The following is a 72,089-nucleotide window of genomic DNA, read 5'->3' as shown; positions in this document are numbered from 1 at the left end:
CTGAGCCCCACCTCCAGTGGGCTGGGGGGTGGAGAGAGACCAAAGCCAAAGCCCAAGGGCTTCAAGCCCAGGCAGGGGGCCTGTAACCTGAGCTTTTCCTCCAAAGACTGGGTGTGTTGTGGCAAATTGCCAGGGAAGTGAAAGATTGGGTTCTCTTGTATGGTAGTGGACTCAAACTGGGTCTTGTGTGGCACTGGAAAACACTACCAATATACTGGTCCTGTCTATAAATATTCATTAACCTATTGTTAACCAGGACAACTTTAAGTGAAGAGTTACTGTACATGTTTACTGGTCTCCACCACTGTACTTCCGGCCCTGTGTCCCTCCCGGACCCTGGTGCCCCTTACCTTGGGGTGCTGCCCCACAGCAGTACCCCCACACTCTGGGTCTCCCCTCCCTGGGGAACACCAATCCCCTAAGTCCACCTCGCCTCAGTGACCCACTACCGGTCCTCAACTAGCCCCTTCCCTCGGGGGCAAACTGCAGTCTGAAGTGGCCATTCATCACTGGCAAAGGGGTTTGGACCTGCTGCCTTTTTAGCCCTTTATCTAGCCTCTTCCCTTTACACCCCCCTCCCCAAAAACCCACGCCGGGGGAGGGGGGGGGGGAGAAGAGGCGCATTTCTGCCCAGCATGGCTTGGGGATGCCCCTCCGGGCGTGCTCACCTCTTCTCTGCTTCAGCCAGCTGCTTACACAGATGTTCTTGTTCATCTACAGCTGCCTCCCATTCCCTGGCCATGTCCCTGGCGTTCGCCTCTGCCTTGCGGTGGGCCTGCTCCGCTGCCTCCAGCCACGCACATAGGCCAGCATTCCCCAGACTCTCTACGTTCAGGGTCTGGGTCCCGACTGCGACCTGCTCCATAACAGCTGGGTCCCGGCCTCTCACTGGGCCCACTCTGTCCCAGTACCTTTTTCTGGCACCTCCCGTTGGTTGCTTTCGGACAGGTCGACCACCATCACTGAAGCATCGACCCTGTCGGCCTTCAACCCCCCTGGGTCCTTAGGCACCTCTTTCTTCACCCCTCGAGGGGGCAGTGCCTCTTAATATGGCCTTACTCATGGCAGCCAAAGCAGGCTCCCCACCTCTTTGCTACCTTGGGCCTTCACCTTGTGCCTGGGGACTCCCACTGCAGGTGTCCTTATCACCCACAGGCCCAACATGTTCATTGTCCCCTGGGTTTCCTCACCCAGTGGGCCTTCCCAGGGGCTTGTCCCTTCCCCTGCTCTGGGTAAGGCTTCTTGCCCCCATCCCAGTAGGGACAATCCCTCCTTAAATGTCCATGCCTCTTGCAGGCATAACAAGCCCTGTGCTCCACCACTGGCCTCCTGGCCCTGGCGTGGGGCTTTTCCTACAACTCTCAGTGGCTCTTCTTAAACACCCTTCTCAGGAGTCTTACTAGGGCCTGCTGTTCCCTTGCCAGCTGCCCTTGGAGGGCCCACTGCACTTCCCATAGTCCCTCTTGAGTTTCCCAGATTCCTTGCTGCAGGGACTCCCGTCTCCCTTGAGGGTCATCTGCCCCCTTCCGCCGGGGCGCTGACGTGGGGCCTAAGCAGGGATGGCATAAGCACCTTCCGCTAAGAAAACCTCTGCATAAGCAGGATCCATTATCCCCTCAATAGTGGCACAACTTACCCAGTCCCCACAGTTCCCTTTGTGTGAGTGGTGGACTGCAGATGCCCACATTCTCCACCACGTGTAGCATGGCAGGCACTCACCATCACAGCACTGCCTGGTGGTCAGTCCGGGAATTAGCTCATCCAGCCTCAGAGCACCTCCTGCTGGCTGCTGTCTTCCTACCAGTAACTGCTTCCTGGTCACCACTGCACTTCTGGCCCCATGTCCCTCCTGGACCCCAGTGCCCCTTACCTTGGGGTGCTGCCTCACAACAGTACCCCCACACTCTGGGTCTCCCCTCCCTGGGGAACCACAATCCCCTAAGCCCACCTGTTAAGGCTGTATCCCCACTTTGAACTTTAGGGTACAAATGTGGGGGCCTGCATGAAGACTTCTAAGCTTAACTACCAGCTTAGGTCTGGTCTGCTGCCACCATCCCAAAGCTAATTCCCTTCCCTGGGTAGCCTTGAGAGACTCTTCACCAATTTCCTGGTGAATACAGATCCAAACCCCTTGGATCTAAAAACAAGGAAAAATCAATCAGGTTCTTAAAAAGAAGGCTTTTAATTAAAGAAAAGGGTAAAAATCATCTCTGTAAAATCAGTATGGAAAATAACTTTACAAGGTAATCAAACTTAAAGAGCTTAGAGGACTTCCCTCTATTCTTAGGTTCAAAGTACAGCAAACAAAGATAAACACTCTAGTAAAAGGTACATTTACAAGTTGAGAAAACAAAGTAAAACTAAGACGCCTTGCCTGGCTCTTTACTTACAAGTTTGAAATATGAGAGACTTGTTTAGAAAGATGGGGAGAACCTGGATTGATGTCTGGTTCCTCTCAGTTCCAAGAGCGAACGAACTCCCAAACAAAGAGCACAAACAAAAGCCTTCCCCGCCCCCCAAGATTTGAAAGTATTTTGTCCCCTTATTGGTTCTTTGGGTCAGATGCCAGCCAGGTTACCTGAGCTTCTTAACCCTTTACAGGGAAAAGGATTTTGGAGTCTCTGGCCAGGAGGGATTTTATAGTACTGTACACAGGACAGCTGTTACACCCTTCCCTTTATAGTTATGACACGCCCCCCAAATTACAGATAGTGTTGGACATCCGGTTCCACACTGCCTGTGATTTCTTCCTGGAGTTCTAGGAGAAAACAGAGTTAATAAGACACATGTACCTTTAGACATACTATTGATTATATAAAAACTAACAATATGTTTCATTTCAAGAACAATTGTTAACCAGTTAACTCTGGGAAACTTTCCCGGGAAAATGCATCAGCCACTTTGTTAGAAGCTCCCGAAATGTGTTGTATTTTAAAATCAAAATTTTGGAGAGCTAAACTCCACCGAAGAAGTTTTTTGTTATTTCCCTTGGCGGTATGAAGCCACTGTAGTGCAGCATGGTCTGTTTGTAGTTGGAAACGCCATCCCCAAACATATGGGCATAGCTTTTCCAGCGCGTACACAATGGCGTAGCATTTCTTTTCGCTGATTGACCAGTGGCTTTCCCTCTCAGACAGTTTCTTGCTGAGAAACACAACAGGATGGAATTCTTGATCCGGTCCTTCCTGCATTAAAACTGCTCCCACGCCTCGCTCGGACGCATTTGTGGTTACTAGGAACGGTTTGTCAAAGTCTGGGGCCCTTAGCAGAGGGTCAGACATGAGTGTTGCCTTAAGCTGGTTAAAGGCCTTTTGACACTTATCAGTCCACTGAACTGCATTTGGCTGTTTCTTTCTGGTTAGGTCTGTCAGCAGGGCGGCAATTTGGCTGTAGTGTGGTACAAATCACCTATAATATCCAGCCAAGCCTAAGAAGGATTGGACCTGTTTTTTAGAGTTTGGAACCGGCCACTTTTGGATAGCATCCACTTTGGCCTGTAGGGGATTTATAGTTCCTTGACCCACCTGGTACCCCAGGTAAGTCACTCTGTTTTGGCCTATTTGACACTTTTTAGCCTTAACAGTTAGCCCTGCCTGCCGGATGCGCTCGAAGACTTTTTCCAGGTGCTCCAGGTGTTTTGTCCATGAATCAGAAAAAATGGCCACATTATCGAGGTAGGCAACTGCAGATTCTCCCAATCCCGCTAGGAGACCATCTACAAGTCTTTGGAAGGTGGCGGGTGCATTTCGCAACCCGAAAGGGAGTACATTGAATTCATACACCCCTGCCTGCGTGACGAAGGCTGACCTTTCCTTAGCGGGTTCATCTAGTGGTACTTGCCAGTACCCCTTGGTTAAGTCTAAAGTAGAGATGAATTGGGCATGTCCCAATTTTTCCAATAGCTTATTTGTGCACGGCATTGGATAGTTGTTAGGACGAGTTACAGCATTTAGCTTACGGTAGTTCACGCAAAAGCGTATTTCCCCATCTGGTTTGGGAACTAGAACCACTGGAGATGCCCAGCACTGTTAGAGGGGTGGATTATACCCATCTGTAGCATGTCCTGGATTTCCCTTTGTATAGCAGTTTGGGCATGAGGTGACTCCCGGTAAGGTGGGGTTTTAATTGGATGAGCATTACCTGTGTCAATGGAGTGGTATGCCCGTTCGGTCCGTCCTGGAGTGGCTGAGAAAACTGGTGCAAAGCTTGTGCACATCTCCTTGATCTGCTGTTGCTGCAGACGTCCGAGGGTCACGGAGAGGTTCACCTCTTCCACGCCACCATCCTTTTTTCCTTCGTAGTAGACACCTTCAGGCCACTCCGCGTCATCTGTTTCCTGGGCTGTAAACTGGCAAACGTTTAATTCTCTGGAATAAAAGGGCTTAAGAGAATTAACATGGTATACCTTAGGCTTTATGTTGGAGGTGGGGGAGGCTATGAGATAGTTAACAGCTCCTAGGCGCTCCTGGACCGTGAATGGTCCTTCCCACGACGCTTCCATTTTATGGGCCCGGAGCGCCTTTAAGACCATGACTTGGTCTCCTACTTTGAAGGACCGTTCTCTGGAATGTTTATCATACCAGGCCTTTTGCTTTTCCTGAGCCTCCTTTAGGTTTTCTTTAGCAAGGGCTAAAGAGTGTCGGAGGGTGCTTTGTAGGTTGCTTACAAAGTCTAGAATGTTAGTTCCTGGAGAAGGCGTAAACCCCTCCCATTGCTGCTTCACCAACTGTAATGGCCCCTTAACCTCGTGGCCATACACAAGTTCAAATGGTGAAAACCCTAAACTGGGATGTGGTACAGCCCTGTAGGCAAAAAGCAACTGCTGCAACACTAGATCCCAATCATTGGAGTGTTCATTTACGAATTTACGTATTATGACTCCCAAAGTTCCATTAAACCTTTCCACCAGGCCATTGGTTTCATGGTGGTAAGGGGTGGCAACCAAGTGATTCACCCAATGAGCTTCCCACAGGTTTTTTATGGTCCCTACCAGGAAATTAGTTCCCGAATCTGTAAGGATGTCGGAGGGCCAACCTACCCTGGCAAAAATGTCTGTTAATGCCTGGCACACACTTTTAGCCCTGGTGTTGCTTAAGGGTACTGCTTCCGGCCATCAGGTAGCAAAATCCATGAAAGTCAGTACGTACTGCTTTCCTCTGGGTGTCTTCTTTGGGAAAGGACCCAGAATATCCACAGCTACTTGATGAAATGGGACCTCAATTATCGGTAGTGGCTGGAGAGGGGCTTTAACCTGGTCTTGGGGCTTTCCCACTCGTTGGCACACCTCACAAGACCGGACATAATTAGCAACGTCCTTGCCCATTCCCTCCCAGTGGAAGGACTTTCCCAACCGGTCTTTGGTTCTGTTCACCCCAGAATGGCCACTGGGATGATCATGGGCTAAGCCCAAGAGCTTTACCCGATACTTAGTGGGAACTACCAACTGTCTTTGAGGATGCCAGTCTTCCTGGTGCCCACCAGAAAGAGTCTCCTTGTATAAAAGTCCTTGTTCTACAACAAGCCGGGATCGGTTAGAAGAGCTGAGAGGCGGTGGGGTGCTCCGCGCTGCCGCCCAAGCTTTCTGAAGGCTGTCATCTGCTTCCTGCTCGGCCTGGAACTGTTCCCTTGATGCTGGAGACATCAGTTCCTCCTTGGACTGTGGACTGGGGCTTGGTCCCTCTGGAAGCAATGCAGGTGCTGGGGCTGTTTCCACTGACTGTGAACCACTGTCTGCTGGTGCACTATGTGGTATCTCAGGCTCTGGCTGAGCCTCTTGGGTAGGGTTATCTGCTGCTTCCGCCAGGTCAGGCTTGCTGGTGCCCTCTGGCGTTGGAGTTGTAGACGGGTTTGCAAGCGCTGGACTCAGTGCTGGCAATGGTTCTGGTGCTGGTTGCGTTGCCAGTTCTGGTTCTGGGACTGGCTTTGGCTGGGTCTCTGGGATTGGATCCACTATGGCTGTTGCAGTCGTTGGCAGGGGATCCGGTTCCACCACCTTTGTCTGGGTCTCTGGTAACACAGACGGGGCCCTGGTGGATGGCTCAGGAACAGGGATGGGGGTGAAAGCTTGCTTAGCCTGGCTGCGGGTGACTATTCCCACCCTCTTGGCTAGCTTCACATGGTTGGCCAAGTTTTCCCCCAGCAGCATGGGAATGGGATAATTGTCATAGACTGCAAAAGTCCACATTTCTGACCAGCCTTTGTACTGGACATGCAACTTGGCTGTAGGCAAGGTTACAGACTGTGACATGAAGGGTTGAATTGTCACTGGAGCCTCCGGGTTGATGAGTTTGGGGTCCACTAGGGATTGGTGGATAGTTGACACTTGTGCCCCAGTATCCCTCCAAGCGATAACCTTCTTTCCACCCACTTTCAAGGTTTCCCTTTGCTCCGAGGGTATGAGAGAGGCATCTGGGTCTGGGGATCTTTGGTGTGATTGTGGTGTAATGAACTGTAATCGGTTGGGGTTCTTGGGGCAGTGAGCCTTTATATGTCCCAGTTCATTACATTTAAAACATCGCCCTGCTAAGGTATCACCGGGGCGATGTTGGTTGGTGGAGACTGGTGTGGTGGGTTGAGAAGGCGCCTGGGGTTTCCCTTGGGATGTGGGTGGGGCCTTGGGTTGTCCCCGGTGGTAAGGTTTGGTTTTGGCTTGCCCCTCCTGATATTTGCTCCAACTGCTACTAGCTTTTTTTTTTTTTCTGTCACCTCCACCCATTTGGCTCCAATCTCCCCCGCCTTGGTTACAGTTTTGGGCTTCCCATCTAGGATGTATCTTTCTATTTCCCCAGGAACACCCTCTAAAAACTGCTCCATTTGCATTAGGAAGGGCAACTCTTCCTTAGATTTAACATTTTCTCCTGATATCCAGGCATCCCAATTTTTCCCAATGTGGTAGGCATGTCGGGTAAATGACACAGCGGGTTTCCACCTTAGGGCTCTGAACCGCCGACGGGCATGCTCAGGTGTTAGCCCCATTCTGATTCTGGCCTTTTTTTTTTTAAAGAGTTTATAACTGTTCATGTGTTCCTTAGGCATTTTAGCCGCCACCTCTGCTAAGGGTCCACTGAGCTGCGGCCTCAGCTCTATCATGTACTGGTCTATAGGGATGCTGTATCCAAGGCAGGCCCTTTCAAAAAATTTTTAAGAAGGCCTCAGTATCATCTCCTGCCTTGTAGGTGGGGAATTTTCTGGGATGGGAAGTGGTACCTGAATAGGAGTTGCTAGGATGGGCTGCTGCATCCTGCCTAGCCCTTGCTATTTCCAGTTCATGCTTCCTTTCTTTTTCTCTCTCCTCCATCTCTTTTTCTTTTAGCTCCATAGCTCTCTTGTGGGCCTCCTCTTTGGCTTTTTCTTTTTTGGTAGTCATTTTTCTGTTTTCTTGTGCTGGGTCACACCCCTCTGCAGTTGACTGAAACTGGGATGCTCTCAGCTCTGGCTGCTGCTGAGTTAACAGAGACTTTTTAACTAGCTACTTCCGAGGATGTAAAAAGAAAAAACAAAAACAAAAAAAACAATTCAGCTTGTAAATTCCTTTTACCAGTTTGCTCAATGATTGAACCCTTCTCTTAACAAATACCCTTGTTAAAAAAAACTTAACACCTCTGCCTTTAGGCAAGGAGAGATAAGCTATGCATCTACCTTCAGCTCTGCTTTCCAAGCAGCTAGAAGGAAAAAAAAAAAAAATCTTACTGGCTTTCGAGTTTAAAATGAATCCCACCGCTCTGCCACCATGTCAAGGCTGTATCCCCACTTTGAACTTTAGGGTACAAATGTGGGGGCCTGCATGAAGACTAAGCTTAACTACCAGCTTAGGTCTGGTCTGCTGCCACCATCCCAAAGCTAATTCCCTTCCCTGGGTAGCCTTGAGAGACTCTTCACCAATTTCCTGGTGAATACAGATCCAAACCCCTTGGATCTAAAAACAAGGAAAAATCAATCAGGTTCTTAAAAAGAAGGCTTTTAATTAAAGAAAAGGGTAAAAATCATCTCTGTAAAATCAGTATGGAAAATAACTTTACAAGGTAATCAAACTTAAAGAGCTCAGAGGACTCCCCTCTAGTCTTAGGTTCAAAGTACAGCAAACAAAGATAAACACTCTAGTAAAAGGTACACTTACAAGTTGAGAAAACAAAGTAAAACTAAGATGCCTTGCCTGGCTCTTTACTTACAAGTTTGAAATATGAGAGACTTGTTTAGAAAGATGGGGAGAACCTGGATTGATGTCTGGTCCCTCTCAGTCCCAAGAGCAAACGAACTCCCAAACAAAGAGCACAAACAAAAGCCTCCCCCCGCTCCAAGATTTGAAAGTATCTTGTCCCCTTATTGGTCCTTTGGGTCAGATGCCAGCCAGGTTACCTGAGTTTCTTAACCCTTTACAGGGAAAAGGATTTTGGAGTCTCTGGCCAGGAGGGATTTTATAGTACTGTACACAGGACAGCTGTTACACCCTTCCCTTTATAGTTATGACATCACCTCACCTCAGTGAGGCACTGCCAGTCCTCATCTAGCCCCTTCCCTCAGGGGCAAACTGCAGTCTGAAGTGGCCACTCATCACTGGCAAGGGGGTTTGGACCTGCTGCCTTTCTAGCCCCAGGTGCCACCCTAGTACCTCCCCTGGCCTTTAGCAAGGTCTCAGCCTAGGGACTCTGTAGAGGAATGGACTCACCCCTGCAGCGCCTCCTGCAGGTCATCTCCAGGAATTAGCTCATTTCAGCATTGGAGTACCCCCTGCAGGCCGGTGGTCCGCCTGTCCTCCGGCCCCCATGTCCCTCCCAGACTCCGGTGCCCTTTTATCTGGGGTGCTGCACCCTGGCAGTAACCTCTCAGGGTTAGGGTCTCCCCTCCCCAGGGAACCCCCACCCACTATTCCCACCTCACCTCAGTATAAGGCTACTGCCAGTCATTGTCTAGCCCCACACCCTGGGGCAGACTGCAGTATCAGCCACTCATAGGCAAGGTTGGGTTTGGACTGGCTGCCTTTACCCACCCTCAGGCTGCCCCTCTGCAAGCCCAATACCTAGGTGGGCCTAGAACTAGGCCCTGCAGCCTGGGGAGTTGCTGGCCTAGGGCTGCCCAGCTCCTAAGGCCTTTCCTCAGCCCTGCCTCACTCTAGGTCCTCTGGGTGAGTTCCCAAGCTGCCAGGCCTGTCTCCCTCTCCAGTCAGAGAGAGACTATTCTGGGCCTCTGGCTCACAGCCTTTTTATACAGGCCAGCTGGGGCCAGATTGGGGTGTGGCCCAGCTGCAGCCGCTTCCCCAATCAGCCCAGCTTTTAGAGCTGCAGCCCTCTGCAGGGCTGCTTTTAACCCCTGCAGCCCTCTTTCAGGGCTGGTTTTAAGCCCTTCAGGGCAGGAGCAGGTGTCCACCCCGCTACAGACTCACCTGACCAGAGCGCCCCATCTCTGCCTACCTTTCCCCAGCCCTGCCTCAGGTACCCTGCTTACTCTTCCAGGCAGCCTGGTCCTCTCTGCTCCTCAGCTGTGCCCTAAGTTGGTGCAACCACAACTGTGGCTGACTACCCAATCAGCCTCCCTTTGCTGCTTTTAACCTCTACCTGACCAGACCAGGGTCACCGCCCCGCTACAGATAGACAGATAGATAGATAGAGATGGATGTATATATATATGCAAGGGCTTTGACAAGAGCTGGTTTAAAAATAAGAGGAGTAGGGAATTCACAAAATTGTTGCTAAACAAATTTTCCCCAATTTTTGTCAACATTTCACATTTCAATTAAAAATGTTATTAAAAATTTTGAATTTCACAAAAATTTCAACAACTCTATAAACAGTAAAAATGGGATTTTTTTCAAAATATTTCTTCTTTCCCACATCAAAATTTCAATGAATATTTTTGTCAAAAAAATTATTTTGTAAGTAATCTCCATTATTCAGTATTTCTAGTTAATCTGTTGTGCCATTTAGTCCCAACTAGACAGATCCACATCACAAAATCATCCCACAGTTGCTGGAGAAGGAATGGCTCAGGGTGATAAAGGGATAGAATATAAAGCTTCTTGCCTCCCAGTCACTGCTTCATAACACTCCCCTAGAACTCTCCAGAGCTGGGCTGAGGTACACCAGGGACAAGATTGGTCTGTCATTTCTCATGCCCTACCAGTTCTGTGGGGAAACAGTGCACTTCACTTTCTACTACTGTTTACCTGGCACCATTTACAGGCACTAAATTCACTTTTGGAAAAGTTTTAACAAGAAACCACACCACACAACTGGGCACAGCTGATAATCTGTGTTTAGCAGAGATACCTAGGACTCGGCTAGCAGAGGTGTTGCAGGTCAGGATTAAAAGGATCTGACCAAATTTGTGCTGAGTATATAGTTAGGCCTACAAGTGACATGACTTTGGCTAGAGCTTTTGACCTTTAGCTTTTACAGGAACTGAGAACATGAACTATAACAAATATATGCAATAAAATGTAATTGATTGAACAAAAATTAAAACATCAGATGAGAATTCTATTACACCCCATAGGAAACTTACTTCTTACTATAAGTTCCAGAATGATAGCCATGATGACTGAAGTTGTCAGTTTAGCCATAAAAATGATACACTAAATGCTTTTCTGGAAACACTTTTGAAACAAATTTGCTTCAACTGTGTTTTCCACCTTTGTGGAATGTTCTAGTAAACAAGTTAAATGTACTCTCAGGAATGTTTGCCAAAGAAGCTAGTATTAATTTCACAGAGTATTTTCAGAAGGCAAATATACAACTGGTAATTGTGAGTATTCCCAACAGAAGCCTAAGAGTTACACTCACCCAATTATGGAAGATAAACTATTCAGTTATTTGTCCAATCAAAACAGCTCACATTTTGGATATTGATTATTCCTAAAGAGTTGTTCACGACAATTTATAAAACAAGGATTATTCACAGACATTCTTGGGAGAATGATTCTAAATAAAACATTTAAGAACATCAGGATCTGATCACAGATCATTTGCAAACAGAAAAAGAGGCTAAATGCATCCATCAAGTTATTTGTTGTGAATTATTTACCCAGCTCTAGTAATGATTTTCAGACTCTGCCAACCTGAAGGCTTCCCTCTTCCATCACCAAGCAAGCCCATGCAACTTAAATCCTCTCACCCATTGTATTAAAAACATTTCATGTAGCTGCTCCGTAAAACAGCAGTGAAAGGTTAGCAGTTCTTTCATAGGGTTTTTGATTTTTTTTAGGTTTGGTTTGTTGCTAGTTCAATTCAGTGGTTTGCAGATATTTGCATTACATTGTTTGCAGGGTGATCAGCAACAACTGTCAAGCTTAGAATAAAAACACTAACCTCCAAAACCCATTTTTCATCCTGTAAATATTTGTTTGTTTCTCACATAACAGCAGTAACCATTGCTTGCAGCTACTGTTTTTGGAAGCTGTAAAAACAAAAATGCTCCCAGCCAGTGAGTGGTTACACCCTACATGATAAATGAACCCAGCAACAATTCAGCTTCTTGAAGAAACTAGCCTCATGGTCAAACACACTCAAAAGCCTGCATTTGTGCTCTACCCATCTTCTCGCTCTACTTTTGAAAATTGGTAGCCACTTCCCCACTGCCCTTCCTTCCCATAATCATGCCATGAACTATTCATACACCACAGCTAATCTGTGGCCAGCTAAGACTTCATGGTTATTGCTATGATGTACACCATGGCCATCTCCAGCTCCAAAAGCACAGGTCTCTTCCTAGCTGTAGAACTTAAGGACACTCTCTGTTACCAGTATGGTGGTCAATGACACACAGCTGGACCATTCTGATTCCAACCAGCAGAGAGTGTGGGGCACTTACACATTTAGTCACTTTATTGCAATCCTCTACACACTGATTATTAATTATTATTATTATTGGTGGTGGTGGAAGGAATTGTTTTTGGGGGGTGTTATCCATTAGGTTCCAATCCAAAACTTTCCCACCTTTCCATGGACACATCTTCCCTCTTAGTTCATTTATAATACTCCTTCAGGTAGCCAGAGGGGTTTGCCAGAGAGTGACTTGAGCTCAGTTTCCTCCTGGGGGGCAGGGGAGAGGGTGTGATAATGCCAACTCCACAGCAGCTTTGTTCATTTGAGTACGTTTTATATTATGCCTTAATTAAATGCAAAAGAGTGCATGAATTAATTTGATCATATACTTTAATTAAAATGATTTAGCACTGTTACTAGGAAAAGTAAATCAAGACGTCTTGCACGTGGTACTTTTAAACAGATACTGCACGCTGCCAACTAGGGCTCTGACAGTGTTTCATACATCTGTGGCCCACAGGGGAGCTCTGTCTGAGCATGTACGCAATTGGGCTCGTTACAGGGGTAACTGGGTGAAGTTCTATGGCCCGGGCTATACGGGAAGTCAGCCTAGATTATCATAATGGTCCATGCTGGCCACACTGCAAAGCTACCCTGAGTTACTGCGTCCTCACTGGTGCAGTGCTCCCTTGTATGTGCCATGATGACTTCTTGGGGCACACCCCAGCATTCTTAGCACTGCAGCAAGCTGAACTGCTCTAAGATTCTTTCCCAATGTATTTTGTGGAGAAATTGTCTTTCTGCATGCCTGGGGGGAATTGTTGGAAGGCATTGGAGGACTATCAGCACATGAGTGGTTTAGCCTGCATCCTCACTGCAAAGTAGATGGGTTACCAGCCCAAGTGGAAACCCCACTTGAGTTTTAGCCTCTAGCCCCAGCAAGGCCAACTAGTCCATATTTAAAGCACCGCCAGACTTGGATGAGAGGTTTTTGTGAGTGGACAGGAGGGGGCTAGAGGCAACACCCAAGTAAGAGCACTAGCTAACTCTGTGTGTGAAGACATATCCACATACACACTGGGATACCAAAGCATGGCTCCTCCTTCTTGAAGGTGGAAATACTGCCCTCTTAAATGAACAGAAATGAACAGAGCATGGTATTGAAATTAAAATTGTTGTTTGTGGGGAGTTATTTTCTCATGTTTCAGCAAAAATTTTGGAAAAACCCAATTTCCTAAAAAAAAAAGTCAATGGAAAATTTTCAACCTGCTCTCACAAATATTGATTTCTTTGCACACATAGCTCATCCAAGTGTAGGCACCATTATGGTATCTATGAGAATGCTCATATGAGAGCAAATATTCTCCTTGGGTCAGGAAAATTGTAACAATAGGTTAATGAATATGTATAGACAGGACCAGTATATTGGTAGTGTTTTCCAGAGCCACACAAAAGACCCAGTTTGATTCCACTGCCATACAAGAGAACCCAATCTTTCACTTCCCTGGCAGTATGCCACAACACACCCAGTCTTTGGAGGAAAAGATAATACCCAACAGTGGTCTTTCTGGCCCGTTAAGAAGAAGTACAACAGTGATGAGCTATGAATACGTAGCTAGTTTAGATAATATTGACTGGCTAAGTATAGAAGCCTCCTCCAACCTCTCTGTTGGCTGGAAGAATGACAAGTGTCCCAAGGATGTGAAGGGAGAGTTAAAGATAGGAGCAGGGGATCATGTGGTGAGGCAATAGGGGCTCCACAAACCACATGGGAAGTGGGAGGTGTATCACATACGCACACCAGACAGCAGCAGCGACATGTTGGCTAAACATTGAAAGTCAGAGAAAGAAGCAGTCAGTCAGAGGAGATGGAAAGACATCCTTTATTTCTGAGGTGCAATAAAGGCTGCTCCCTTGCTCATCTCCTTGACTGAAACCAAGGTGCCCTCTGCTGTGTCTGCCACGTAACTGTTTTAAACAGGATCCAGCAAACGTCAATCCAATAAATCCTTTCCCCTCACAAGTATCATTACTCTGCCTTGCACTGTATTGGCACATATACAAATGAGATGATGAAGGGACCCAAAACAGAGCCCCACTCCCATAGTGCTCTACTGTAGGGAGAAGGTGAGGTTAAAAGCCCAGAATGTGACAGCTGTAAAACTCAGTGGAAAGCTGTGTATATGGTGTGTACATGGACACATTTAAATGCATATTAAAAATAATTAAGTCTCTCACACCACATAAGCCTGGCTGAGTCATCCTCAGTATCTGGACCAATGGACTCATTAGCAGTGTCAAAAACATTCACTTTTGGGCTAATTATAGAAGTGCCACTAGCATAGGGTGACCAGACAGCAAATGTGAAAAATTGGGTAATAGGAGCCTATATAAGAAAAAGACCTGAAAATCAGGACTGTCCCTATAAAATCGGAACATCTGGTCACCCTACGCTAGCAAGACTGAACTTAAAGGGTCTGTCAGCATTTGAAATCTCCTTTTCAGGGCTTTTAGCTCAACTGCAAAAAATGGCCTCTGTATGGAAAGCTGGCACAAGAGGCATTCAGCCTGAAGTGGACATTGTATTTCTGACTGGCCCTGTCATTTGTACATTTTAAAAAGAAATAATATTTAAGAAATATCCAGTACATTTTGTTGCAAACTCAGAGATCTTGGTCTCTATCCCCGTATGCCGTCCCTACTACCATGCCTCCTTCAGAGCCTGCCTTACAGTCCCTCATTCCCACAGCAGTCTCTCCTCCATTCATCCTCCCTCTCAGGTCTTCCCTCTCTATCCCTGCCACATTGCCCCATCCAAAGCACAGCCCTTCTTCCCACAATTACAAGTACTGTACTACTTCCTTCCAACCCCCATCAGGAGGTCTTGCCTTCCTCCTTCCCCTTGTGCAGTCTACACCTCTATCCTAGCTCTTTTATTTCCCTCATTCTCCCTTTACAAGTCCACTCTTCTTGAGTCAACACTGAATGAAATCCACCCCATAGCACAGTATTCCTCTGTCTCCCTACCACAAAGTTCTTCTCTCACCATCTCACCAGTGTATGATTCTCCATCTCTATATCACAGTCCTTTTGCGCTTCAAATCCACATCACACATATCCCATCTCAGAGCATTACTCTTCTTCCCTCCTGTGGATATCCTTCTTACCTATATCTCTGGCACACAGTCTTATATTCTTCCATCCCTATCACATAGTGCATTCCTTTTGCATCCCCCGCCCCCATCACATGGTTCAGAATCTTTCCATCTCCATAGCCCAGTCCTTCCCTTCAGAAGTCCACCCTGATCATGCCCTACTCACACCACGGATTTTTCTTTATCTATTCCTGCATCAGAAGTCCTTCCTCCTTCTCTTTTCTATTACATCCTTCCATTCCTATTACACAATCCTATCTTCCTCTTACTTAGTTCATTCCCAATTCATCTTCCCCCTTTTTCTTTCATCTGACTCTCCTTCCTTTCACACAGTCCTATTTGCTTTAGCCCTTAGCACATCTGGCCTTTCCTCCTATAATATCCATTAAGAGACCAAAGAGTTTGAAATTATTCTTTCAGAGTAGCAGCCATGTTAGTCTGTATCCGCAAAAAGAACAGGAGTACTTGTGGCACCTTAGAGACTAACAAATTTATTAGAGCATAAGCTTTCGTGGGCTACAGCCCACTTCTTTGGCTGCATATAGAATGGAACATATATTGAGGAGATATATATACACACATACAGAGAGCATGAACAGGTGGCAGTTGTCTTACCAACTCTGAGAGGCCAATTAATTAAGAGAAAAAAAAAACTTTTGAAGTGATCATCAAGATAGCCCTGTACAGACAGTTTGATAAGAAGAGTGAGAATACTTACAAGGGGAGATAGATTCAATGTTTGTAATGGCTCAGCCATTCCCAGTCCTTATTCAATCCTAAGTTGATTGTATCTAGTTTGCATATCAATTCCAGCTCAGCAGTCTCTCGTTGGAGTCTGGTTTTGAAGTTTTCTGTTGTAAAATAGCCACCCGCAAGTACTTTGGAGGACAGGATTAGAATTCAAAAAGGCCTTGATAAATTGAAGAATTGGTCTAAAATCAACAAGATGAAATCCAGTAGAGACAAGTGCAAAGTACTACACTTAGGAAGGAAAAATCAAATGCACACAGGGCCACCCAGAGGGGGGGCGCAAGTGGGGCAATTTGCCCCAGGCCTCGGGCCCCACAGGGGCCCCCACGAGAATATAGTATTCTATAGTATTGCAAATTTTTTTATGGAAGGGGCCCCCGAAATTGTTTTGCCCCAGGCCCCCTGAATCCTCTGGGCGGCCCTGAATGCACAACTACAAAATGGGGAATAACTAGCTAGGCGGTGTTAGTGCTGAAAAGGAACTGGGGGTTATAATAGATCATAAATTGAATATGAGTTAACAATGTGATGCAGTTGGAAAAAAATCTAACTTCATACTGGGGAGTATTAACAGGAGAGTTGTATGTAAGGCATGTGGGGTGATTGTTCTGCCCTACCTGGCACAGGTGAGGCCTCAGCTGGTGTACAGTGTCCAGATCTGGCTGCCACATTTTAATAAGGGTGTGGACAAATTAGAGAGAGTCCAGAGGAGAGCAACAAAAATGATAAAAGATATAGAAAACCTGACCTTTGAGGAGAGGTTAACAAGTCCGGACATGTTTAGTCTTGAAAAAAGAAGACTGAGGGGGTGGAGTGGGGGGACATGATAACAGTTTTCAAATATGTTAAGGGTGGTTACAAAGAGGATTATGATAAATTGTTCTACTTGCCCACTGAAGAGAAGACAAGAGGCAATGGGCTTAATCTGTTGCAAGAGAGATTTAGGTTAGATATTAGGAAAAACTTTTAAGTTGCAGAATAGGCTTCCAAGGGAAGTTGTGGAATCCCCATCATTGGTGGTTTTTAAGGACAGGTTAAACAACTGTCAGGGATAGCCTAGGTTTCGTGGGTCCTGCTGCCTCAGTGCAGGGGACTGGATGGTGGACCAGATGACCAGCCCTACATTTCTAGGATTCTATGTTTCATAGGCATCTAACAGCTTTCTAACAAGAGTGTATTAATTCTGGACATATTTTAGCTATGCTTGTAAACTGACATACATTGCTTTTTATGATACATCACACTGCTCTGTACCTTTCTCCACCCATCCCTGCCTCTAAGTGAAAATTACATGATTCATCTGCAGTGCAATTTGGCACCAAAATGTTTTAAAGAAATAAATCAAGGTGAAAAGTGTCAGTGATTAATTTACTGACACCATAACTGTGACATATGAAAAGAGCATTAAGCAATGCACCTAAGGCTCTACTCTATTATAATAAATTAAACAAAGAAAAAAAGAGAATGGTTTCTGATGGGAGGAAATGTGCTCAAAATCAGACAGCAGGCCAGACTCAACTCTCAGTCATATGTGTGAAAGCCTCATTGAAATCAATGAGAGCTGCAATCATACAACCAAGAGGAGATTTTGGCCCTCTGTCTCTTAACTACAGATCTAGTGTCACTGACAGCAGGATTTGGCCTTTTGCCACTAGTGTCACAGAAAGATTAAAAAAAACACTTGTTTGATCAACTTAATATGATAATACAACTTATTGATGTTTGAGCTTTTGCTGTTATTAATAAAGCAGGATTTTAATGAAGAGTACCTGGGCTACCAAGCAAGTAAAAAACTTTGCCTCTGTAAAAATGGTGTGGTGTATTTGATTTTCTTATGACCTCAGTGGGACTAATTATGTGCATAAAGTTACTCTGATGTGTGATTGTAGAGTTGAGACTTACATTGGTATGTGGTATCCTTCCTTCCTTTCCTGAGGTCAAATTGTTGGTGACTCTTTTTTTTTTTTAAGTGGATCAATCACATGCCTGCTCTACAGTAACACGCCAAATCACGGTAGATTGTAATAGTGTCCCTGCAATAGAATGGTGCTTCTGTAGTAGCTTGAACCATGTACACAGAATACCGTAGTATGCTTTTTTTTTTTTTTTAAAGGCTGTTCGACTGGGTAAGGGTTTCCTGTTATTTTAGGAGGGCCTTCTGGGATCACCCATTTCCTGCTCCCAAGCACCTTGAAAGGCCAGTGTTGTAGTAACAGTCTCTCAGAAGGAAGCTGGATATGGTTCCCGCTGAAATCCATCAACGCTGCATTAGTCAGAAGTGTAGAAGGCAAGTGCCCTTTTTACCTTTCCCACCATCCCCGCCCCCAGCCAGGGCTGACTGAGTCCTGATCTACACTTAAAATTTAGGTCGACATAGCTATGTCACTCAGGGATGTGAAAAATCTACACCGCTGAGTGCGGTAGCTCTGCCAACCTAACCCCTGGAGTAGACACAGCTAGGTGCTTCTGTCAACCTAGCTACTGTCGTCCAAGGAGGCGGAGTTCCTACACTGACAGAAAATCCCTTTCCATCCATATAGGCTGCATCTCTGCCCTGTAGTAGACATTCAGGCTTGGCTGGAGCCCAGGCTCTTGGATCCTGCACTCCAGCCCTAACATCTACATTGCAATTTGATAGCTCTTCAGCCTAATCCCTGCAAGCCTGTGTCAGTTGACTTGGGCCAGCCACAGGTTTTTTATTGCAGTGTAGACATACCCCCAGTCTCTCTCTCTCTCTCTCTCTCTTCTAAATAGCAAGCATTGGAAACCTAACAATAAATAGTAATATTCTCTCTAGGTACTTATTGTGACACTCTGTACCTTGTGGGAATACACTACACCCCCATGTTCATCTTTATAAAATGATTGTGTGGTATCCAATGCAAAGTTTGTCATGTGGGTGTCTTTGGAAGGCTCATAATGCACTGAGCACTGTTGTTATAGTGATGTTATAGTAATTGTTACAGTAAGGTTATAGTAAGGTTATAGGTTATAATTTCATGTATATAGTTATGTGGCTGAAAATGTATCCTCATGGCTTAAAGCAAGCCCAGGCAAAATCTCTCCAAGAGCAGAGAGGCAGTTCATACCTTGTCAGGGCATGGATGGGACAAACCCAGCCCAACCTCACAGGAACAATGAACACTGGCTTAGGCAGCAACAAAAGAATCTGTTAGACCCTCAAAGGAGTCACCCCCTTCCTTTGGTCAGATTGGGACTGGGATGAGGTAATGCTCACATGACTCTGAAGTGTGGGGGGGGGCAAAGCCAAGAGGAAAGAAAGGACATGATAAATGGAGAGACATTTTGCCATGCTCTCTCTCTTCCACCTACATCTACAGACATCACCACCACCAAGCGACTGAAGCTCTGATCAAAGGGGAAAGCCTGACTGAAAAGTAACCAGCCAGCCTGTGGTGAGAAACATCTAAGTTTGTAAGGACATTGAAAGTGTTAAGATCAGCTTAGAATGTGTTTTGTTTTAATTTCATTTGACCAAGTCTGACATGTTATGCTTTAACTTATAATCACTTAAAATCTATCTTTATAGTTAATAAATCTGTTTGTTTATTCTACCTGAAGCAGAGTGTTTGGTTTGAAGTGTGTCAGAGACTCCCTTTGGGATAACAAGCCTGGTACATATCAATTTATTTGTTAAACTGACAAACTTATATAAGCTTGTAGCGTCCAGCGGGTATTACTGGACACTGCAAGACGGAGGTTCCTAGGGTTGTGTCTGGGACCGGAGATATTGGCTAGTGTTATTTGCTTGCAGTAAGTAGCTGGGAGCAGCTTACATGCCAGAGGCTGTGTGTGAACAGCCCAGGAGTGGGGGTTCTCACAGCAGAGCAGGGTAAGGCTGGCTCCCAGAGTCAAGGATTGGAGTGGCCTAGCAGATCACTGGTCCAGACAACACCAGAGGGGAATGTCACACTTATATTGCCCCTATTTGCGTAGAATCCAAATATCAGTCTCAATATCTTTGGTGTATTTATCCTCACAACACCTCCCTGACACAGGGATGTGCTACTATCTGCATTTTACAGATTGGGAATGGAGGCACAGTATCCCAAATCCTCAAAGCTATTTAGGCTCTCAATGTCCATTGAAATGAATGGAAGTTAGGTGCCTAAATACTTCTGAGGATCTGGTCCAGAGAAACTAAAGTGACCAAGGTCACACAGAAAGTCTGTGGCGGGAACTGAACCCAGATTTTAGGACTCCCAATCTATCCTTATTCCCAATATTGTATTCATTCTGAAGCACCCCATAGGACTTCAAAAACTAGATACTGTGCTTACCAGAATCACGTTATTCAATCTGTCAAATGCAGCTGCCTCTGGGGTGGAACATAGCAGCAGCGTAAGTCAATTTAGTTACATATGCACACTCTGTAAAACATCAAACTTGGTACAATTACTTTGTCTTGATCGAAACAGGCAATCACCATGGAAGTTACAAATGTTTCACAGCCTGTTTATAAGAAGTGTCATTGTCTCCCCAGCCATTCTTATCAGCTGTCCTCATAAGCAAGCATATTTTTCAGATAGTTATAATTTTTATGGTTCAAACAAAAGAGACTAGGAGCACAGATGCTGAACAAATGTGCCCGTGTCATACATCCCATTTCTGTTGTACTTCATTTGTTACAAGCACAGTACAAGAATGAAATAAGTAACCTACTCTACAACCATGGGAAGTGGGTGGACAAGTACTATTATCCTTATTTTACAGATGGGCAAACTGAAACAGAAATGAAGTGAGATGCCCAAGGTCACATCTCAAGGTATGACCAGTGCTCATTCCTCCACACTACAGTGAGGACTTGTACAGTACTAGGAAAATTAGGATCCTTGCTCCAATATCATTAGAGCTCCACAAGTGGAGCCTGTAGTGTCGACAGGATTCAGGTCTTTTTTCCAGAGTGTCAGCCATCCCTCAAAGCTCAAAAAATCTTTTCCATAGTTGATATTTAGAATGGCCAGACATAAAATTCCCTCCAGAAATTTCAGCTTTGCACAATACACAGTCAGTGTTAGCAGGGTTACTCTAACTCGCTGAAGAAAAACTCCCAAACACCACCTCTGTCTATCGCATTATAGTACTTGATCGGCATCCTCCACTATTTTGTTTGCCAGAAATTTCTTTTGGACTTCAATTGTATTGTCTCTGCTGAGGAAGACAGCTGACAGACAGGCACATATTTATGCATTTGTATTATTGGTTTGAGCACTGCTGACACCTAGTGATTAAAATGGAGACGTGCATAAGACAGCAAGGGAAGAAGGGATTAAGGGAGTGTGGGTAAGGGAAAGGAAGGGGCCAGGAAGTCTGAAGGCTCAGTGTGCAGACTCAGCATGGAGTATGAAGGCTGGAATCAGAAGATACTGGGCCAGGTTCTGCAGAGCAAATATCAGGAGGTACCACACAGAGCAAAGTGTAGGGAAGAGGGGAGAAGGTGACTTAAAGCTCCCTTTGTGCCTCGCAGATCCTGGGCTGCTTCAGGACACAGCCTCCAGCACAATTTAGAGCAGTCTCAGAGGCTGCTCTTATTTCTAGCAGCTTCACTACAGCTGCCAACATGGGCTGCATTTCAGCCACTCTCCCTCCTGCCCCAACCAGCCTCCCAGTTGACCTTCACGCTATCCCTCTAGTGGATGGTTTCTCCAGGGACTCTTGCCTTCAGAGCAGCATGAAGGGGCCTTAACAAGGGATAGAACATGATCCACTGACCTCTGCGCCGTGAAGCATTGGAATTGGAAGACTTGGGGTTAATAGCTTACGTTCAGAACAGCTCAAGCCAGCTGCGCCAGATTGCACACATTTAGAGGCATGCTAATCGTTGAGGGTAGGATTTTCAAAAGCGCTCACTGCTCTAACTCTGCTCACAATGTCGTTACTGGTAGCACTCCCATTGACTTCACTGGCCTCACTCTGCTCCCAACACGGTGAGATTTTGAAAACCCCACTCTTCCCGAAAGCACAGAAGTTGTAAACAAGTAAACCCATTGTACCCAGATAGCTGGGTTTGCGATGATCGGGAGAGCCGCATGGTGACTTGCCTGCCTGGTGCGAAGGTTGCGGATCTCTCAAGACATCTAGATAGGCTTATGTGTAGTGCTGGGGAGGAACCGGTGGTCATGGTACATGTAGATACCAACAACATAGGGAGGGATAGGCGAGAGGTCCTGGAGGCCAAATTTAGGCTGCTAGGTAAGAGTTTGAAGTCCAGGACCTCCATGGTAGCATTCTCTGAAATTCTCACGCAGGGCCAGTTAGACAGGCAGAACTACAGGGTCTCAATGCGTGGATGAGATGATGGTGTAGGGAGGAGGGGTTTCGATTTATTATGAACTGGGGAAGCTTTTGGGAAAGGGGGAGTCTATACAGGAAGGATGGGCTCCACCTAAGCCAAAGTGGAACCAGATTGCTGGCGCTTAAAATTAAAAAGGTCATAGAACAGTTTTTAAACTAAGGGCTGGGGGAAAGCCGACAGGAGCGGAGGAGCATGAGGTTCGGACAACCCTTAGGGGAGGATCTATAAATGGAGATTCCCTCTATCTTAATAAGGAGGAGAGGATGGAAAATGATAAAATACAGGGAGGATATGATGAGAAACAGTCAAATGAAAAAAAGTCCCATTCAATTACGTCATGCAATTGGGGAATAGGGGACAGCCAAAAAATGACAAGTTTTTAAAATGCTTATATACCAATGCTAGAAGTCTAAATAATAAGATGGGTGAACTAGAGTGCCTAGTATTAAATGAGGATATTGATATAATAGGCATCACAGAAACCTGGTGGAATGAGGATGATCAATGGGACACAGTGGTACAAAATATATTGGAAGGACAGAACAGGTCGTGCTGGTGGGGGAGTGGTACTATATGTGAAAGAAAGTGTAGAATCAAATGAAGTAAAAATCTTAAATGAACTAAATTGTACAATAGAATCTCTATGGATAGTAATTCCATGCTTGAAAAATAAGAATATAGCAGTAGGGCTATATTACAGACCACCTGACTAGGATGGTGTTAGTGACTCTGAAATGCACAGGGAGATTACAGAGGCTATTAAAATAAAAAACTCAATAATAATAATGGGGGATTTCAACTATCCCCATATTGACTGGGTACATGTCACCTCAGGACAGGATGCTGAGATAAAGTTTCTTAACACCTTAAATGACTGCTTCTTGGAGCAGCTAGTCTGGAACCCACAAGAGGAGAGGCAATTCTTGATTTAGTCCTAAGTGGAGCACAGGATCAGGTCCAAGAGATGAATATAGCTGGACCGCTTGGTCATAGTGGCCATAATATAATTAAATTTAACATCCCTGTGGCAGGGAAAACTCCACAGTGACCCAACACTGTAGCATTTAATTTCAGAAAGCAGAACTACACAAAAATGAGGAGGTTAGTTAAACAGAAATGAAAAGGTACAGTGCCAAAAGTAAAATCCCTTCAAGCTGCGAGGAAACTCTTTAAAGACACCATAATAGAGGCTCAACTTAATTGTATACCCCAATTTAAAAAACATAGTAAGAGAACCAAAAAAGAGTCACTGTGGTTAAACAACAAAGTAAAAGAAGCAGTGAGAGGCAAAAAGGCATCCTTTAAAAAGTGGAAGATAAATCCTAATGAGGAAAATAGAAAAGAGCATAAACTCTGGCAAATGAAGAGTAAAAATATAATTAGAAAGACCAAAAAAAGAATTTGAAGAACAGCTAGACAAAGACTCCAAAAGTAATAGCAAAACATTTTTTAAATACATCAGAAGCAGAAAGCCTGCTAAACAACCAGTGTGGCCACTGGACGATCAAGATGCTAAAGGCGCACTCAAAGACGATAAGGCCATTGTGGAGAAACTAAATGAATTCTTTGCATCGGTCTTCACTGTTGAGGATGTGAGGGAGATTCCCAAACCTGAGCCATTCTTTTTGGGTGACAGATCTGAGGAACTGTCCCAAATTGAGGTGTCATTAGAGGAGGTTTTGGAACAAATTGATAAACTAAACAGTAATAAGTCTCCAGGATCTGATGGTATTCATCCAAGAGTTCTGAAGGAACTCAAATGTGAAATTGCAGGACTACTAACTGTCATCTGTAACCTATCATTTAAATCAGCTTCTGTACCAAATGACTGGAGGATAGCTAATGTGATGCCAATTTTTAAAAAGGCTCCAGAGATGACCCTGGCAACTACAGGCCAGTAAGCCTCACTTCAGTACCGGGCAAATTGGTTGAAACTATCGTAAAGAACAAAATTGTCAGACACATCGATGAACATAATTTGTTGGGAAATAGTCAACATTGTTTTTGTAAAGGGAAATCATGCCTCACCAATCTACTAGAATTCTTTGGGGGGGTCAACAAGCATGCCGGCCAAGGAGATCCAGTGGATATAGTGTATTTAGATTTTCAGAAAGCCTTTGACAAGGTCCCTCACCAAAGGCTCTTAAGCAAAATAAGCAGTCATTGGATAAGAGGGAAGGTTCTCTCATGGATTGGTAACTGGTTAAAAGATAGGAAACAAAGGGTAGGAATAAATGGTCAGTTTTCAGAATGGAGAGAGGTAAATAGTGGTGTGCCCCAGGGATCTGTACTGGGCCCAGTCCTATTCAACGTATTCATAAACAATCTGGAAAAAGGGGTAAACAGTGAGGTGGCAAAAATTTGCAGATGATACAAAACTACTCAAGATAGTTAAGACCCAGGCAGACTGTGAAGAGCTACAAAAGGATCTCATAAAACTGGGTGACTGGGCAACAAAATGGCAGATGAAATTTAATGTTGATAAATGCAAAGTAATGCACATTGGAAAACATAATCCTAACTATACATATACAATGATGAGGTCTAAATTAGCTACCACCACTCAAGAAAGAGACCTTGGAGTCATTGTGGACAGTTTTCTGAAGTCATCCACTCAATGTGCAGTGACAGTTAAAAAAAGTGAACAGAATGTTGGGAATCATCAAGAAAGGGATAGATAATAAGACAGAAAATATCATATTGCCTCTATATAAATCCATGGTACGCCCACACCTTGAATACTGCATGCAGATGTGGTCGCCCCATCTCAAAAAAGATATATTGGAATTGGAAAAGGTTCAGAAAAGGGCAACAAAAATGATTAGGGGGAGCCTATACAGAGCTTCCGTATGAGTAGAGATTAATAAGACTGGGACTTTTCAGCTTGGAAAAGAGGCGACTAAGGGGGGATCTGATAGAGGTCTATAAAATCATAAGTGGTATAGAGAAAGTAAATAAGGAAGTGTTATTTACTCCTTCTCATAATACAAGAACAAGGGGTTACCAATTGACATTAATAGGTAGCAGGTTTAAAACAAATACAAGAAAGTATTTTTTCATGCAATGCATTGTCAACCTCTGGAACTCCGTGCCGGAGGGTGTTGTGAAGGTCAATACTATAACGGGGTTCAAAAGGGAGCTAGATAGATTCATGGAAGATAGGTCCATCAATGGCTATTAGCCAGGATGGGCAGGAATGGTGTCCCTAGCCTCTGTTTGTCAGAAGCTGGGATTGGGTGACAGGGCATGGATCACTTGATGATAACCTGTTTGTTCATTCCCTTTGGGACACCTGCCATTGGCCACTGTCAGAGGACAGGATACTGGGCTTGATGGACCTTTGGTCTGACCCAGTATGGCCGTACTTATGTTCTGGTGTCTCTCTATCTAAGGTACTTGTCTGGCCCCCCACACCACAGTGTCTGAGTACCTCACAATCATTTACGCTCCCAACACACCTGTGAGGTAGGGACGATGTCCCATTTTACAGACAGACAGCTGAGGCACAGAGCGACAGAGAGTACATCCACAAAACAATAAAAAACTCACCGCTCTTAGTCGCATAACCTGGGTCAATTGACTCAGGCTCTCAGGGCTCAGGCTGTGGGTCTACAAATTACAGTGCAGATGTTTGGTTCAGAATGGAGCCCAGACTCCGAAACCCTCCCGCCCTGCTGGGTTTCACAGCCTGGGTTCCAATCCAAGCCCAAACATCTACACCTCCATTTTCAGCCCCGCAGCCTGAGCCCTGCAAGCCCAAATCAGCTGAACCAGGCCATGATGCAAGTCTTTTATTGCAGCATAGACGTACCCTTAGTGACTTTCCCAAGGTCACAGAGGACATCAGTGGTGGAGCAGGGAATTGAAGCTAGGTCTTTGAAGTCCTAGTCTAGTGTCCTAACAACTGTCACAGCTTTTCTCAAGCTAATAACATGAGAGACAAAAAAATTCTCAGTTATGTCCCCTCAAGAATATTAATACTGTGTATCCTGTCTAGAAGGCCTTATCAAGGATATCACAATAACAGATCTCTCTGAGTGCTCCTTCTCAGGTGTCAGGCCTTATGCTTTTACTTCTCCTGGGGTGGAATCATGCAATTTTCCTACTCTTAGACTGGGCCTTGGCTACAGGACACTGTATCAACCTTTCTTACCCAGCATATTCTGACTGGGTTCAGCATTAGCAGTTCTTTGCTTTGGGAGTCTGTGAATTGAGTGACCAGACAGCCTTCTTATAACCCAACAAATCCTAACAGTAGGAACAAACTATAACATAAGAAAAGGATTTTAAAACATCATGGTGTACCATCACCACCTTATGTTAGCATGGGAAGGCTTAACTTCTTCAGACATCCCCAGCAAGTGAGGTATGTGTGTGTGTGAGAACAGCTTCTCAGCAGCAACCATCTCCCCTTCCTAGAGAGAGAAAGGGACACTTTTTACCCAGTGAGAATTCCTTTGTACACTGCACTGCACTTATGTTTGCTGAGATGTACATGACTATTGATTCACATGCAGCTCAAGTGCAATAATTCCAGATACAGTTCTTAGGATTCTCCTCTCATTTACATCAATGTAAATCAGGAGAAACTGCACTGAAGTTAGTAGGCTTACAATGGTGTAAATGAAAGGAGAATCAGAGCCTTACCCCATAACATATCATCATTAATCTATTTAAAAGCAAACACAAATCTCATAAAACATATTTTAAAAATGTTTAAAAGATACTTTTCCCCCAATGGGATTTAGGAGTCTGGCCAAAAAGGTCCCACTAGAAAAGAAGAGGAAGGTTTGGTGTTGTCCTAGTGGTACCACAGATTCCCCCATCATATTCAGTCTGTACAAAGAGTGTGTGATTCATGTCTAATTTGGTCAAGCTATTCCTGGTCTGCTATGTTGTGGTCGACTATATTCTTCCATTCAATCATAGGGCTAGGTTCTGCTTTCCAATACACTAGTATAAATCCCAAGTCACTCCACTGACTTCACTGGGGTTACTGCAGAGTTTCATGAATTGTTTCACCAATTATCATCCCCACAGCTTACCAGTTTTCTCCCCTGTTCATTTGAACTGCATGAAGCATCCGTTTTGCCTTGAACGTTCTTCAGTAACAGTCCTCTCTCATTTTTAAGGTTCACTTATAGCAAAAATAAAAACTATCAGGCATCCTTGGCTCCACGGCACAGCAGATACCTGTCATCAGATATGGCCTGGGAATTTTTAGTACAAGGAATGGCTGTTCTTGTGTGAAATGGTGTTGATAAATGAGAAGCAAGCAATGCCTCTGGAGAAGCCAGTACTGTCTACATCCTGTCATGGAAGCATCCCAAGTAAGCACTCTGGAGTACAACAGAACCTGAAATCTTTGTAGTCTGTCATGTCTATTCACAAAGGCTGTGGACATGCTATATACAAATAATTCGCATCTCACTGTCTTATGGCCCTCCTTTCCTCCTCACACAAAAAAAAGATTAGCTTAATATTTTCAAAATTTCAGTGATTACCTTGATTATTACACTAATATAACACAAGGCCACGGGGGGGCACCATTGCTTTTCTTATTGAAAGAACAGATTTTGTGCACACAAGGCAGCATTCAGCCATAATGTGCACATGCCCATGTGTGCACACGAGCATGCATGCGGAGTATACGTACATTTGAACGAAGGCACCATATGGAGGGAAAAGATTTGCTGGAGGATAAACTAGATTTTTTTTCTCGAAAAGGCCACTAACCCAGCTATCCTCACACATCACTGAAACATACATGTCAATCCAGCTATTTAATGGACAAGGATGAATATGCTTTTTAATTGCACCATCATGTTAGGTATCTTTCAGTTCATTTCCAGCCAGGTAATTTATACCAATAAAGCCTGAAATGGATTGGATCCTTAGAAATCACCTCTTTCCTCCAGGTGAGATTATGCGAGTTGAGTTCATCTGAGGTGCTCAGGTTAACATAGCTCTGATTTGATCACAACATGGTGTGTGTGTGTGTGTGTGTGTGTGTGTGTGTGTGTGTGTGTGTGTGTGTGTGAAGGGAGGTTGAAGGCAGAATATTCTCAGTGAAGGGGTCTTGTTTATGGAATTTCCTTCCCACCTTACTCCATGAGAGCATGAATCCATTGACCAAGTCTCATCTGTCAGTGGCTTATTTTTCTGAGTAGGGAGGGATTGGTAGCTGTGTGGAGATGTTAGAAGAATTTGGGGGGAGGGGAGAGGATGTGGTGGGATTTAGAGAGTTTATTTTATTCTCATTTCTTTTTGGAAAACATTGGTTCATACTGCTATTGTAGCTTTTATACTACTTGTGTATGTTCCTTGAACACTGGAAGAGCATGTTTTTGAAAGGAGTACATTTGAAAAACAATCTGAGGGGATAATGTCATGGATTTTCATGGATTTTTGTCTTTGTGAAAGAGTGTAAGACGTTATGGTGGAGAGTCCCTGAGAAAATCAACACATCTCACTGTGACTGGTCTGTCATCTGGTGTATCAATGGGTCTGAACTAAATCATTTGCCTAGTTTAGAGTCCTTGGGCCAAATTCATTCCTGGTGTAGCATTCTAAATGAAAATACTGGGGGCCGGGATCACATCTCCCTTCGAAGCGCACTGACCATGACCAATAAGTAACAATAATGCTGCTATGACCACCATGTTTTACAAAATACATTTATCTCGCACACAATTTTACTGAATACAAAGGTTCTGTCTGTGGTAGCAATGAAGGGCCTAGATGAGACTTGATTGGTTTATTCCCCTCCAGCTTACCCTCCCCCCGCCACACACACACACACTGTTTAAACCCCAGACGGGAGCAGATGGGCCTAGCAAAGCTGCAAATATATCAGCCATAGGAACCACTGCAGAATAGTATCAGGTGTTCCTATGTGCTGAACATCTGTGTCCATAGCACTTAAAGCTCCTAATGGCCTGAGGAATCCAAGTGTGGATTCCAAGAGGAACGAAACGTGACTCTTTCATGGAAACACAGAGGACCTAGCCCTGAAAATGTATTTACATTTTATCACAAGCATCTCATAACTATATGGGTGTCGTAGATTTTAAAACTAGAAGGGACCATTATGATCATCTAGTGCCACAGAGAGCAAATGATGCCACAGAGAGCAAATGATGTTTTTGAGTCACTGACCTCTAGGTTATGGGCCCAGCATGCTTCTCCTGCACCACTTCATTGTTGCTTGAGGGGAGGAGGGAGTGCGAGACACAATGGTTTAAAGTGATAGGCTCCTGAAACATACAGATTGTGGCCGTGACTGAAACCAATGTCCAGAAATTAGCTTTGTAATCCTTCAAACTAGAGCTGGGAAAATACCCAATTGTTTGGTTCAGTGGCCAGATTAAAAAAAAAAGGTTTATTTTAAACAAAACTGAATATTTTCAGTTTTTCAGAAAAATGAAAAACTGAAAATATTTTGGTCGGGTGGCGCAAAATGTTTTGAATGTCAATTTGAAATGCCAGTTTCAAAATGAAATGTCGAAACAAAATTTCGATATTTCCGAATGATCTTCCAGAAGTTTTTCTTTTTCCCCCAGCCAAAACTATTTGTCAAACCCAAAGAGAGTTCGTGAATAGTTTTGGTGCCCTGAAAAATGTATCTTTCAGCAAATTTACTATTCGCTGAAAAAATGTCAGCCAGTTCTACTTCACAGTAAACAAGCTTAAGGATGTCATCCTATTCAACCTCAGGAGGCATCTGCAGTCTCCATTAAGGGACAAGTCTTGACTGAATTCCTCACCTGAGTAGTCCAATCAAGGATTACTCAAACAAGTAAAGCAAGTAGTATTCAGCAGCAATGTGCACATGATGAACATATTGCATATGCTAAGAAAGAAGAGTCTTTAGAAAGTAACTTCAACCTATGTATTGGGAAGCCACAACCATGGCTGTTGTTGATTTATAATAAAGATTCTAGAGGGCTGAGTCTTCAGCTAGTGTAAATGAACATAATTCCATTAAAGTTATAGGAGCTATGCCAATTTACGTCAGGTTAGCCTCAGACCCTATAGGTCCTTTCATCCCAAAGGATCGCAAAATGCTTTACAAGCTATAAATCAGAATCACTTCCTCTATCTCTGAAATGCAGACCCCTTTATGATGGATGCAACAGCTGTTAAATAGCATATAACACCACCAACCAAGAGTTTAAGACAGAAAGTGAAGAAGACTATAGTAACTGCAGGGGAAAGTTTAGGTAAGCAAAATATGATTAGCTAAATTCCAATTTCACTTACAGCAGTGCCATCCCAGTGACTTCAAAGGAGTTGCTCTTGCTTTACCCTGGTATGAGTGAGAGGAGCATCACACTAAAGGCTTTTCACAGTACTTCACCAATAATCTCAATTTTAATTTCCCAGTGGATAAATGGAAATTCTCCATTCTCAGACATCTTTGGCTTTCTGAGTCCCATTTCTGAGTGGAATCAGTCACAACTGATCTTAAAGATTTCACACAGAGAAAAAAAACAAGTTAGAAAAAACATTTAACTAGGGCTGTCAAGTGATTAAAAAAATGAATCACAACTAATCGCACAGTTAAACGATAATAGAATACCATTTATTTAAATATTTGTGGATGTTTTCTACATTTTCAAATATATTGATTTCAATTACAAAACAGAATACAAAGTGTACAGTGCTCACTTTATATTTATTTTTATTAGAAGTATTTGCACTGTAATAAAACAAAAGAAATAGTATTTTTCAATTCACCTCATACAAGTACTGTAGTGCAATCTCTTTATCATGAAAGTTGACTTACAAATGTAGAATACCAAAAAACTGCATTCAAAAATAAAACAATGTAAAATTTTAGCACCTGCAAGTCCACTCAATCTTATTTCTTGTTCAGCCAATCTCTCAGACAAACAAGTTTGTTTACATTTGCGGGAGATAATGCTGCCTGCTTCTTGTTTACAATATCACCTGAAAGTGAAAACAGGTGTTCTCATGGCACTGTTGTAGCCGGTGTTGCAAGATATTTACGTGCAGATGCACTAAAGATTCATATGTCCCTTCATGCTTCAATCACCATTCCAGAGGACATGCGTCCATGCTGATGATGGGTTCTGCTCGATAACAATCCAAAGCAATGCGGACTGACGCATGTTCATTTTCATTATCTGAGTCAGATACCACTAGCAGAAAGTTAATTTTCTTTTTTTGGTCGTTCAGGTTCTGTAGTTTTCACATCAAAGTGTTGCTCTTTTAAGACTTCTGAAAGTATGCTCCACAGCTCGTCCCTCTCAGATTTTGGAAGGCACTTCAGATTCTTAAACCTTGGGTCGAGTGTTGTAGCTATCATTAGAAATCTCACATTGGTACCTTCTTTGTGTTTTGTGAAATCTGCAGTTGAAAGTGTTCTTAAAATTAACAACATGTCCTGGGTCATCATCCAACACTGCTATAACATAAAATATATGGCACAATGCGGGTAAAACAGAGCAGGGGACATACAATTCTCCCCCAATGAGTTCTGTCACAAATTTAATTAACGCATTATTTTTTTAATGAGTATGATCAGCATGGAAGCATGTCCTCTGGAATTGTGGCCGAAGCATGAAAGGACATATGAATGTTTAGCATATCTGGCATGTAAATACCTTGGCAATGCTGGCTACAAAAGTGCCATGCAAATTCCTAGTCTCACTTTCTGGTGACAGTGTAAATAAGAAGCGGGCAGCATTATCTCCTATAAATGTAAACAAACATGTTTGTCTTAGCGATTGGCTGAACAAGAAGTAGGACTGAGTGGACTTGTAGGCTCTGAAGTTTTACAGTATTTTGTTTTGAGTGCAGTTATGTAACAAAAAAAATCTACATTTGTAAGTTGCACTTTCATGACAAAGAGATTGCGCTACAGTACTTGTATGAAGTGAATTGAAAAATACTATTTCTCTTTTATCATTTTTACAGTGCAAATATTTGTAATCAAAAATAATATACACTTTGATTTCAATTACAACGCAGAATGCAATATATATGAAAATGTAGAAAAACATCCAAAATATTTAATAAATTTCAATTGGTATTCTATAGTTTAACAGTCTGATTAAAACCGTGGTTAATCACAATTAATTTTTTGTGTTACTTGTGTGGGTTAACTGCAATTAATCGACAGCCCTACATTTAACCTTTAAAAAGTGTGCTACATACTAATCATAAAAGCTCTTATCTATCTCATTGCTCACTCTAAATATTTTTTGCTAACCACTGAAGAGGATATGCCATCCATCAATTGAAAGATCATGCTTGAAAGAGGTCAACGTGTTTTGGGTTTTCAAATTGGCCATGCAGATTTCTCACTAGGAAGCTGTACTACTCTATTGAGATTGCCTTTGTTTTACAAGTTAGGAAGGCCTCCTGGATTCAGTCACCTGTGTCTCTCTGGGGTGCAGGAGCCATGTTAATTCTCTGTCTCTTGAGTTCAGGAACAGGATAACCCCCGTCAGTTTAGCTTAATGACTTTGTTTACTGTTCATATGTAAACTGAGGTCAACCCACATTCCTTCCTGTTTATTACTTAGGCTAGGCTAGGCTATCCGGTCTTAAACAAGTTATAGAAAAAGAGGGAATTAATAACTTCAGATATTAGGTTAATACATGCATTTTACCATGATATTAATAACCAGCATGTTATTAGCTTTCATATGGTACTTCACAAGGCATATTTTGTACAAATATAATTGCAGTAGAGCAGGGGTTCTCAAACTGGGGATCATGACCCCTCAGAGGGTCATGAGGTTATTACGTGGGAGGTCGCGAACTGTCAGCCTCCACCCCCAAACCCCGCTTTGCCTCCAGCATTTATAATAGTGTTAAATATAAAAGAATCTGTTCTTACTTTATAAGGGGGGATCGCACTTAGAGTCTTGCTGTATGAAAGGGGTCACCAGTACAAAAGTTTGAGAACCACTGCAGTAGAGTATAGGGTAAGAATAACAGGGCGCCTAGGGTCTCAAAAGCTACTTGGTTTCCTAGTTAAGACTTTATCTTAAGGTTACATTTATAGTTTATAAAGCGTTAATAAATGATTAATAGATGTTACAGACAAGAGAAGCATGTATTATAAGCACATGAGTCAAAGGTGTCATGATAGTGGTAAGCAACCTATTGACCCTTTGGATTCTATAACAATTTATAGCAATCGGATAGCCATTTAATATTCACTCTATATATGTTATTTAATAATATAACCTTAAGATAAAGTGTGACTATGTTTCCTTTGCATAAATCACTGAAGCCAGAGATTTCTTAGCAAATTATTAAGGGCTTGATCCTGTCACATCAGTGGGAACTTTGCCATTGACTTTAATGGGATCAGGTTCCAAGAAAGCATGTCAATAACATGTATCAGGTGCATTTTCCCCTGCTTACGTTATTCGATTGCTTCTTTTGGAGGAAACAGATGGAATCTGATTTTCAGGCAATTACTATCAGCCAAGAGGAACAACATTTGGATAGATACCAAGGAGGTATAAAGGCACAAAAACAGGCACATGAACTCCGTGACCATTTGAATTTGCAAGATGTCTAAAACTGGCACAGGATTTATTGAACAAATGCCATCATATGACAGTCACGTTAATATATCTTCCAAAATGGAAACATTAAAAATGAAATTCTCTGGCCTGTATTATGTTAATGCAAGACAAAAGTCCCATCTATACTTAAAGTCTACAGGTGAAATCCAGGTCCCATTGAAGTCAAATTTGCCATTGACTTCAAGGAGGCCTAGATTTCACCCTATGAATCTCTGAAAAGGGTTGGATCTTTAAATGGTTACATTTAAACAATCTACGAGTAGGGATAAATTGATTGCTTCGTCCCGATTCAGATGTCCTTTCAATGGATTTATGACCCTGTAGGGAGAGCCAAGTTAGCTCTAACCTAAGATTATAAAATAAGTATAATGGCCTATTTATTTGTCTCATTTGCATAGGCCAATTGATAAGGCACTGGACCAGAAGTCTGGAGATTTAGGTTCTATTCCTAACTCTGTCACTGATCTGCATATGACCTGGGGCAAATAATTTCATTTCTTTGCACCTCGGTTTCCCCAACTGTAAAATGGGAGTAATAATACTACTTCTCCTTAGTAAAATGCTTACTGAACTATGGATGAAAGGTGTTGTAATAGGGTATACTGGTCCTTTAAGAGCATAAGGGGACAGAAGACCCTCTCCTAGAGAGTTGGAATCAACAAAGGCCCATAAAATGGCCTGGTAGCAAAAGAGAAAGCTGTCTAGGGCATTAGGAATTGGATGTGGATAAAATCCCAGGAAACTATTCCTTTAAATGCCAGAGATCAGGAGCCCTGTAGCGTTGGATGGGGTGGGGCTCCCCTCTCTTCCAGCCAATCAGGAGGAGCATTCTGGCCGATGACAATATATAGACTTCCTTCTCCTGCAGAATGGAGGAGTCACTGGCAAGAGAAAGAAGCTAGAACCAGAAGGCTAAACCCCAGGGAGAGACAGATATGAGAAGCAATCCTATGAAGAGCAGGCTATGGCAGAGGAAGAGCTGTGTGTGGATGACAGAAGAGCCAGAGATAAGTATGAACCTTTGGATTGCAGTGATGGACTTTATTGGTGGGACTTTTTGGAACTGCTTGCAGACAGGGCTGGATTTAGGGGCAGGCGACTGCCTGGGTGCCAGGCTTGGGGAGTACTGGGTTCAGGGTGCTGTTTTTGGTGTTAGCAACAAAAGGGAACGTAGAATGTTTGAAGTAAAACGTTTCAGGTATTCCATATGTGGATTCATTTTCACTAGCCTCCGAGAATGTTCTGGACCTTTGGATCTCTCTGGGACTTCTCTTCAATTCGAGAGGGCAAAGGCGAGAAAAGTGACCTTTTGAACTAAAGGATGAAGGTTAACACTCTAAGGCTGTCACCCACTGTAACACTGTTTAATACTGGTCCACCCAATGTTGGTGCACAGTTCAGTTTCTTGATGTTAGCACATTTCAGTTATTCTTAAAATTAAAAAGTTTTTATAAGCTTAGAAGAAACTAATTTTTATTTGCTTATATACAGGCAAATAAATACGGCTTGAATAAATACAGATTTACAAACCCTAGCATGCAAATTTATCATCTTGTATGACAGGGATAAAGCATGCGTGCAAATCGTGCATCAAAGTCATGAAATGGGCTACAAATGCAATAAAAAATAAGGTATTCAAAAGTTTAACAAATGGAGGGGGGGTGCCAAAGATGCTCTTCTCCTGGGACACCATATGGTCTAGGGCCATCCCTGCTTGCAGGAATTAAAGCACCCCCAAGTGGAGGGTGGTTGGACTGATAAAAAAGGCTGTGGGGAGTCTGTAAAGAGCCCTGAAAAAGAAGACCAGAGAGAGGCGGCTGAAAAGGGAACTCTGGCCATGAGGGACTGCTCAGGAAGTGGCAGCCCTGTTACAATGCTATGTAAAATCTAAGTATTATTGTTCGTTAGGACACAGCTAGAGCATTCTGCTTTTGTGGTTGATACGGGACTAAGTGTGAGATGGCTAAAATGTTATTTTTCTATTTGTGCTTCTTTTACATGAGAAAGTATTTGAGATCACAGATTACTTTATTGCTATAGAAATAATTGTACAGATGTGGGGGGGGGGGAGATTAAACAAACTTGTAATGAAAGTATAACCTTGACAGGATGAACCAAGCCTTGCCATTCTATCCAGTCAAATACCTTGGCAGTATTCAAAGAACCAATTAAATAATGCTGACCCTCTGACTAGAGTCCAAGAGGTGGACTACTCTCCTTACAGTATCTGTCTATGCTGTGCAAAGATGACCTCCACTTGGTCCAGGTACATTGATTGGTTCGTTACAATGACATGTCAAGTTGCAATTATTGGTATATCAACACTGACAAGAGAAATTTGTCTGTAATAAGGTCATTTGTCTAAAGACGTTGAAAGTATTGTTGTGTTAGCCTCATGCTAACTCAGCTAATGTAAACTGGGGTAGCTCCATTGATTTCTGTGGAGCAATGCCAATTTATGTTAGCTGAGGATCTGACTCATTCTCTTTGGGAGAGAATTAAGCTTCATGGGATGGATTTACGACTATGTTACTCTGGTTCTATGACAGTGCAACCCAATGGAGTTACACATGCATAAAACATGGTTAATACTATGGAGAACCAGTCCCCAAGAATATAGATAATTTTTTTAGTTTATGCTGGGGATATATCTCCCAAAGAAACATTATAAAATCCCAATGGTAAACCCAGCACCTTCCCTCAAGGTCGGGCTTTAATTCATGCAACAACTTCTAAGGTTACATTATATTCTAGGAGGCTAGCATCATCAGAGGGGGTGTATTTACATGCACCAAGATTTGGCTTTCATTCTCTAACCCATTAGTTACTTATAAAATCAGGACTAACTTCAGTAGCCAATCTTCTGTGAGTCAGAAGAAAAAGAGCAGCAAGGTGACACCTCTGCTTTTCTAATAGAAGGAACAAAGACTGTCTCCCACCTATGCTTTTAAAAAATATTTCATGCTCAAACTCAGGCACGTGTGTCAGATTTTTAAAAGAAATTCCTCAACCTTTTACTTTGTCCTGGATTATTCAACCCTCTAATGCTTGCAGTGGCACTCTTCATAACACTTTTCTTTTGCTAATGGAAGATGTATAAGCATGAAAAGGAATCCTTCCTCTCTTTATTTGGCTCCAATCCTGCAGTCTGTACTCCATCATAACTCTGAGGGAAGCCAACAGAAGGCATGCCTTACTAAGGACTACAGTACTGGGCCCTATGTTATCAGGGAAATCTGTTTTTCTATAAAGCCGATATTGGACTGATTAATTCTGTATTAACCTTTATCGTCAACTTTCCCTCCCTTTGAAATTCATTCTTTATCCTTTTAAAAAATAAGGCAAAGATGATTTGCCACAAACACAGCGGTTCAGCTTGTCCCAAATGCACTATCTCCAAAGGCTCGAGTCCCTTGTCCAGGTTCCATGCATTAAAATGCATAAGAATAGAGTCCATTGGCCCTGAGGCCTGGTGACTTTGTGTTACAGTGAGTGCCATGGCTGGGGTATGAGCAGGTGGAAAGAGGGTCCGCAGAGTCCAGGTTAAGCAAACCAAGGACCTTCTCTGAGGATTCTGATTTACAGGGTTTTTGTTCAACCAAAAGAATGCAAGGGCCATATTCCCTTCATGATGACTAACAACCATTTTATCAGTGTTGTTTGATTTGGAGGCTCTGTCTCCACAGCTCATTATCCTGGCTTCTCTCTCCCTTATTAGAGTAGGCCAGCCCCTGTCCAGTATAGCTGTAAGGAGTTTTTGTACTGGCATAGTAACACAACCTCCCTGAACAACACTAGCTATGTTAGCATTGTTCTGTTGACAGAGCTGAGGCTTCACTGGGGGTTTTGCGGCATAGCTATGTTGCTCAGGGGAGGAGGGGGTCTTCACATCCCTGACTGACAAAGCTACACCTGCAAAACATTATAGTGTAGACAAGGCCTGAGGGTCTGAACCCAACTAGGCTCAGCATTACCTGCTTGGCTCGACTCACAGGGCACTCCCAGTTGGGACTATGAAACCCCAGCTGGGTATTTCACCAAAAACAAATGAAACTTTAGTGTGGTCTCTTCCCAAGGGACTACTTGAGTGGGGTCTGATAGGCCTGTGGGACCCTCTCCCAGGTGTGTCAAATGACCTGTCCACCCCATCATATGTAGGCAGAGTGAAATTCAGTGCTGATGTAGAGTAGGGAGTAATTTACGTGTTGGACCTATTTTTGAAGCATGTTGGCCAAATTCATCTGTTGTGTAGCTTACAACCCTGTGGAGTTAAACTAGTGATGGATTTGGCTGATGTCAGTGAAGTTAGTCTGGATTTACACTGGTGTAACAGATCTGAATTTGGCCCAGAAAGGCTAAATGGCTTGTCCAAAGTTACACATCAAGTCAGTGGCAGAGCTAGGAAGAGACTCAGGACTGCGCATTCTCAGTCCCGTGCTCTAACCCCTAAACCATGATATCACATGTGCAGTAAGGGCCAAATCCTGGTCCCACTGTATGGCCTTACAGATGCACACAGTGCATACTGAGTGACAAGCCAGTTAGAGATCATTAAAAGTACCTTTATCATAATGGTCCCCAGACTTAGGAGGCATTATGAGGCATTATGAGCTGCTAACTGCCAAACAACATATAATATTTAATCATGTGATTTATTTCCTCAGCTCACCCTAGCTAAAATAAACCCACTAGTATTTTGGCACATCATTTTTTTTTTTTTTTTTTTGTCTACAGTCAGTGCCATTTGGGATACCTGATGTCTGTCTGGTTTTGTCACTGAACTCATTGGCAGGGTGAAGGATTTTATAATCCTGAGATTGTGACAGCTGCCAAAAAATGAACATGAAGTTGACTTCAAGCCCTAGTCAGACAAATGCACAAATCAAAACAGATCCAGTCTAAGCAAGAATTTCTTTCCCCTGCAGAGAGAGTTACAAAATACTAAACAGCAGACATAGCTCCAGGAACAAACTGTGCAACTTCTGAAACGGAATAGCCAATGGCATTTGGGACAAACTGGTTCAAGGATATGCGAATGTCTTGTTTGAGGGTGGATGGTTTCAGAATAATAAAAACATTTAAATTTTCAGGCTCATTGGAAATATCAATGAGGCTTTTGACCTCAGCCATCTTCCACTATTAACAGAGTTAAAATAGTGTAGCTGGATTTTATAAAGGGCTGAAGAATTTTATGACCAGTGATAACATTTGTAACTATGCAAGCTAAGCTCATGAGAAGAGCAAACAAACCTATAAATACAGGGGTCAGGAGGGGAATCTCCACCTCTAAAGTATACAGTTCTGTAGGTGTATTATAAAAGGGTAGGGATGTTGCCTTCTTCTAAAGCATTAGCCATTGCCAGAGGCTGGATTCCTGAGCTGATGAAACAGTGGGGTGATCCATTATGGCAGTTGCCATGCTCTGATACAATAGTCCACCAAAATGAGTGTCCAATGACAATACTTCTGCTACCTTTTCCCCTACTTTCCACTACGGAAAACAAGCTTGACAAGAAAGGTGCAGAAAACTATGATCTTTAGATCATTCTCATTCTCTGACAATCACCAGAAAATAATGGAATAAAACTGAAGAGGAAAAACAGCAGTAAAATAGGTCCCCAAATTACGTAAAGAAAAATACTCTAGAATGAAGCTGGCACATGGTCAAGCTGCCATCAACATTCCTGTTCTATAAACTGTGCAAGGATACATTGAGGCTGTTTTTGAAAAGTGTCCTTCCATTTTGTGCCTGTGATTTTGAAAGAGCATATACATACAGGCATATTTTTGCAGACACAAATAATTGCAGGTGTCACTGATGTCACATACATCTAACTACCAGAACACACTCACAACTGCAAAATTACACCTACCTCTATTTGAACCCACAAATTGGCAGTGTGAATAGAGGTCTCTTTCAATATCAGGCCCTGATGTCCTCCACAAACATATTCCCCAGTAGCCAGACCAAAAGACCCTTTCATTCACACACAACTTATACTGGTTCTGGCTGATTGCAAGAGAATAATTTGCAGCAAAGTCTGACATGGCTTGAGCTAGTTGCTATTCATTGCACGCAGGGCAGGAGGCTGTAGTGTTCATGCCTGAGTGTTCATTAGCCATTGTCAAACCTATTTGTGTTCGTCCGACTGGAATCATTGGACCACAACCAAATTTAAATGCTGACTTAAACTCACAGGTTAAATTCTTTTCATTATGTCCACTTTTCACAGGGCAGCAGCTGTGCAGTGACTGGCTTTGAGAGTCTAGACACTTAATGGAGACAGATGTGAGCGTGACCAAGTAAGCAAGTGGTTGACTCTGCCTTTGTATCTTATCCATGATTGGTCAGCTGCATTGCTATTGATGTGATACTCCAGATTTACAGCATGTATCTCCACTGAAGTCACTGCCCACTTTGGCAGCTGATCTTGCACCTTTGAAGTCAATGGAAGTTTTGCCACTGACTTCAATTGGAGCAGAATTGGATCCCTTCATCTCTTTGTCTCATCTGAGTAAATAATATGCATATTAACTGTACTGTGTAGGAATAGAATAGTACCCATTTCAATATTTGTTAACCCTCTAGGATTCTCACTGCGTTCTGAGTAATAGAAGATGCCGGAAAGCAGTCTGAGCAGCAGTCTGTATGCAGTTTGGCCTAGCACGCTTGTGTATATTTAGTAAATAGTTATTTACTAGTTAGCTAGTGATAAGAAACAAAATGAGGTTATGGGGGGTCTAATGCAGGTCACCCCAATTGAAGACAAGTTGGGGAAGGCTAGGCCGTGTTGGTATGGACATCTCCAGCAGAGACCCAAGAGTTATATTGGTAAGAAGGCTCTTGCAACAATTGTGGATGGAAGATGACCAAGGGGGAGACCAAAGACTTGGCACATAAACTTGATACCAGCAGACTGTAGAGAGACCAATTTGCATGACAACCAGTCATACAATCATGAGTTTTGGAAGAAGACTGTGACAGCCGCTGACCCTGAATAGGGAAATGGTAAAGAAGATGTTAGTTATTTGGGATGCTACCATTCCTGTGTGGTTTCTACATATTATTATTATTATGTAAAGAGGAAAAGACACACCAATAACACAAACACCTTGGCAGGGTACCATGAGAATTACTGGCTGTAAAGTGCTTTGCAATCATCACACAAAAAGTGCAAAGGATATCATTAGGAATGTGTAGTGACCAACAGAAGAACTAGCAGTACTTGGTAAAGCCATGTATAGTGTGTACTAGCTTGCATGCACAGACAAGCTAATGAGAAGTGCTCTCAGCTTGCAAGGAGTTCTAGCTGTGGAATTCTCTTGGGGAAAAAACTAATTGCAACAAACTGAGTTACGCTGTGTGGGAATTTTGTGTTGTGGACATACCCCAGGGATGTCATTACATTTAATGATTATATTTCTGTTCAACTTAAAAAACAATTACAAGTCACATGTAGATAATTAAACAATAGACAATGCAGCAGTTTGGGGGCTTTTTAATTTAAAAATGTCAACAATTAAAATTATTTTATATTAAAGTCCCACTTATTTAGTAAAACCAAAAGAAAACACTTCTCAGTTGATTCTCCAAGCTATTACATTATATTCAGAAGCCACATTCCATGTAGAGTAACAGAAGAGAGAAAATTATTTATAGTAATAAAAAAGGCTTTCATTCTATTAGTGACAAAAAGCAAATGCACTTTTTCCAAAATATGTCATTTAAATAATTAAGTTATATCTGGGTTGCTTCACAAAAAAAATAGGGAGAATGAAAATATTCAGGGCTTGATTTACCCTGGCCCTATCCCAGTTTGAAACTGCTCCAACGCCATTGAAATCAATGAAGCTAGACAGGACTACAACTGGATGAACTGATCCTTAAGTGATTAGTTAAAGTATAAGATACGGTATCAGAAATGAGGGCAGTATAAGAAAATTACTATGTACGTATGTATGTATGTATTTATTTTTTATTTATTGTGGTAGTGCTTGGAGCTACACATCACACACATATAATGTTAAGAGCTGCCCCAAAGAGTTTACAATCTAATGTTGGGGAACAATTGATTATTAGGGCCCTGAAATAGCCACCCCTCAAAATGCAACACTGGGAAAGTTAGTAATGAAGATTTTTTTTGTAATGATTCACAAACATAAGGGTGCACTTTGAGTGAAAAAGTTACTGAAAAGCTATGTTTAAAGGAGATAAAGAAAGTATTGACGTTTTGAGGCTGTGACACTTCCTAGCCCTCCAAGTAGATTAAGGGGAAGGATGATATACATATACTGACCTATATTATTGAAATATACAAATGCAGAATTGCTAAATGGTAAGGTTAAGAGCTTTGTTAGTTACATTTTAATAATTTATAATTATGGCTAGCAAATGAGTTTAGATGAGGTAATACTGAGGCCAGGGCCTTGCTGACCTAAGTGTGGTTTTGTCAATTCTTCTCTTATGTAGACCTGCTGATCGGCTTAAAAATGATGTCATTGATGAGAGGACAAACTAACATGTTATGCTGGAAGATTTTAGGTAAAAGGTACACAATCTTGTAACGACAAAAAAAATGTCTCCTTTTTACTGGGAAAACCCAGGAGCAGGTTCTATGACATGGAACAGAATGGCATAGAAAGTGTCTAAACAGCAAAAAACATGGAAGCTTCCGTATGTGTGGTGTATGGGTTTACACGAGAAAATACTTAATGTGTTTAAAGCTGATTGGAGAAAGGTTAAGAAATGTGTACAGAGGAAATGTATAAAAAGACTCAAGTGAACAAGGCTCAATCAGAGAAACATTGGACAAGAAACTGAAGGAGTGGGATTGAAGGACAAGACCAGAGGTGGCAATGACCATCATGAAGTACAGGAGAACTTCCTGGTTCCCCAGTATGCAGTCATTTGGGACCCCTAACTATTCAGTCTTATCTGTTTATTGTCTGACATAAATGGGTTTTTGGACACCATAGGTGACAATAGTTCTGTCTGAAATGTTAATAAAGGCAAAAATTAGTTAAGCCTAAATTAGATGGACTTGTGACTCAGTTCCCCACCTTACAGTCCCAACACTAAATAGAAAATACACCAAAATGAAATAAAGTAACAAGTCAAAGGAATAAGGAAAATATAAAGGTTTTTTTGTGTCTTTTTCTTTATATTTACCATGGTAGTCTGCTTAAAGTAGAGAGTGAAAAGGGCATAACTTGTAGAACCATCAACAAGGCATATTGGGCGGCATGCACACCCCTGCTCTATTTGCCTGTAGACATTACAAAATTTCAAACATGTACCCTAATCCACTGTTTTGTGGCTGCTCTACCCACATTGGTTATAAGGCATTTATTCTTGAAAATATTCCATTAGCCAATTATCTAAAGAGGATGGTGGAAAAAAGGAAATAGCCACAGACTCCAACAAATTATATTATTTCTACAAATCACTCACAATTTAAATCACAAACAATTGTGTTCATTAATACAGGCAATTTGAAGATGCAGGCTAGATGGATTGGTCAGGTCCAAGGAGATGATGACTAGTCAAAACAATTAGTCTATTGGGAGTGAGAAATAGCACCAAGAGACTGAATCCTGGGACCCTAACTGATGCTGTTAGTCTTTATTCAAAAGAAGTAATTGGGATTATTCATGAGTGAAATTCAGCATTGGGCCAACACACCACTTAAATCCTATTTTTGATATCTTAAGTGGGACTAAAGTGGTACATGTGCCCTTCTGCTGGGACTACAGGAATGACACCACATGAGGAGAGGCTGTAGGAACCTCTAACTTGGATGAAGGAAACTTCCAAACAGAATTTACAGCTATGTAGTATTAGCAGAGCGATGGGAAATGACAGCTGAGCCAATTGATGATTATTTAGTGCTGAGGCCCTCCAGTCAGGGACCAGGATCCCAATGTGCTAGGCTCTGTACAAACACCAAGTAAAAAGATGGATGAGTAATAATAAATGAAGGAGTGAGGCTGAATGGGCAGAGCCAGTCACTGACTTGTAGCTATTTAAAGGTATTCTAGCATAATTGGTCATAGGGTTGTCCCAGTGCACTAGTACAATCAGACCATTAGCCAATGCTAAAAGTAACAAAGATCCCCACCCTGCACTTTCCTCTAGGGAGGACAAGTTCCAAGCCCGTCCAAAACTATGTTTTCATGCCTTGAAGTTACAGGTAGCACACTTAACATAGCCAGCACAACTGCTCTTGGCAACTCTTTGTGGCCATCTCCACGCCGGGACTTAGGATGGGGGGGCACCATTCCTTTGTCTTTCTAGGGAGTGCGTAGAAGGCAAAGGGGTCGGTGCAGTTACCCCTACGGAAGGAAAGGTGTCATACAATGGGGGGACCAGGCTGTGGGCTGCATCATGATTTCTCCCATCTTTTACTGGGGCTGTAAGTAGCAATAGGGCAATAAAAGGATCAGTTGGGGAAACTGTGCTCGGAGGAACCTAACTGAACATCGTCCCCCACCTTCCCCTCACTCATTCAGCCTCTGTGTCTTTCCCCTTTCCATTGCCAGGATCCCATGGTGACCATCACTGAAGAAAACCATCCTCTTCCACAATCCCACAAGTACCATAGCAACCGGCACGTCAGCGCTGCTAGTGAGCCCCAGCAGGAACAAGGGCAGGTTTCCGTCCTGCGCTGCCCTCGGAGTGGCGGTGCTGGGGGCGGGCAGGGCAAGCGTCTTGCACAAGGAAAATCCGGGAGCACAAACTAGGGGGCGGGGGCTGGATTCCTCAATCCCGGGGGAGCCGGGTTTGTTAGCGGCTTCTGCAGAGAAGCACCCCCAGGCAACAGCGTTGCATATGCACCTAGAGGCCCCTTTGCCGGAGGCCAGAGAGACACGGAGGCTGAGGACAAGCTAGAAGCACCCGCCTGACAGTTGAATAGAGGCAGGCAAACAGTCCAGTCACCAACGCTGAGCCAGGCGCGGCGCTGCTGTCCAAGGTACTGACAGAGCCCGGTGCCTGGGGTTGGGGCTAGTTTTTTCCTCCCCGGAGCTAAGGGCAGGGTCCGTGGCTGCAGGGCTGGGGGGAGAGCCAGTTACTGATTTCTCGGACTCGAGCTCCTGGTGATCTTGGAAAGCAGAGGTGGGGAGTAAAAACCTTTGCCGGGGCAGGGGCATTCCCACTGCTTTGCAGAGCGGGGGCTCAGACAAAAGCAGCATCTGTTCTCCTACTGCTGCCTGTTAGCTTAAGGGGAGGGAAGGGAGGGAGGGGAATCGAGGTTGTTTGATCCTGGAGGGGGAAAAAAACCTCACATGATCCATTTCCCACGTGACGTATTCCGGGGCTTGGAGAGAAGTGGGTGCCAGCAGCCAGCCCTGCAAACGTCATCCCTTTCTCCATCAAAGGAAAAGAGGCACACACAAATATCGTCCTCTCACCCAGATACATTTATACGTCCAGGCAACAGAGCAGCTAGCAACATGCAGTGTGGCTTCCACTATGACTGGTGCCTTCCCAGAGGTGCTTTCCAGTGGGATTACTAAGAGAAAAGGGAACAGACGCTTGCCTCTGGGATTGTGACTGGGAACAGGTATGTGCATTGGTGGGTAGTGGGTGCTGAACTATGTCATGATTCCAGGGGGGTAGTTCCCTTCCTTCGGGATAGAAATGAGGTTATTCTTTCCCATTGCTTTGTGCCTGAGAGTTTTGCCAGCCCTTCTTTCAAACCTCCCGTGGTGTTAAGAAGAGGGTTAATTCCCCGGGGCAGGAGCTAAATCGATTCTCCTGAAAGCAATGTACAGTTCCGTAGAATAAAGAAGAGGTTTTTAAAAAAAAAATCACGAGAAGCTACGAAGGGCTCAGCACTTTTGAAAATCAGGCCACTTATTTGTGTGCCTAAAGATGGCAGTTCTGCCTCTGCTTAAAATTCTGGTTAACGTCCTGCCTCTGTTTAAAATTCTTCAGCCCAACAGCTGCTTTCCTTCTTTTGTTCCCGTTTTAAAACGTGCTTTTGTATTTCCTTGTTACTGTTCCGGTAGTCTCCTCTGCCTGAAAGGCACACATCGTTAGCTCTTTGCCTGTGGTGGGACACTGGAGCTACTTGGGAACGCCTTGCAGAGCACGGAACCACCTTTCCATATCTGCAGACAGTAGAGTCAGCAAGTTTTGTTGCCTGCAATTCAATAAATCAGAAACATGTTCCCTAAAAAGTAAGGGCAGTATTTGGAATTCATCCCGCTGGCTTTCAGCACTGTGAAAAGGAGTGAGGGTTCTACAGTGCTGTGAAAGGGGGAAATTGGCTGTGCTGGGGTGTGAGGCAAGGTTGGAACAGTACTACTTCTTTCTGGCCAAGATTTTTTTTTAAAATGAGTGCCCAAATTCATGCTCTTAAGGTCTAAATAAGTGTCCTGATTTTCAAAAGAGCTGAGCACCACGCAGCTCCTACTGAGATGAATGAGACCTGCTGAGTGCATAACATTAAAAAAAGCAATTATTTAGGTGCCTAAATAGGGATTTAAGAGCCCAGCTGTTGGCCCCCATTTTAAACATCTTGGCCTTTAAGACCTTGAGCAAGATTTATGTGCCTCAGTTTCTCCACTTGAAAACGAGCACCCTACAGCTCCCATTCACCATCATAAAGTAGGAATAGCTATTCCACAGAGGTGTGGAAGGGATGTAATAATTATTTGTAAAGCATTTTTAAGTTCTCTGATGCAAGGCCCCATAGAACTGCAAAAACTATTTTAATTTCTTAACTGTTAGAAGTTAAGAATTCTAGTAAGAATTTATCAATCATTCCTAAAGTACATATAAGTTTGTAATTTTAAAAAAGCCATGGACTAACAATAGGACAATCACCAGTCAACATTTTGGTAACAAGGATGCAAAAATGTATGTTAAAGTTAAAGGGCCAAATTTGCTGCCAGTGTAAATGGTCAGAGCTCCATTGACCTCAATGGAATTTCATCCATTTACATCCTATAAGGAAATGTCAGTATTTCACTCTTTCCAAGGGTACAGAATTAAATCGTACAGGATACATTTTAGAATGTGTTAATATTTGACATAGCAGTTGCCAGACGGCATCAGTTCAGTGGGCTATCCAGTTCAGTTTCATGTCTCTAACCATGAACAGTACCAGATGCTTCAGAGGAAGATGCAAGAAACCCTGCTGTACACAGCTACTGAACATTTTCAGGAAAGTTTTCTTTGAATCCCCAAAGAGAGTTGGGCTTCAAAACCCTCCTCTAGACAAGGCCTTCCTCTTTTTCACTAACTAATACTCTCTTGAAAACAACAGGCCCGATTACAATCTCACTTACACCAATATAACACCATTGACTTTAGTGGGTTTACTCCTGATTTACACCTGTGTGTATGAGATCAGCATTACGTCCAATGTATTGAATAAGTTAGACTTGTGCAGTTTTAGATCCAAAGACTGATGGTTCTGCTTGGTAGTTTTAGGACTGCTTCCTTGCACTGTATTATTGTTATTAGCCCTATGAGCCAGAAAAATGAAAGCAATTCCTCAAAATTAATTTTAAAAATGCAAATGCAATTCAGGAACCAGTGAAGGGACCAGATGAATAATTGCTTGGCATATTGTTCTTCATACAAGTATAACACAAACACGTGACAGAATTAATAATATAGAGCCCTGACTCTCCTCCATTGCACAGCACAGAGGGGAGTCAAAAGCAGGGCTTGGAAATAGCCAGTTAATTCCCTAACGCCATACCACCACTTCTCTGAAACTACTTATTCTCCAGAATCTCAGCTTTTATTTTAAACATAAATAAGTCCTTAAGTGTTATCATTGCAAAGAAATGAGTCTATACAGAGCATGGAATAATAGCCGTGAGGGGTGTGAACTGTCCTGTTCATCTCAGAGAGGGGTTAATTCAGAGTTACAGTGATGATTATTTAAGTGTCAACATGGTTAACCATTTCATTCTTCCTGTGAGAAAGGGGAATCACAGGTCTGCACAATTTACTGGACTGACATCTGACTTGGGTGCCATAAATGGATGGTGTCTGAGAGATAGCACCTCTTATTCCCTCCTCCTCCCCCAATCAAGAAGGGGTCCTGCCCAGAGAGCCTAACTGAACCAATGGACATGCTGAAGCCCCCACCAAGGGGGAACCAAGTGGTATGCCAAATTCTATGTTAAACTAGAGCAGATCAATGGTCACAAAAAGCTTGTCAGAAAAACCTGTTTCAATTAATTATTTTTTTGTAAAATTATAACTTCAGTGAAAATTCCTACAGAGAAAAAAATTCAAAACAAAAAAACTTCATTTTGGAAAGTTAGTGTTGAGAAAAACTTCACAATTTCATTTTGGGTATTATATAGGGGGGGTTCCATTTTTATTATTTGTACATTACTTCATGACATATCAGTAGGCATATTATACAGTACCAATCTTATAATATGACATAATAAATAGTTAAATATTCTGTTTTTATTTTTAAGTCATTAAGGGCAGCTGCTACTTAATACTGAGTGAAACATCTTATCTTTTTCCTGGATCAAAGTGTCTCCTGTTTGTTTTGTAATGAAAGAGACTGACACTTTAACATATTATGCACTACTAATGTTACCGATATGTCATGAAATAATAATAATAATAAGATAAAAAAATGAAATGAAGTAAAACTAAAATAAAGTTCTAAATGAAATACTGAAAATTCAAAATTTTCTAAACAAATTTTTTCAAAGCTGAATTTTTTTGTAAATTCCATATTGCAGAAAACTTTAAAAGATATTTCTTTTCATTCCATTCTGGAACAAAGACAACTTTTGTTGACATTTCCCATGAAGCACAAATTCCAAGTTTCTACCAGCTCTATTTTGAACATTTGCATAGTCAACTCCGAGTGGCAGCCTATTTTGGCAACTCCTATTGGTAAAATTTATTTTGTGGGGCCCTGGTCAAAGTGCTTGATTCTGTTCTGATTTATATCACATAAATCTGGAGTAACTCAATTGAAGTCAATGAGTTACACTGATGTGAGATTAGAAATGGCCTAGTGAGTTTTAGAAGCAATTTCCCCCTTTCATTTATTTTCCCCTCAGGAGCGGAGAATAGAATCCATAGTTTAACATATATTAATTTATAATAAATGTATATATGTTAATGTGTCAAAATTTTCACCCGTTAATATTTTCTTGGGCAAAAATCCAGCACTCCGCAATCTGCGTAGCTTCATCGGGGCTGGGCTGATGCACAAGATGCAGGGCAGAGAAACTGTCTGTCTCCAGCAGGGCAGCCGCTCCACATAACCTACTCCTACACAGTGACTGCACTGGGCTCCATAGGAGCTTATGTAGCTCCCCACCCCATGGTGGCTGGAGAATGAAGATCCTTACAGTACCAGTTCCTGCCCATGCCACAAAAAGGAGACCCCCTCCTCAAAAGAGCTGAGCCCTGTGCTGAGGGTGTGCAATCACACACAGCCCACCAATATCCACCCCCACCCTTGTTGGAGAGAACTGCACCTGTTCCACTGCATTTTGTACTCTGAGGTGTGTGTATATGGGGGGGCGGGGCGTAATTTGGTGCTGGGAGGTGTTACTGCTTCTTGGTGTGGTCTTTCTAGGGATCTCAGTTTCTCCTAACTGACCCTCCTTAGTTTGTTCTCACTCAGATCAGTTACTGGATCCTCACCTCCAACTGAGTCTATCAGCCCTTCAATTTTAGGGCTTGCAGTCTCTGGCTATTTTTCTCAGCAGCAGCTTGAAGCAGAGCTATTACCCCTATACTATCTTAGACCTTTCTACTTCCCCTTTCCTTCCCTGTGCTCTCCCCTTTATAGCAGGTCTTGTTTTTGCTATTGGTTGCAGCTGTGGGTGCCTGCCTCCATGCTTGGCAGCTCTGGCAGCTGCATGGGGGTGTGATCAAGCTGCTTGCTCGTAAACAGGAAAGACTCTCTTCCCCCATCTCTCTGTGTTCAGGATGGGGTTTGTAAACCCCATTGCAGAGGCCTCATTCTTCTTTCTACTGAAGCCACTTTATAGCCATCTGGCAGTGGAAGGGAGTCTGAAAGTGCATGTAAATATGAATTACAGACACTATAAGGCTCCTTTTCACTGCCAGGACAATAAAGCAGCCCCAATGTAAATCAGAATCAGGCTCCATTCATGCATCTACAGCATGAAACAACAACAACTGTCAGTCCACAGCAGGATCTCTAACCACCCCCTACTCTCTTGTATATCATTCAGTTAACACAGGAAGTCCCTTCTGATGAGAGCTGGATGAATCATGGACTTTTTGGATTGGGGGCCAAGCTGAAAAATCTAGAGGGGAAAATATGGTTCAATTCAAACCAATTTAAAAAAATTGTCAAATCAAAAAACTAAAACAAAAAATCATTTTGAATCAACTGAAACAATTTTGGGGGACTCAAAACTTTGTTTTTCATTTCAATTCAACTGTTTTAAGGCAGGGGTCAGCAACCTATGGCACACGTGCCAAAGGCGGCGCTTGAGCTGATTTTCAGTGGCACTCTGCTGCCGGCTAGGGGTTCCATTGGCCGACCCCCTGCCAGTCGGGGTCCTGGCCACCGGCCCCCTGCCAGACGGCCCCCTGCTAGCCAGGGTCCCGGCCACCAGCCCCAGGGGGTCCACTGCCGGCCTGGGGTCCCAGCCGCTGGCCCCACTCAGCTTGCTGCTGGTCTGGGGTTCTGCTGCCAGCTCCTTGCCAGCCAAGGTCCTGGCCGCTGGCCCTGCTCAGCCCGCTGCCGGCCTGGGGTACCAGCTACCAGCCCCCTGCCAGCCTGGGTCCCGTCCAGCCGCCCCACTCAGCCTGCTGCTGACCTCGGGTCTTGGCCGCCGGCCCAGGGCTCTGCTCCTGGCCTCAGCTTGGCGCTCTGCAGCCGCCCCCAGCTGTGGCCCACTGGCCCCAGCCTGGGGCAGTGAGGGGTGCTGATGGGGCAAGAGGGGGCGCAGCTCAGCACCCCCACCTTAAAAATTGTTCCAGCGCAACTGGGATATTTTTAAGTCCTGATTTGCTGCTTATACCACGCCATGTGGGACAGCGCATTGGGTTTGACATTTTGCATGCCATCTGTCGCAATTTTTTCCCCCGCTGTGAGTTGAGGGGTACTTTTGACAAAATGTCAGCTCCTAAGAAAGCAAAGTTAGATGCCCGTTCATTTCAGCCTTCTTGGACAGACACATTTGGATTTATTCAAAAGAAGGACGGTGCTGTTTGTGCTTTCTGTTGTGAAAGTGTTGTTTTTCTCACATCGAGTGTTTGACGACATTTTGAAATGAAGCATGAGAAAACCTTTCTTGACGAAGCAGATAAGACTGAATCGATCAAAAAGGCAGTAGCAGGATATGAGAAGCAAAGCAGTGCTTTTAAATGTTTAAGTGTAAGTAAAAATCAAGCTACAGAAGGAAATTACAAGATTGCACAGTGCACTGCCAAAAACGGAAAGCCGTTTACAGATGGGGAATATATAAAAGAAGTTTTTCTCAGCCGATTTTGTTCAAAATTTGCCAAATAAAGATACAATCGTATCTAGAATAAAGAAATGCCCGTCTCTGCCAGAACAGTTGAGAGAGACATGAGAAAAATGGCAGAAAACATTAACAAAAAGCAGACGACTGCATTAAAAGACATAGCGGTGTTTAGTGTTGCAATTGATGAGAACCTGGATATAAACGACATTCCTCGTTTGGCAGCTGTTGCAAGATATTGTGCTTCCGATGAAATCCAAGAGGAACTTTGTTGCCTAAAACCCCTGCATGGCACAATAAAGGGGGAAGATATAGTGGAAAGTTTTGAAGAACGAGGAGTTGACATCAGAAAAATATTTTGTGTGACAACAGATGGTGCTCCTGCCATGGTCGGAAAACAGAAGGAATTTGTACAGTTACTTGAAGATCAAATTGGCGGCCTGACAGTCAAATTTCACTGTATCATCCATCAAGAGAACCTGTGTGCTAAAATTTCTAATTCAGAGTTTAATAATGTGATGAATATGGTGGTGTGAATTGTGAATTTCCTTGTTGCTCGATCTGCTTTGACTCACAGACAGTTTCAAGCACTGCTAGAAGAGATGGACAGTGCTTATAATGACATTCCACTTCACAGCAACATTCGGCAGCTAAGTCTTGGCAAGGTTTTGGTGCACTTTTTAAACTGTTTTGATGCAATCAAGGCTTTTTTGTCAGAAAAAGCACAAAACTACCCCGAACTGGATGATGACAAATGGCTGTGTAAGCTCATGTTTCTAACTGACATCACCACTCACCTAAACAAACTCAACCTCCATCTCCAGGGTGCAGGGCAAATGGTTCTGGATCTTTATGAAGCCTGGAAGGCATTTGTTGTAAAACTAGCAGTTTTTTCTCGGGATATTTGAACTTCGACTTTCCGCTACTTCCAACACATAAAAGAGCTATCGACACGTTGCACTGTCAGTGTTGATGAGATTGGAATGCACATGCAAGAACTGGAATCAGAATTTTCTGACAGATTCCAAGATTTCCAGTGATTTGGCCCAATGCTTTCTTTTCTAATTAAACCTGAAAAGTTCAATGAAAGCAACTTGGAATTGTCTGTATTTCAGTGGATGGGTGTTGAAGCTTTCAAAATGCAGCTCATTCAGTTAAAAAGCTCGGAATTGTGGGCATCAAAGTTTGGAGATCTGCAGAGTGCAATTGAAGCTACCGAGAGAGATTATGGGGCCTCTGTTCTGACCTGCTGGACGTCCCTGCCAGTGAAATTTAACTGTTTGAAGAAAATTGCGTTTGCAATGCTTTCAGCATTTGGATCCACATACCTGTGCAAACAGGTATTTTCACACATGGAATCTGTCCTCTGTCCCTCTCGGAGCCGGTTAACAACTGATCACTCAGAAGCCTATGTGCAGCTTAAAGTATCCAAATACATGCCAGACATTGGAAAACTCAGCAAGGAAAAGCAAGGGCAAGGATCACACTAAACTGATAAGATCTGCATTTTAATTTAATTTTAAATGAAGCGTCTTAAACATTTTAAAAACCTTATTTACTTTATATACAACAATAGTTTAGTTATGTATTATAGACTTATAGAGAGAGACCTTCTAAAAACGTTAAAATGTATTACTGGCACATGAAACCTTAAATGGCAGTGAATAAATGAAGACTTGGCACACCACTTCTGAAAGGTTGCCAACCCTTGTTTTAAGGTGTTTTCCACCCTCTTTTGTGTGCGTGGTTTTTTTTTTTTTTTAAAGGCCAAATTTGAAAACAAATGTCATTTTGAAATAAAAAGCCAAAACGAAACATTTCAAATTGTTTTTCAAAACAATTTTTTCGGGTTTTTTTTTTCTTGGCCAAAAGTATTTATTGAATTTGACTCCAATTTGCAAATAGTTTTGAAGCCCTGAAAAAAATGTATTTTTCAGCAAAATTTCTATTTGCCAAAAAAATCCCCCAACTCCACTTCTAATGTCAATCTCTGATTCTGTTAAAGAAAATGTTCGATAAATGTACTGAGATTGGCCACATTAAAAAAAAAAGCTATCAGCTTTTTTCACAGTTTGTAAATATGGGCAACAAAAATCCAGGTACTCAGCACATTTGATTAGTTTAAACTTAATTTTGTAAAGCTTTTGTAAAGTAAAACTTCTTTTGAAAGAAATAAGTCATGTGGAGGTCTCATAAAGCCTGAAAATCATCTTATCAGCTTAGGATTCTTTTTAACTATGTTAATAAGTACATAGATTCATAGATTCATAGATTCTAGGACTGGAAGGGACCTCAAGAGGTCATCGAGTCCAGTCCCCTGCCCGCATGGCAGGACCAAATACCGTCTAGACCATCCCTGATAGACATTTATCTAACCTACTCTTAAATATCTCCAGAGATGGAGATTCCACAATCTCCCTAGGCAATTTATTCCAGTGTTTAACCACCCTGACAATTAGGAACTTTTTCCTAATGTCCAACCTAGACCTCCCTTGCTGCAGTTTAAACCCATTTTAAACCCATTGCTTCTGGTTATATAAGGATGCATTACAGATGCTTTCTTAGGTGCAATGTAGCTACTCAAGATTTAGAGCCATAGAGTTGAAGGCCAGAAAGGATCATCTAGTCTGACCTCCTGTATGTCACAGGCACCCAGCACCTACCCACCAAGCCCAGCAACTAAAACCAGACCAAAGCACCGCAGCCCACAGGAGACTAGACTATAATGTACCACAGGCAGAGCATAGAAGGAACCAAGCTGCACCAGTGCCTGAGGCCCAAGCAAGAGCAGGGAAATGATGAAGTGAGATATACCCAGATAATCCTGGCAAGTGACCCTTTCACTCACGTGCTGCTGAGGAAAGTGAACCCCCCCGGAAAAACAATAGAAATGGCAGTATTTCATCAAAATGTTAATGTCAAAGCTTCCGCTTTGACAGACCATCAGACTGGCCTGATTGGACATTGATTTGCATGTTTTTGCATCGCAACTAAGCTCCATGAGGGGATGTGGGAGGTGCAGGTTAATTCTCTCTGTCACGGTCAGGGAAGCTGAATAGATCTTTAAATCCTTTGCCTTTGGAGAAGGAGCCCCAGGAACAATTACGCTGTGGTGCTGGCTAAGTTTGCGGCGCATTCTATACCACAGCATAATGTGATTTACGAGTGAGCATGTTTCTGCCAGTCTGTCCAAAAGCCAAGGGAATCTGTTGAATCTTTTATAAGAGGCTTGTATGACATGGCAGAAAAATTATTTTAAAGACAAAAAGGAAGAGCCCATTAGAGACAGAGAAGTGACTGGCATTTTTAGACAAAGGGCTGTCAGAGAAACTGCAAATGAAAAGAGATTTAATCGTAGGTACTGACTCCATGGGTGCTTCACGGCTCAAGCCCCTGTGCAGATCAGCTGTTTTGCCGCTGTGGGAGGTGCTTAGGGGAGGGCAGAGAGCAGCGAGTGGCAGGCAGGCGGGAGTCTCGGGGGACGGGGTGGAGCAGGGGCAGGAAGAGGCGGAGTGAGGGTGGGGCCTCGGGGGAAAGGCCAGAGTAGGGATGGGACCTCAGGGCGGAGCAGGGTGGAGCACCACTGGGGAAAAATAAAAGTCAGTACCTATTGATTTAAGCCTTCACAATGCAGTAGAAATGGCAAGACAAGGTGTTTGCAAACTAAAATAGAAACTAGTGGCCACCAGAACGAAACCTAGTGGAAGTGACTTAGAAAAAGAGTCACATTAGCAAAAAGCAACTGTAATAAATCCTCAAGGCATTGTGGAGATGGCCCTAGACAAAATATAATACTCTTCAGACTAGATGCACAAGACGTGGGAAAGATCACAGTCCAAAAGGTGATTGCCCAACTAAAGGAGCCAAATACCATAAATGCACAAAAACTGGACATTTTGCCACTGTCTGCCACACAAAGGCAATACGGAAAGTGACCACTGAGCGTCAAGAGCCATTTTTCCTGGCATCAATCACGTGTAATGACACAGAGCCAGCCTGGAGGATGGAACTGAATATTTGTGGAAAGACTGTTCATCTTAAAATAGATTGGAGTACAAAAGTACATTATAACAGGATTACAGGAGTTGTAATCAACTTCAACCCCTCGGGCAGCTGAAAGTAGCAGATACTGTCCTAGATAGCCCTGGAGGTATTTTGAGCTGCATTTCCCCAGAAACAACATACAAAAGACAAAAGCTTTAATTGTAATGTGAATGTGATTAGAGGACTGGAAGCTGACAATCTCCTCAGTGGCAGTGTGGTTGCCATAATGGGTGAGAAAGGTGGAAGAAGTTGATGGAATATTTGGTGATATTGAACATTTAAAAGGAGAAATAATCTTAAGAGAAAATGCTGAACCTTATAGTGTACATGTGCCACACGGAATTCTTATCTTGTTACTTCATAAAGTAGAAACAGAGTTAAAGAGAATGGAAAAGAATGGCATAATCGAGAAAAATCTCTGAGCCAACTGCATGGTGGGTACCAATGGAACCTGCAATAAAGAAAAATGGGAAAATATGAATCTGTGCAAATCTTAAAAGATTTACTGAATCAGTAGTCAGAGCAAAATATATCTTCTCAATACTAGAAGAACATCTTTTCTAAAGTGGCTGGAGCTACTTTAATCTCCATGCTGGATGCTTCAGGTCGTTTCTGGCAAATTCCCTTACCCAAAGAGAGTGCTAGATTGATTACATTCATTAAACATTTTGGGAGAATTTACTTTTAAAGATTACATTTTGGGATTACCAGTGCTCCTGAAATTTTTTCAAAGAAAGATGTCCGAGCTGCTAAAACATAAATAGGATTGTTGCTTATATGGGTGACATTTTAGTATATGGGTCATCAATGGAAGAACATGACAAACTCTCAGTGAAGTTCTGAATTTAATCAGTGAGTCTGAACTCAAGTTAAATAAAGAAAAGTGTGTTTTCCACCTACACCAAACTGAATCTTTGGGACAAATAATAAACAAGGATGGAATTAATCCTAACCCTGAGAAAGTAAAAGCAATTACAGAACTGAATGCACCAACTAATGTAGCAGAACTAAGATGCATACTGGGGATGGTAAATTATCTTCACCAATACCTTACCACTGTGACTAAACCACTGAATGAACTATTAAGGTCCAATACATCCTGGCCAGGGTGGCCAAATCAGGGGAATGCCTTCAAAAAGGTAAAAGAAATTATCTCAGCTGCTCCCGTTTTAAAATTCTGTGATGGAAACAAACTCACAATGGTCAGTGCTGAAGCCAGTAGTTATGGCCTTGGTGGTATCTTGTTGCAACTACATGGATCTGTGTGGAAGTCAGTTGCTCTCTGCTCTCGTACACTTACAGAAAAAACAACCTGTGCAGAATGAAAAGGAGTGTCGGGCATGTGAGAACTTCCACAGATATCTGGGTGGGTTGGGTTCCTTTACACTGATAGCCAACCATAAACCCCTTGTAACTCTTATCAACAGAAATATTCTGAAATGCCAATGTCTTTTGATTATGCTAATGCAATTTAACTCAGTCATTGAATATATTCCTGGTACAAATCTGGTAATAGCTGACACATTGTCACGGAGCCCAGCATCACACTAAAACGCCGATAGGCTAAAGGAAGAGGCAAAGGTTTATATTAGGGCTGTCGACTAATCTCAGTTAACTTATGCGATTAACTCAAAAAAATGAATTGTGATTTTAAAAATTAATCACGATTAAATGCAGTTTTAATCGCACTGTTAAACAATGGAATACCAATTGACATTTATTACATACTCGGATGTTTTTCTACATTTTCAAATATATTATTTTCGATTACAACACAGAATATACTTGCTATTGTACACTCCTGATAATACTTTGATGAAGGCAAGATAATACTTTGAATACAAACATCAGTGTATTAACGAAACCTCACTCAGATTTCATGCAACTATCATATAGTGATCAGTCTCTTAATTGATTTGATTAGCATTTTAATCCTAAAAAAGAAAAAAGGAAAAAAAATGAGTCATGCCTTTGCATGAGTCACAAAAGGACAATTTATAGCATGAATTAAAATAGGTTTCTTTATTGAATCAATACATGAAATTTTAGCTGCCTCAGACGACAACAGAACTCAGAAAACCATGTTTCTAATCATGACAGTAAATGCATAATTGCACTGTAACCATGCTAGACATCCTGCTGGTGGAATGATAACAGATTTCTTGGTGTGTCTCAGGTAGTTACTGGATTTGTAATCACCCCAAACACACCATGAAATCTCTTATCTACAGCTAGGCACTCACAGACTACAGAATATGCTCCAAGGAGAAAGTCCAGGCTTCACACCTAAATAAATTTAAAACAACTTTCACCAAACAAGGATACCATACCATGGAACAGATGGACACCACCCAAATGCCCTGAGAGAACCTACTTCAATACAGAAGAAAAAAAAAACCTCTGACCGCACATCTCTAGTTGCCACTGACCACCCCACAATGGAACCCCTATGGGGTATCAGTAAACAATTACAAGCCATACTTGATGGAGACCACATCCTGAAAGAAATCTTTCCTGAACTCCCCATTTCTGACCTTCAAACAACACCTCAACCTCTCCAAGCTCATCATCAGAAGTAAGCTCCCCACAGACCAGGACCCACCAACTCAAAGAGGCACCAGACCCTGCCAACACAACAGATGTAAACCCTACAGACATATCTCCACTGCTACAATGATCAATACCCCACCACACACTTTTCAAGATTCATGGGTCCTACACATGCCGATCACCATGTGTGGTGTACCTCATCCAGTGCACTAAATGCCCCAATAACAATTATGTGGGTGAAACCTGATAATCACTATGCTCGCGAATGAACTCACGAAGGAAAATGATAAAACACTATATCACCTCTGGGCAAACACTTTTCATACATCACTCTATATCTGACCTCTGAAGTCCTTGTCCTCAAAGGAAACCTGCACAACACTTTCAATAGACAAGCCTGGAGTCTTCAATTCATAATTCTGCTAAACACCAAAAATCATGGACTTAATAAAGACACTGGGTTTATGGCAGAGACGGGCATTTCTTTTTCTAGATACGATTGTATCTTTATTTGGCAAGTTTTGAACAAAACCTCTGAACTGCTGAGAAAAACTTCTTTTATATATTCCCCATCTGTAAACGGCTTTCCATTTTTGGCAGGGCACTGTGCAATCTTGTAACTTCCTTTTGTAGCTTGATTTTTACTTATGCTTAAGCATTTAAAAGCACTGCTTTGCTTCTCATATCCTGCTACTGCCTTTTTGATCGATTCAGTCTTGTCTGCGTCATCAAGAAAGGTTTTCTCATGCTTCATTTCAAAATGTCGTCAAACACTCGATGTGCAAAAAACAACACTTTCACAACAGAAAGCACAAACAGCACCGTCCTTCTTTTGAATAAATCCAAATGTGTCTGTCCAAGAAGGCTGAAATGAATGGGCATCTAACTTTGCTTTCTTAGGAGCTGACATATTGTCAAATGTACCCCTCAACTCACAGCAGGGGAAAAAATTGTGACAGATGGCATGCACAATATCAAACTCAGTGCGCTGTCCCACATGGCATAGTATAAGCAGCAAATCGGGACTTAAAAATATCCCAGTTGCGCTGGAACAATTTTTAAGGTGGGGGTGTTGACCTGTGCCCCCTCTTGCCCCTGTCTGCACCCCTCACTGCCCCAGACTGGGGCCAGTGAGCCTCAGCTGGGGGCGGCTGCAGAGCACCAGGCTGAGGCCAGGAGCAGAGCCCTGGGCTGGCGGCCAGGACCCCAGGCCAGCAGCGGGCTGAGTGGGGCCTCTGGATGGGACCCCGGCTGGCAGGGGGCCCGCAGCCGGTACCCCAGGTTTGGCAGCGGGCTGAGCGGGGCTGGCAGCCGGAACCCTGGCTGACAGGGGGCTGGTGGCCAGTATCCCAGGCCAGCAGTGGGCTGAGCAGGGCCGGTGGCCAGGACTCTGGCTGGCAAGGGGCCAGCAGCCGGAACCCCAGACCGGCAGTGAGCTGAGCGGGGCCAGCATCCGGGACCCCAGGCCGGCAGCGGAGCCCCCGGGGATGGCGGCTGGGATCCCGGCTGGCAGGGGGCTGGCGGACAGAACTCCAAGCCGGCAGCAGAGTGCCACTGAAAATCAACTCGCATGATGCCTTTGGCACACGTGCCATAGGTTGCTGACCCCTCTTCTAGCCTATCTAACATGGAATGGCCCTAATTACCATTCACATATTTTTCTAACATGTCTCTAAAGGTTGACTCTGGGTCATTTAGCCTGCGAGCTGCTTAACCCTTTCTATTGACACCTTCTTGGCACACTTTGTGTAAGATTCGTTGCTAGTGTATAATGGTGGTAGCAACAATGATTTGCATGGTCATATTTTAATCAGATAATGTCACAGGCTTATTACAACAATCTGTAATCTGCTAACCCCCTTTTTGTCCTATGTCTGCAAAGGTGTTAACTGGCCACTTCACCCTGAATGGTCTCTTACAATATGTGTTAACTACTTATGCTAAACAATCTGTTCCATCTTGTATTTAGCTGTGACACTCGGAGTACCTTTCCTAGACCTGAAAACGAGCTCTGTGTAGCTCAAAAACTTGTCTTTTCACTAACAGAAGTCGGTCCAATAAAAGATATTAACTCACCCACCTTGTCTCTTTCATAGATTCATAGGTTGATCTATTCCAAGACCAAAAGGGACCATTGTGATCATCTTGTTGACTTCCTGTATAACACAAGCCATAGAACTTCCCCAAAATAATTCCTAGAGCATATTTTTTAAGAAAAACATCCAATCTTGATTTTAAAATTGCAAGTGATGGAGAATCCACCAAGACACTTGATAAATTGTTCTAATAGTTAATTACTTTCACTATTAAAAATTTACACCTTATTTCCAATCTCAGTTTGTCTAGCTTCAACTTCCAGCCATCAGATCTTTGATAGATTGAAGAGCCCATTATTAAGTATTTATTCCCAATGTAGATACATAGAGACTGCAATCAAGTCTCCCCTTAACCTTCTCTTTGTTAAGCAAAATAGATTGAGCTCCTTGAGTCTATCATTAGAATACATGTTTTCTAATCCTTTAATCATTCTCATGGCTTTTCTCTGAATCTTCTTCAATTTATCAACATCCTCCTTGAATTGCGGGCACCAGAACTGGACTGATTATTCCAGCAGTGATCATACCAGTGCCAAATACAGAGATAAATAATCTCTCTACTTCTGCTCAAGATTCCCCTGCTTATACATCCAGAGATTGTATTAACTCTTTTGACCACAATTTTGCACTGGGAGCTCATATTCAGCTGATTATCCACTATGATATCCAAATCTTTTCAGAGTCATAGATTACAGGATAGAGTCCACTGTCATGGAAGTATGGCCTATATTCTTTGTTTCTACACATATACGTTTACATTTAGCCATATATAAAATGCATATTGTTTGATTGCGCCCAGTTTGCCAAGCAACCCAGACCACACTATATCAGTGACTTCTCTTCTTCATTATTTGCCACTCCCCCATTTTTTATATCATCTGCAAACTTTATCAGTGATAATTTTATGTTTTCTTCTACGTCATTAATAAAAATATTAAATAGCATAGAGCCAAGAATCAATACCTGTGGGACCCCACTAGAAACACCAGTTCAGTGATGATTCCCCATTCACAATTACATTGAGACCTATCTGTTAGCCAGCTTTAATCCATTTAATGAATGCCAGCTTCTAGAACTGTAAGCTGCCATTCTACAGAGATGCTACTTCCTGGGGTGCGTGAGTAGGTGTGTCTTTGATTCAGAGAGATGATAATAATAGAGAGTTCTGAGATAATAGCTAGAGCGGATGACTCAGTAGTTGACGCATCAATTTTGGAATATCTAGACTCCCTTGAAGGTCAGGTTTACACTCTGACAAGATCAATTATGTTTCTATCTTAGGGTTGTTTTTTTTAAGGTTCCCATCACCTTAATGCCTAAGCACCATACAAGATTTAAATAGAACATTGAATTAGCCCGTCATCCTGGTGATAAAATTGGGTACCACATTATTTACTACATAAGCGACTTTCAGATAAGATCTTGGCCTCTAGTTTCAAGATCTTCACAAACGGATTGCTAGAGTCAGGATACTAAACCATATTTAGGTACCAAGATAAGTGACATGAATTTCAAAAGGGCTGAGCATGCAGCAGCTCCCATTGGCCACAGGTCTTATCTGTCCTCCATGATTTTGAGAGATCCCATTGGACTATTCAGAAGAGTACAGGCTTGCCTGGATGTTCAACATTTCACCCTCTCGCTATTAGTGTGTGCTTTATACCAGCTGCTTGCCATCCATCCCAGAAGTGGCTGCCTTTCACTGGTGATGGCTATAGATAGCTTTTTACACGATTTGGGATCCTTCAGTGTTAGATAAATATAAAATATTATTATCATTTCCATTAGAGCCACTTTTGTTTTTCCAATACTAAAGCAACAGTCACAAAGGCATGGCCAGAAAACAGAGCTGTAAACAGGGGAGTTTGAGTAGGAGTTCTCTTGGAGGGGAATGGAAGAGGATAGCCCCCTGCTCCTTTGGGGGTAGAGTATGAGTTTGTGTGGGTGTTGTGTGTTTTTCTGGGAGGTTTGGGGGGGGGGTATTTTTGTTTGTTTGTTTTTCCTGTTCAATTTGTAGAGACTGGTAGGGGACAGTGTGTTGCTAGAGAGGCAGAACTCTGATTAGGGGATGGGGCATCCCTGATTAGGGAGCAGGGCTTCCCTGATTAGGGATCCTATAAAGGCATCCAAACAGTTAGCCAGCAGCACAAGAGCCAGTAAACAGCTGTAAACCAGGGGAGTTTGGAAGAGGGCGGGGAGGGGGAGCATGTGGTGTTCCAGTTTTGTTTTGGTGTTTGTTGGGGGTTTTGGTTTTGGGTTGGTTTTTTTTTTTTTTTTTTTTTTGCTTGACAGGAATTTAGGCGGAAAGATTATGACGGACACAGAGGCAACAGTGGTAGTTACCCAAGCAATGGAAGACACAATGAAGATGACTGGATATGGAAGCTGTGTGATATAAATTATCCTGGAGCGTGTACCTGAAAAAAGCTTTGATGGTATGAAGTGCCACCTGATGGAACTGATGTAAGAGAAGATCTGAGGTTTGGAGATGCAGGTGGAAACTATGGTTGAGTTTCGAAGGAGATTTGAGCAGATGATGGAGGGAAGGCAAGAGGAGGCTGAAGGGAAAAGAGTTGAGACTCGCAGATGCAAGCTGGACTGAAGAACTCGGAGGGGAGACTGCTGGGTGAGGAACATGGCCACTAGAAGCATGTGAACACAAGAACCAGGCAGAGGAAAAGACCAGCTAGCGAAGGAGAAATAGAGTTCAGGAACAGGTTTGCTGATTTGGAGAAAGAAGAAGGGGCATAGCAGGCAGTAACTGAAGGTGGGAGGGTAAGGAAGAAGAGAAGAGTGGCCAGTCCTATAAGAAGAGGGGAAGAGCCAATGGAGATACCCAGAGTTCAGAACCCGAGGAGGATACAGAATGACTCGCAGAAGATTTCAAGGAAGTATAAAAGACAAGAGGACTTGCAGCCAGAAAGAACAGGAAGAAGTCCAGAGAATCACAGCAACACCAGGAAAAGGCCAGTCTACATGACTGGGGACTCCCTATTAAGAACAGACAGGTCTGTCACCAGAGCTGTTCCGGAGAACAGAAGGGTGTGCTGTCTGGCGAGAACTAAGATATGGGATGTGGTCCTGAGGCTGTAGAAGAACCTAACAGAAGCAGGAAAGACTCCACTGATTCCCCCTCACATGGGAACAAATGACACAGCTAGATTCTCACTGGAATGTATCAAGGGAGACTATGCCAGGGTGAGGAAGACGCTTAAAAAAATGGATGCTCACGTGATCTTTAGTGGGATTCTACCTGTCCCTAGAGGAGGAGGGCAAAGGCAAGATAATATTATGATGATCAACAGATGGCTCAGGCAATGGTGCTATAAGGAGGGCTTTGGGATGTTTGACCACTGGGAGGTATTCATGGACAGAGAACTGTTCTCATGGGATGGACTCACCTGAGTAGGGAGGGAAATAGACTTCTAGGATGGAGGTTGGGACAGCTGATTAAAAGAGCTTTAAACTAGGAACCTGGGGGAGATGGTTGAGAATGCTCATGTAATCGCCACACCTGATTTTAACATTGAGAGAGAGGAAAATCAAGTAAGAAAAGATACAGCAATGGAGAAAGGAACAGCAATGGGTAGGAGAATGGCCATTAAGAAGAAAGATAGTGCCAATACCAATGAAGCTAATGGTCAGGTAGGTGATACCAGCAGTAGAATGACTGTGTCTAATCGGGCAAGGAATTTGGGTGAAGCCAAGCAACAACAATTAAGATGTTTGTACACCTTGCAAGGCGCCTGAGAAACAAAATGGAGGAACTAGAACTACTGGTGCACGAACTGAAACCAGATATTATAGGATAAAGTAAACATGGTGGAATAGTAGTCATGACTGGAGTACAGGATTTGAAGGGTATATGCAGTTCAGGTAAGACAGAAATAAAGGGAAAGGTAGTGGAGTAGTATTGTATATTGATGAGGTAGACTGTAATGAAATTAGAAGTGATGGAATGGATAATGGAGTCTGTTTAGGCCAAAATCACTTTGGGGAAGAAAGCTACATCCTTGGGCTAGTGCTTGGGGTATGCTACAGACCCCCAGGGTCTGATTTGGATAGGCATAGAGACCTCTTTAGTATTTTTAATTAAATAAATACTACTGGAAATTGTGTGATTGAGGGAGACTTTAACTTCCCAGATATAGATTGGAGGACAAACGCTACCTATAATAGTAGGGCCCAGATTTTCCTGGATGTGATAGCTGACAGATTTCTTAACCAAATAGTCACTGAAGCAACAAGAGGTGAGGCCATTTTAGATTTGGTATTGGTGAGTAGTGAGGACCTCAAAGAAAAACTGGTTGTAGGGGACAACCTAGATTCGAGTGATCATGAACTCATTCCGTTTAAACTAAATGGAAGGATAAACAAAAATAGATCTGCAACTAGGGTCCTTGATTTCAAAAGGACAAACTTTTGATGTGAAACTCAGGCCTAGTCATGAAAGATTTTACAGCACATTTTTCTAAGATAAGGTGGGTTGGCACCAGTTTCCTGTCCAAATCTCAAATCGGGCGACTACATTCTGTCTAGCTAAATTTCCTCTGTAGTTTCAATTGGAGAAGTCACGCTTCATTCCCTTCCTAAAAACTGTATTGTAGCTGGGAAAGAATAACTGCATCGTTTGACCCAGAGATGGCTGCATTTCCATGGCATGAAATGACATAGTGAGAGTGTTCTGCATTGCTCAGTAGAAGACCTAGAGTCCCATTCTGCAAGATGCCGAGAGGTCACAAATTCTACTGAAGTCAATGCAATTCTAGGGTACTCAACCCCTCACATGATCACTACTCTATGCACTTCCCAATCTTACACTTTCTTTTTTGCCTGATGGCTTTGCTAGGGAATTCCATCCAGCCTTCATCGAGGCATGAAGGCTATGACACAGCTGCATGGGGAGGATTGCTATGAAGTTAGAGAAAATGAGGGTCTCTACAGAGCTCCAGTAGGGAAACAGATGGAGCCATGTGAGCATAGAAAAAGATAATAAGCCTTTGACATTGCTAAACTGAGCCATGCATCTGTACTCATATTGCAGATTGTTCCAAAACAATCAATACTGACCATTGGAAACCAGTGTGTCAATTTATAGTGTGGCGTCCAAAACACACAGAAAATAATTTCACACATCTCAAAGCCAGCCAAAACATTTCCACTTATTCCCACAGCCAGACAAGAGCTTCTCTATGAAATAGCTGTGGGCTGCCCAAGAAGTCTCAGCTTTTAAGTGGTGAATTGATCGCTACATTCAACAGCTCACTGCAGCAGTTTATAATCCGGTCATGAACCTACAGGATTTATTTTTACAGTGCATCTAAAGTAGACACAAGTATATTCTCGCACTCATTCTCTCTTAGGCAGAGTCACACAACTGAGCATAAGTTGCTGGGATGGATGGTGCTGCAGGACTGTCAGGTGCTTGTTTTAATATTCAGAATTCGTATTCCAAGAATGTCAGTGCACATCTTCAGAATTTCACTCTACATCCATGTGCCACTGCACATGTATCCCCCTGTTACCGCCCCCAGCTTGAGAGTCTGACTCCTATAAAGACTCATGCTTTCAACTCGGCAGATCTATAGTCCTGGCCAAGATGTCAGCCCTTGCACAAAGACAAGGGTCGGCAACGTGTCCATACACAGACACAAGTTTCCGTTGTAAAAATTTTGAGATCCATGGGGACACTTACCTCAGGCGACTCCCTGCAAGTGGCTCCCTGTCCCTGCTGTTGCTGGCAGAGGCACCGCCAGGTGGCGCTGCATGTTGCCTCCATCCCCCTTCCCTGAGCGCTGACTCTGCGGCTCCCAGTCCATTGGCTGGTAACCGTGGCCAATGGGAGCTGCAGGGGCAGCACCTGTGGATGTGGCAGAGTGCAGAGCCGCCTGGCTGCGCCTCTGTGTAGGCGCCGGAAAGCGGGCATGCTGCTGCCTCTGGGAACTGCTTGAGGTAAGTGCCGCCCAGAGCGTGCGCCCCTGACTCCCTCCTGGGCCCCAACCCCCTGCCCCAGTCCCAGCCTCAATCCCCCTCCCACCCTCCAAACCCCTTGATCCCAGCCTGGAGCACCCTCCTGCACCCGAAACCCCTCATCCCCAGCTCCACCCCATAGCCTGCACCCCCAGCTGGAACCTTCACCCACCCCCAACCCCCTCCTCCATCCCGGGTCCCCCTCTCTCACCCTGAACCCCTCATTTCTGGCCCCACCCCAGAATCCACACCCCCAGCCCAGAGCCCATACCCCCTCCCACACCCCCACCCCCTGCCTCTGCCCAGAGCCCCCTCCCACCCCCCACCAATGTCTATCACTACGTCTGGTAATTTTGTCAAGTGTCCGTTGTGCAACATGGTGGTGCTGACCCCTGCACAAAGATCCCTCCAGAGCACACAATCCTCAGAAGTTGACTATATTTCCTGTCTAATAAAAAAGCAATAGGCAGAGACAAAGTCAGGATAATCAGAGCATGACACTAATCCTAGCAACTGGGTCCCCCTCACCTCCCAGCTTTTCACCAACTCTCTATCTTTCATGAACAGACTTTCTTCTACCGTATTCTTCCCCATCCCTATTTATAAAGTTATGTAGCTGGTACAAATATTTTTAATTCACATTTATCTTAGCGGTTAATCCTCAGATGAGGTGACTGGGGAAGGAGAAGCAGATAGTGAGGCTGGCAGCATTCTCCAGGGTGGTTTATTCCAGGGTATGGTTCTCCAGTTGCTGAAGGAAATGGTGCACAGTGGCACTAAATCCCACTCTGTCTCTCAGTCACCCCACCATTCAATAACCCCACTGATACGCTCAGTAATCTTCCACACAACCATTTACTCACCCCGCTAATCCAGCACACACCACCACAACTCACTCACCCAGTTACCACTACAAACAGTCACCTACCACACACACAACCGTACTTCCACCACTCGCTCCTCTCAGTCACCCACGCCCAGCTCCACAAAGGGACATAGGCATTGCGATGCTCAGCATCACAAGGCCTAACTTTTAGGAGCCAAGACAGCTACAGGATCAACACTGTGATCAACAAAGCCTGAGATAGGCACCTAGGCTCCCCTATACAATGACTAGGGGAGAGACAGGCACCTCCGAATGCGATCCACAAAAGCCAACATGCTAGGAGCTGCCTAAGCCAGCTAACAGGAGATACTGATGAGAGGGCGCTGTCCTCAGCCCCACCTCTCTCACAATGTTGGGCACATAACTTCAGGAACTTATCTCTGCTAAAACAACAAGGAGTCTGGTGGCACCTTAAAGACTAACAGAGTTATTTGGGCATGCATCCGAAGAAGTGAGGTTTTTATCCACGAAAGCTTATGCCCAAATAAATCTGTTAGTCTTTAAGGTGCCACCAGACTCCTTGTTGTTTTTGTAGATACAGACTAACACAGCTACCCCCTGATACTTATCTCTGTCAGCGATCCATAGCCAGGAACATCTCTCCTGGAGTCAGGCACAGCGGCGGCTCCAGGCACCAGCGCTCCAAGCGCATGCCTGGGGCGGCAAGTCATGGGGGGCGGCCTGCCGGTCCCTGCAAGGGCGGCAGTCGGGCAGCCTTCGGCGGCTTGCCTGCGGGAGGTCCACCGGTCCCACGGATTCGGCGGCAATTCAGCGGCAGGTACACCGAAGCCACGGGACCGGCGGACCTCCCTCAGGCATGCCGCCAAATCCACGGTACCGGGGACCTCCCTCAGGCATGTCACCGAAGGCAGCCTGCCCGCCATGCTTGGGGCGGCAAAAAAGCTAGAGCCACCCCTGGTCAGGCAGCTGAGGCACCTAAGTCCATTTTTGTGAGAACGAGTCAGGCACCTGCCTCACTCTACACAAAACAACCAGAAGAGGAAGTGCAGGTGCCAACCTTATAAGATTTAGTCTAGTGATCAGAACACTTCCCTGGCAGACCCCGGTTCAATTCCTCCCTCTACCAGAGTGGGAGAAAAGAACCTGCTACCTCTCAAGCAAGTGCAACCATTGAGCAATGAGACAGTCTGATGTGGGGCTCCCTCAGTCTTTCCGGCTGAAGCTGTTCCACTGTTGATAAATTATCAAAGAATGATTAGGCCAGAGAGAGAGAGCAATAGGACAACATTGACTCTGTAGTCTGATGCTTAAGGAACCCACAGGGGAGGTGGGAGACCCAGGGTCCAGGCACCCTGCTCCAATGACTTTTTAGGGATTTATACACACTGGAACAGCATCAACAGGCGAGACTGACGGAGCCCCACACCAGACTGTCTCATAATTCAGTGGTTAGCACACACTCCTGAGAGGTGGGAGACCCCTGTTCAAATTCTTTCTCCCCCTCAGGTAGAGAGGGGAATTGAACCTGGGTCACCCACAGCCCAGATGAGTGCTGTAACCACTGGGTTACAAGGTGGGCAGCAGCAGCACCTTCTCCTCTGGTGACCAGATTTTTGAATGGAACCAGATCTGGTAGGCAGCCTCTCAGTATGAGAAAGGCACTGATCTTCCCCTGTTTTGTGGCTCACTCTGGGGCTTAGGTGGGAGAGAGGCATGTGGACACCTAGGGTGCCCGGAAGTAGAAACTTAGGCACTTCTGGAGCTTTTCCCTTAAAAACTTAGGTGCTGAGTGAGTTTAGGGTTACATGGGAATTTTGTGGATAGCAGTAGAGCCAACCCTGGGATTTAGGGATCTAATCCCCAATATGCACCACATCACAACACACATATCTAACTCTCTCACTCACTCCTCTCAATCGCCCAGCTACACACCCCACTACACACACCCTTTCTCCACCACTCCCTCCTCTCAGTCACCCACCACCACTCTTCACTCACATTACTTTGCTGATTGCTCTCCCTGATAGTGGGGAAAGGATCGTCTCTTCTTCTCCCACAGGTGGAAGGGGAGCAGGAGCTGTGGGAATCGTCTCCCTTGATCCCTTCCAGAATGCAAGAGCTTCTTCTCCTCATCCTGGAAGAGTGCAAGGAGGCTTGCTCAGCCCCATCTTCCTTCCCTGCCCATCACAAAGGGCCTGGATATTCAATTTCACATCTAGCTGTATGCCTCTCTTCCCCAGAGCCTGCAAGTCCTTGACTGCCTGAAACATGCCAGGGGAGAGAAAGAATTCAGCCATCTCTTACTGCTACTTAATTTTAAAAAAACTTGTTCAGATTAAGTGGGCTGGGCAGCAAACAGACTAGTGAAATAACACAAAGTGAGTCCATGGGCAGCTTCTGACCAGGTTACTAATTTAGAAGTAGTTAGCATTTTGTGCTTACCAATCGTGGTCTCGTCTGTATTATCTCATCTCTGCAGCTTTCTGTGCACTTATGTCCAAATGTCAGTCCTGCTGATGTTAATAGCAAAGCTCCGACTGACTTTGATGGGAGCAGCATTTGGCCTTTGATCCATGAAAATTTGGGATATTGACATGAAAAATAAACAGATCTCCTCCCCACATTTGAATATAAAAATCAGCTCCTGTTTATAATCTGTTCCACAGATCCCTGATGACCTGGATAGATAGATATAGATATAGACACAAGCATTTCAGCATACCTCTGTGTGTGTGTGTGTGTGTGTTTATATACACACACAATATATACATACCAACACACACACACACGCACACACACACATATATATATATATATATATATCCAGGTTGTCAGGGAACTGTGGACTAGATTATAAACAGGTGTTTCTTATATTCAAACATGGGTTGGCTATTTGTTTACTTTTCATAATAATATCCCAAAGCAAAATTTATTATTTGTTAATCATATATTTCTCTCCCCCTTTTAACAATAATGTTCCTGCTTCTGTCTCCATTCAGAGCTCAAGAGGAAAACGTGACTATGATGTTTGCCTATGGTATGGATATTAGCAAAGGTTCTTTTGTTATCCCAACAGTACTGCTACCACTCCAGAACGACAGCCTCTCTGAAACCTCTATGTCTCTGGCAAGCCATGAGATGAGAGATTTATCCAAGGAACACAGAGCAGAGAGGAACAGTACTGTCTTGCAGTATGAACTGAGACCAGGGGAAATAGTAGTAGCCAGCATGGTTTTTGGAGCATTATGGCTGTTCTCTGTCTTTGGAAATTCCCTCGTTTGCTTAGTGATCCACCGGAGTAGGAGGACTCAGTCTACCACCAACTACTTTGTGGTCTCCATGGCTTGTGCCGATCTCCTCATTAGCCTGACGAGTGCTCCGTTTGTGCTGCTCCAGTTTACGTCTGGCAGGTGGACACTGGGGAGCGTTATGTGCAAGCTAGTGAGATATTTTCAGTATCTCACCCCTGGTGTCCAGATCTATGTGCTGCTGTCTATCTGCGTAGATAGGTTCTACACAATTGTCTACCCTTTGAGTTTCAAAGTGTCCAGAGAAAAAGCCAAGAAAATGATTGCAGCATCTTGGATCTTTGATGCTGCTTTTGTGTCCCCAGCTTTCTTTTTCTATGGCTCCAGTTGGGACAACCATTGCAACTTTTTTCTCCCCTATTCTTGGGATGGAGCTGTCTACAGCATCATCCATCTTTTGGTGAGTTTTTTGATTCCATCCATTTTCATCATCCTATTTTACCAAAAGGTCATCAAGTACATTTGGAGGATAGGAACCGATGGCAGAACAGTCAGGCGGACCATGAATATAGTCCCAAGGACAAAAGTGAAAACCATCAAGATGTTCCTGATGTTAAATTTAGTATTTCTGCTATCATGGCTCCCTTTTTACGTGGTGCAGCTGTGGCACCCACAGGAGACAGACTACAGAAAGAGTTCTTTGGTTTTCATGGCTATCACTTGGATATCCTTTAGTTCGTCAGCTTCTAAGCCCACCCTGTACTCAGTGTATAATGCAAACTTCAGGAAAGGGATGAAAGAAACATTTTGCATGTCCTCCATGAAATGTTACCGAAGCAATGCATACACCATCACCACCAGTTCAAGGATAGCCAAAAAAAATTATGTTGGAATCTCAGAAATCCCCGCACCAACCAAACCTGTAACCAAAGACTCAATCTATGATTCATTTGACAGAGAAGCAAAGGAAAAAAAGCTTGCTTGGCCTATTAATTCGAACCCACCAAATACATTTGTCTAATTGAGTTGAATAATTATTTTGCACCACTAGATCAAAGAGCTTGATCTCTTTTTTGAACAGACATATATTTAAATATTTTTGCATACAATTTAAAGGGAGACAAAATATGCTTTATTTTATTAAATGCATTGATTTTCTTGTATACGGTATTTTTTTTTATTTTAGTTACATTCTGCTTTTTGGAACAATTATCCTACAACCATGAACAGTCTTTTCAAAAATCTCATACTATCTACATGTAAATAAAATAAAAACTGCTTTTTACTACTGCATGTTGACCACTCTGTATAAACGTGTAAAGCCACTCAAGTCCATATAGACTATTTTTTGGTTACTATTCTAATGAGATGTTGTTGGAGTGTGTTTTTTCTCTTTGTGAAAACCTTGTGGGTGAGATCTTCCGAAGTGTTCAGCTTAGCTTAACTTTGCTCCCATGGAAGTTAATGATACAACTCACACTGACTTCAAGAGTAGAGTTAGCCCAGTGCTAAATGCTTTTGAATATCCTCCTGCCTGTATCTAAAAGGCTCCTGTTGCTTTTCATGCCTAAGAAAATCTCTCTTTTGTCTTGGGTGCATTGGCTTCTTAATATTTCTATGAGACATTTCCCCCCATCGCACACCGACACGTTGGTCTATGAAAGAAAGGCAAACCAAGGTCTGCATCCTTCAAACACTTACACGGGTGAGTGACTTTGCACATGTGACTAGTCTCACTGAGTTCAATGGAACTGCTCACATGTGTAAAGTTACTTGTGGATCTGGGCTCAAGCACCATGTGGTCCAGGGGAACTACCATTTGGATCAAGGTTTTGAATAAGTAAAACCAAAACTAAAATCAGAAATTCACTGCACATTAGTGCAATAAATTTGGGGGAGGGGGCGGGGCCAGAGTGTGGGTTTTTACTACATCTTTGTGCATCACCTTATACAATGGGGTTCAATCCCTAACTGGAGTATCTAGGTCCTACCGTAATACAAATTACTATTAGAGAGATTAAATTGCCAGACCCAAGCATCCCTGGTGTTCACTGGAGGTGTTTTAAAACCAAATTCCATCACTCAAATATGTTTTATAAGTGTGTGTTGTCCTAAAAGCTTTGTACACATGCTGAGTGGGAAAGGAATTGTTCTGATGCCTTAGAAACCCTTTCCCTCTCTCTGTCAAGTCTTGACTCCCTACTACCAAAGAAAGAGGAAGAGGGATGAATAACAGATCAGGGTCAATGACACTTCTAGGATCAGAGGATGTCACTAGAGAATGATGCAACGTGCTTCTGTCCATCCTGTTACACACACATACATACACACACACATGCTTTCTG

The 72,089-nt window shown here is 43.4% G+C and overlaps 1 protein-coding gene and 1 long non-coding RNA gene across 2 annotated transcripts; both read left to right on the top strand.

The window, feature by feature from the left end:
* Positions 1 to 39,771: 39,771 nt before the first annotated feature.
* Positions 39,772 to 42,578, top strand: LOC135976022 (uncharacterized). The gene is made up of 2 exons (XR_010593269.1): positions 39,772 to 39,850; positions 42,018 to 42,578. It is a non-coding gene; the product is annotated as an uncharacterized LOC135976022 (long non-coding RNA).
* Positions 42,579 to 44,189: 1,611 nt separating this feature from the next.
* Positions 44,190 to 71,037, top strand: GPR19 (G protein-coupled receptor 19). The gene is made up of 2 exons (XM_008172666.4): positions 44,190 to 45,108; positions 69,496 to 71,037. The coding sequence occupies exon 2, from the start codon at positions 69,518 to 69,520 to the stop codon at positions 70,763 to 70,765; it is 1,248 nt and encodes a 415-aa protein (XP_008170888.2). The 5' UTR covers positions 44,190 to 45,108; positions 69,496 to 69,517; the 3' UTR covers positions 70,766 to 71,037.
* Positions 71,038 to 72,089: the final 1,052 nt, after the last annotated feature.

Source organism: Chrysemys picta, chromosome 1 (genome assembly GCF_011386835.1).
Source record: "Chrysemys picta bellii isolate R12L10 chromosome 1, ASM1138683v2, whole genome shotgun sequence".
In the NCBI taxonomy this organism is placed as follows: Eukaryota; Metazoa; Chordata; order Testudines; family Emydidae; genus Chrysemys; species Chrysemys picta.
This window is presented reverse-complemented; position numbering and strand designations above follow the sequence as displayed.

What these genes read in the sequence shown, in the direction of transcription:
- GPR19 (XM_008172666.4), top strand. Translation starts at nt 69,518, where the DNA reads ATGATGTTTGCCTATGGTATGGATATTAGCAAAGGTTCTTTTGTTATC.